We start from the raw sequence: 72,089 nt of genomic DNA, 5'->3' as shown, positions 1-72,089 counted from the left end.
GCTCAATGGAATAAAAAACGAAGTTCTGATAAAATAAGAAATACCGATAAATATTAGTTTGAAACGTGTTCATTTAGCGTGAATGCCAAATGCCGGATGTAAACATTCTTTACTTTAGACTCGATTATCACGTGTTTGTTACTGGTGTTCGTAGGAAAACCAGTCATGACGTTCAGGTCTAAAGTTTATTTTTAGTAACACAAGTTGCGAGTAACTTCATTAGCCAGTCAAATTTAAGGAGGAAATGTCGCGTGCAGCTGGGTGAATCTCAGTTTGACAGACGAATTTATGACATAATTGACATTGTTGGGTTTGTTTCGGCAATAAACTTGTCAATATTTTGATTATTTTTACAGGTTTTTCTTAAAATTTTGGCAAGCCCTGGTTATGATCCTTGATCAGTTTTAAAAATCTTGTAGAAGCTCTTCGGCTAAAGTTAATATCTGATTGACTTTAAACTTATACACAGTGTTTAAGGTCTTGAGAATCCTATTCATTTTCAACAATTTCCGGTAATTACTGCCATTACTGCCAGAGTTATCACCCTTGATCACATTGAAAAATCTTGTGGACGTTCTAGAGGCCAACGTTAATATAAATTGTTTCAGGTCATGAGACAAACAATCAAAACAAATTCTAATGTTTTCTGATAATTACTTCATGGTTACCAGATTTTCATGTGTTGTAAAGTTTCTTATTAAAAGCTGTCAAAGATTAAAAAATTTTTTGTGTGACACCTAAAGACCCCTATGGGCAAGCGAATTAGTGAAATAAAATTAAACCGTATGTTAGTCCTGAAATGACCTAGTTTGTGTGGAGTGGACGTTAAACCCCATTTCTCTCTCCCCTAATCTTCTGCACCAACTTGCTGCACCGACTTGCATAATGAATATGAGCATATGCCATACAGATAAATTTTGGAGCAAGAGAGAGAGATATGGGGTTTAACGTCCACTCAGAACATAACTAGGTCATTTCGGGACTAACATATGGTTCGATTTGATTGCAATAATTTGCTTGCTCGTAGGGGTCTTTTTGGCAGGGGGAGGAAACCAGAGGACCTGGAGAAAACCCATGAATGTAAGACAGGCGACCCTACTCCTACGTACAACCAGGGAATCGAAACCATGTCAGTTGACTCAATGAAAGACCTTATGATACAGCACGTATGCACTAACCATTCAGCCATTCAATCCCCAAATTTTAGAGTAGCCATTGCTCAGAAAGTAGGACACTGGCTCGTTAATCTGGTGGTTTGGTGTTAATCCTGATGTTAGCAGAGAAAAATTCTCAGGATTTTCTGCTGTGGTTTACCCTTGTCAGTGGTGTAGGACAGAGGACTCGACAAGGACAGCTGTGTAGTTGTTTGGATGGGATGTTTAATACACAAGGACAACTGTCTAGTTATTCAGATGGGATGTCTAAGACAGCTGTTTAGTTCTACGGGTGAGATGTTTACACTAAGACAGTGTGTAGTTGTTCGGGTCGGATGTTTACACTATCAGAACCCTTGATATGAAACTCAACAACAGATATCTATTGATCTGCAAAATGTCCTCATCAGAATGTTGGGGGGTTGGATGGCTGAATGGTTAGCATGCGCGTGCTGTATCATAAAGTCTGTCATTGAGTTGACTGGCGTGGTTTCGAATCCCCGGTTGTATGTGACAAGGAGTAGGGTCGCCTGTCCAACCTCGTGGGTTTTCTCCGGGTCCTCCGGTTTCCTCCCACTGCTAAAGACCCCTACGTGCTAGCGAATTATTGAAAAAAAATTAAACCATATGTTAGTCCTGAAATGACCTAGTTTGTGTCGAGTGGACGTTAAACCCCATTTCTTTCTTTCTTTATGACTAGATCAGCTACTCAGTATTCCACCCCACCCCACCCACTCAGTATTCCCACCCACATGGGGGGTGGGATGGGGTGGAATACTGAGTAGCTGATCTACATTGGGGGTTGGGATGGCCTAGTTGTCTAGAGTGCCGCGCTTCTATCTCTAGCTGGCCGGTCACCTCTGGCTTGCGACTGTGGTTTCGATCCCTGGTGTGAGTGTATGTGGCTTGGAGATAGGGGCGCCTTCTCAACCTTGTGGGTTTCCTCCGGTTTCCTCCCACAGGAAAGACCCCTGCGCGTACACTAAGATAATAATAAAAATAAAGACAACATGTCTGCGATATCGCCTTCAGTGGAAGCGGACGTTAAAACACTAAGAACAACAACCCACCCACATGGAAAAATTTTAATCCATAATTTCCCTTATAAAAATGCCAATTTGCATGCATAATTGAACCCCAATTTACATGGAGTGGTACTTACTACTGTCCTTTATTGGGGGCGTGGATGGCCGAATGGTTAGCACGTGCATGCTTTATCATAAGACCTGTCATTGAGTCAATTGGCGTGGTTTCGAATCCCCGGTTGTACGTGACAAGGAGTAGGGTCGCCTGTCCAACCTCGTGGGTTTTCTCCGGGTCCTCTGGTTTCCTCCCACTGCTAAAGACCCCTATGCGCAAGCGAATTATTGAAATAAAATTAAAAACCATGTTAGTCCCGAAATGACCTAGTCTGTGTCAAGTGGATGTTAAACCCCATTTCTCTCTCTCTCCTTTATTTTCTTTAAGTGTATGAGATAAATTTATGATAAAAAAATGAGTGTTTTTAGATTCAGATCCCATGGTTTGCATGACAAAAAGCTTATATTTGAGTAATTAAACACTACAGTCTTCATTGTGAAGTTGGTAAGATTTTAATAAGAACTACAAAATTAACAACAATAACAATTAATGATACAGATATGTAGGCTACATAAAAATCTTTAAAATGGCAATATTAAACCGAAACAATAAATCCCAATCGTGGTCAAGCACTTCAATCGATAAAACCTAAAAGCCAATATTTGATCAGCAAAATAGGTTTATTTTCCAGCACAAAAATAAACAACAACAGCGTGGTCTTACCCTTTGTTTATTGAACCCACGAACCTCGCCTCGAATCCCATTGCTAGGAACTTTGCGATGATATAACTCAATACGCCAACATAGAAATTTGGCATGTTCATACCTTATGCATCTGTCGATTTGTGAAATAAAGATCTTCAAAGTAATTGCTTGCGAAGTGAGCCTAACCTAATCCGATTCTCCCATATTGCGTGCACAGTGAGCCTACTGGCAAACCTGAATCCCCCATATTTTTAGTATGTTTACGGTAATATATCTCGAAAACCAACATAGGGGCTTCTGGTAGTTTATTTATCTCTGTGAAATAAAAAAAAAAAACATTTTGCCATCAAAGCTGGTTTGAGTGCTTTAATTATGATGCAAAATTGACCTACACTTTTTTGCTTGCCCAGTTAGCCTATTGTGCGATAGTTTAGTATGTTTAAGGTAATAGGTTTGTTTTTTTGTCTATAATATATAGGCTACCTTGCATTAATATGTCTTAAAATGTTATTTTCTAATATAAAGGTAACAATTATTTTCGTGATAATTATATATAGGTTTTTATTGGCGCTAGGAATATGTTTGATAACTTCATTTCGAATCCGGCTGCTGGAATACGTGTGAGAGATCCGCTCGGTAAAGGTACATGTAAACAATGCACGCGCCATAGATCCAATGATTGACTTCGCGTAATGTGACGTCACATGTTCAAAGTAGTCGGGGTTTTTTTTTCGGAGCTAATAGAAGACTTTCTTTCGTAATACCTGGGTGAAACAGATTGGAAAAGACCTGCTCGATTGGTTAGATCCAGTATTCTATTCAATATACAACCGGATCCGTGTTTAGCTTTTAGATGTTCATTTCCGTATCCGTGTTATACCGGAAATGAACCTCTGAAAAAACAAATGCACAACAAATAATACTGCATCATTGTATCATCTGGAGAATATCTTTCTCTAGGGTTAGGGTTCGGGTTAGGTTTATAAATTACATGTCAAACGTACAAATTGAAGCTGTAACAGCGGTGGATTGTGACTAAAACTATTCTGAAGGGTTAGGGTTAGAATTGTGGGTATAAACACTGGCAGATATTCTACAGATCGGTCAGGATCCAGTAGCGTGCATTTATAACCCCCAAACCCAAAACAAATCTTCCTAGCGGAACAGTTTACGAGACGATTGAACATTTACCTGGTTAACGGTTGCAGAATAATGGTAAGTATCGCCATAGTAAAATGTAACAGACATTGCCTGACTAGAGCGTAGCTGATGTGATTGTAATTGTTGTCAAATATAAAACCATCATAATTAAACATACACATTTGACATTATGTTTATGCAAATACGGGTAGGCCTATGACAACAAAAAATTCAACTATCCCGTATGGCTTTAATTCTGTTATTTCTGGATAGGGCTGTCCAACAATTATTATGGAGTTATGCCAAATTAATTGTCGCTAATTAACGCCCTTTCTGTTACTCCAGAGTGCCTCAAGGTTTCGTTCACACGTAACCTCAAGGTTCCTGAAGCTGTACTTATTTGGAGCAAACTGCGACTGAATTAATGGCCCATCAAATAGCCATGAGCTGAAAGGCGTCAGTCGATAAATTCTAAATGCATGTCCTACCTTATTGTGTGATCCATCTCTGAACAACAATGACACTTACTGACAAACAAACGTTCAGTGAAACGGGTTTATCCAATACACATACACCAACATATCTTTCTGTCTCAATGTTGGGATAGTTTGACCTTTTTTTGACGTCATATCCTCCGCATTAAAATTTGAGGATCCCTGTTTTACGCGAAACGAAATGCATTTTTGTACAATATTTTTATGGATTGCGTATATGTACTGTTTTTGTAGAGGTTTTATATCGGGATAGAAGACGATGTTTGTTGAAGAATAATTCGGTCGCTCTTCACACGTAGTTGAAAATACACAACGTCCATTGAGAACTTAATTATTTGTTGCATGATTAATTAGTATTAGTAGGCCTTGGATCATGACCAGTGCTTGAAATGAGGATTCTTCTACAATGGCACCAAAAATTTATAAATGCTGTAGCAAAAATTAGCTGACAAGGCACGGCTACCTTTCTTCATATTTAACAAATATACTGTTGTCATTTTCCGTCACTGAACGTGCAATTTTTATATTTGTAGTTAGACAAACGGTCCGTGCAATGGTTTTCTGTGTCAATTAATCTGGTTCTAATTGCGTTTGGTGGTACTGTCATAAGTATAAAATTTACAGATTCCTCTTGGAGTAATAAAGTCATCGAAATTTGTTTTCCTTTCGATCCTTTAGTTATTCGTATTCCCAATGGTTGCCATCATGTCAACCATAACTAAAATTGATTCATCAAATTTCCCACGGCTCTGCCATAACCTTCTATAATAAGGGCATTATTTTAGAAAGTGAGCATTCTTATGAAAAAATGAAGTATAAGGGTAGACTTGGGACAATATTTACAACTAAATCTTGCATTTCTGAATTATTGACCTAATCCCAAGCCCAGTCGCCCTGAACGACTGTATGATATATTGAAAAGTTATTACCTATGCATTTCATACGTCTACATGTATATAAAAGGCATAACTTTTTGATACGTGTGTACGTGGACAACGGCGCAATTTGGGCTATTTTTATTACCGTGGCAGTCCGTGTTTGCTTCAGCTTTTACTTTTTACGACAGTTTTGCAGTTATGCTGTGGTAAATTCTAGCATAGGCGATATGATTGAGATTATTATTTATAAAATGTTATTAAATGTTCATTACAATGTAAATCCTTAAATTTGTCGGCGTTCTGGTAAATTTGTGCTAATACATTTTATGGTTTCACTGACCCGTTGTTAGTTAAATTTAAATAGTCATTGAATAATCCCTGATAAAACACCAGATATCCCGAGAAACAGACATTAATAATATATATTTCTGTCAGGATCTCCTGATCTCCACGCTTTCCGATTACCGAGAACATGTGACAAGCATAATTGGAATTTAGATAATATACCAGCATGGCTAGATTTAGTTTTAAATAGGGTTTTAGTTTTATTCTTTTCTATTTTATACATGTTCTGACAGGGAATTATCCTTATGGCTATGGCATAGTCATACAGAATTTTTAATTAATATAAAGCAATTTCAATTATGGTTGTCACATGATCATTGTGCCGTTTTTCTTTCATCCACGAATGAATAAAAACTTTGAAAGTTACGTGATAGACAAAAACAATAATTTGTGTTTTAAATATGAAGAAATTCCATGGTGTCGTATCAGCTTATTTAGCTATTGCATTTTCTGATACTGGCTGCAGTAGAAAAATCCTAATTTTGATCGACTGATGATGTCCATTTATCCATCAAATAAACGAAGACAGTAATTTATTCAGGAATATTACTGACTTGAACTTTAAGTCATATATTAGCACATTCAGAACACGAAATTCTCCTAACAAATTACCAAAAATTATTTTTGTTGAAGTCTTGTTGTATAAATGTTAACGTTGGCGAACGTTAGCTTCTAATTATCCTATTTCATACCGGGGCTTCATTTGACTCAATTCTGGCCGGTTGGTTTCAAAATAGATTAAAATCTCTTTTCTTATCACAAATGCTAAAATAGCTCTCCTCAAAGAGATTCAGGACAGCTTTTTCAGGAGAGCTTTTTTTTACTCTAAGAATTTATTCACGTGAAGGCCTGTTAACCCCCATTCTAAACTAATGAAGTTATATCTTTTAAATATTACGATTGGGGTTGGATGGCTGAATGGTTAGCGTGTGTGCGCTGTATCATGAAGTCTGTCATTGAGTCGACTGGCGTGGTTTCGAATCCCCTGTTGTACGTGACAAGGAGTAGGGTCGCCTGTCCAACCTCGTGGGTTTTCTCTGGGTCCTCCGGTTTCATCCCACTGCTAAAGACCCCTATGCGCAAGCGAATTATTGAAATGAATATTAAACCATAGGTTAGTCCAGAAATGACCTAGTTTGTGTCGAGTGGATGTTAAACCTCATTTCTCTCTCTCTCTCTTTTAAATATTACAAAAAGGATACTAATGATGTTATAACTTTTATATATTACAGGAAACTAATGATGTTATAACTTTTATATATTACAGGAAACTAATGATGTTATAAATTTATATATTACAGGAAACTAATGATGTTATAACTTTTATATATTACAGGAAACTAATGATGTTATAAATTTATATATTACAGGAAACTAATGATGTTATAACTTTTATATATTACAGGAAACTAATGATGTTATAACATTTCATCAATGTACTGTGTGTGATGAGATTTTTCAAAAATATGCTGATTTAGAAAAACACAATAAAATACATGTTAAAGAAGAGAAAACTGATGATGTAGATGAATATTGTCATGTTCAATTTAAAGCAGAGAAAACTGATGATGTAGATGGATATTGTCATGTTAAAGAAGAGAAAACTGATGATATTGAAACTGTTTATCAGTGTAATTTATGTAATGAACAGTTTAATTTAGAATTTGATTTAGAAAAACACTGTGAAATAATACATGTTTCGAAAAATAATGAGACAAGTTCTCAGAGACAAACAGATAAAAAGACATCAAAAAAAACATACAAGTGCGGTGTTTGTATGAAATCATTCATAAAGAAGGGTAACTTACACAGGCACAAAAAGATTCATACTGGAAAGAAAGTAGGTAAAAAGACACCCAAAAAAACGTACAAATGTGATGTTTGTTTGAATTCATTCGTAAGGAAGAGTAATTTACAAAGGCACAGAATGATTCATACTGGCGAGAAACCCTTTATATGTGATTTTTGTAGCAAACGATTCTCAATGAACTGGTGTTTACAGAAACACAGGAGGGTTCATACAGGTGAAAAACCTTATAGATGTGATGTTTGTAGTAAATCATTTACAGATAACCGTACTCTAAAGAGACACATGAATATTCATACTAGAAAAAACCCTTATAAATGTGATGTTTGTGGTGAATCATTCACAAACAAAATCGGTCAACAGAAGCACATGAGAATTCATACTAAAAAAACACCTTATAAATGTAATGTTTGTAGTCAATCATTCACAGAGAAAAGTGATTTACAGCAACACATGAGAATTCATATTGGAGAAAAATCATATAAGTGTGATGTTTGTAGTAAATCATTTAGTCGTAGTCGTATTCTACAGTCACACATGAGAATTCATACTGGGATAAAACCTTATAAATGTGATGCTTGTTGGAAATCATTTAATACTAACAAAGCTCTAGAGACACACACACAAACTCATATTGCAGATAAGCCTTATAAATGCGATGTTTGTAATAAATCGTTTGCTAGAATTTATTGTCTACACAGACATGCAAGAATACATACGGGCGAAAGAGCTTTTAAATGCGATGTTTGTAGTAAATTATTCACAGCAAAGCGTGACTTAGAGAGACACATGAGAATACATACCGGCGAGAAACCTTATAAGTGTGATGTTTGTTGTAAATCATTTAATCAGCTTTGTAGTCTACAAAGGCACATTCAAATTCATACAGGAAAAAACCTTTTTGAATGTTATGTTTGTAGTAAATCGTTCCCGGAGAAGAGTGACCTAGAGTCACACCAGACAACTCATACAAGAGATAAACTTTATAAATGTGATGATGATAGTAAATCATTAAATCAAACTGCAGGGAAACCTTATAAATGTGATGATTGTAGTAAATCATTTTCTAAAAGTTATGACTTACACCGGCACATGAGAATTCATACTGGTTTAAAACCTTATAAATGTGATGTTTGTAGTAAATCATTCACACACCATGGAAGCCTACAGAAGCACACCAGAATTCACACTGGTGAAAAACCTTATAAGTGTGACGTCTGTGATAAATCCTTCATTCAAAATAGTCATCTTCAGATTCACATCAGAAATCATACTGGTTTAAAACCTTATAAATGTGATGTTTGTAGTAAATCATTTTCTAGACTTGGGGTTCTACAAGAACACACAAAAACACATACAGCAGAAAGACCTTTTAAATGCGATTTTTGTAGTAAATCATTCACAAACCGTTCGAACCTTAAAAAACATACAAGAACGCATACTGGCGAGAAACCTTATAAATGTGATGTTTGTAGTAAATCATTTGGACAGATCTGTGGTCTGCAAAGGCACAAGCAACTTCATTCTGGAGTAAAGCCTTATAAATGTGATGTTTGTAGTAAATCATTCAGACACAACAATAATCGAAACACACACATGAAAATTCATACAAGTGACAAACCTTATAAATGTGATGTTTGTAGTAAATCATTTACACAGAACAGTATTTTAACAATCCACAAAAGAATTCACACAGGTGAAAAGCCTTTTCAGTGTGATGTTTGTGGTAAATCATTTACTTTGTATAGTACTCTTCACGGTCACAAAAAAATCCATACAGGTGAAAAACTTTTTAAATGTGATGTTTGTGGTAAGTCATTTACCTTCAGTGCTACTCTACAAAAACACAAGAGAATTCATACTAGAGGAAAAACCCTTACTTACTAATGTCAGAAGAAATCCTGTAAATGTCAGTAGTCACTACCTGTGATGTCAGGAGTCACCACCTGTAGTAAATGTCGAGAGTCACCACCTGTAGTAAATGTCGAGAGTCACCACTTGTAAATGTCAGGAGTCACTACCTGTAAATGTCGAGAGTCTCCACCTGTAAATGTCAGGAGTCACTACCTGTAAATGTCGAGAGTCACCACCTGTAGTAAATGTCGGGAGTCACCACCTGTAAATGTCAGAGTTGCCACCTGTAAATGTCAAGAGGTACCACCTGTAAATGTCAGGAGTTACCACCTGTAAATGTCGAGAGTCACCACCTGTAAATGCCAGGAGTCACCAGAAGAAACTCTGTAATTGTCAAGTGTCACCAGAGAAAACTCTGTAAATAAGGACTGATTAAGATCAATTACTGATGTTATTTATGGCATTAAATCATTTACATATGTTCAATATAGGGTGGGGGGTTGGATGGCCCAAGGCTGGGATCGCAGTCCTTCACGTTTATAAAGCATGGTTTCGATACCCCGGTTGTACGTGACAAGGAGTAGGGTCGCCTGTCCAACCTTGTGGGTTTTCTCCAGGTCCTCTGGTTTCCTCCCACTGCTAAAGACCATATGTTAGTCCCAAAATGACCTAGTTTGTGTCGAGTGGACATTAAACCCCATTTCTCTCAGTGAAACGTTGCAGTTAATAAACCTAATGAATGTTATCAAGCAGTGAAACGTTGCAGTTAATAAACCTAATGAATGTTATCAAGCAGTGAAACGTTGCAGTTAATAAACCTAATGAATGTTATCAAGCAATGAAAGATGTCTGTTATTATATATATCGCTTTCACTAATTAGCATGCGCGCTGTATCATAAAGTCTGTCATTGAGGTGACTGGCGTGGTATCGAATCCCCGGTTGTACGTGACAAGGAGTAGGGTCGTCTGTCCAACCTCCTGGGTTTTCTCTGGGTCCTCTGGTTTCCTCCCACTGCTAAAGATCCCTATGCGCAAGCGAATTATTGAAATAAAATTAAACCATGTTAGTCCCGAAATGACCTAGTTTGTGTCGACATGCCTTTTGTTACAGAGCGCACATGCTAACCATTCGGCCATCCAACCCCCTATCGACTGAGACGGAGGAGTTCAAGTTAGATGACCACCCGTACTCGTTGAAAGGTGTGCACCAAGAACGCTCAGTATTTAGGAGTAGGGGGCTGGCTGTGGAGGAGACTGAAGAGGGGGGGGTAATGACCTGAATATATCAAGTTTACAGTGACGGGTCATGGTGAGGGCAACAGAGGCAAATGCCTCGGACCAGAGCCCCGAAGCGGCCCAGCAATTTTGCGATAAAAAAGTGTCCTTTTTTCGATGAGTTTTGAAATTATTAGGAAGGGGCATCGGTCATACAATAAATAGATATCATCGATTCCATTTTGAGTGGGTTTGTAGCAGGAAGTTGATATAAGAAATGTTTTCATAACCCGAAGAACGAAATATTATTTCTGGTTGACAGGTAGCGGTCTTGTAAATCCACGGACCATCATTTCAGCTCGAACCCCCCGCTAGGATGTCATCATGTCACTGGGGTCCGACAGCTATACTGCCTCGGGGCCCACTGACATCATGATCCATCACTGCAAGTTTATACCTTTTAATACGCCTACATTGAAATGTCGCCGTATATTGTCGTTGCCCCCATCCATCTGTCGGTCCGGCATCCACAATTCATGTCACTGGGGTCCGACAGCTATACTGCCTCGGGGCCCACTGACATCATGATCCATCACTGCAAGTTTATACCTTTTTATACGCCCACATTGAAATGTCGCCGTATATTGTCGTTGCCCCCATCCATCTGTCGGTCCGGCATCCACAATTCCTTGTGGACGCTCTAGAGGCTAAAGTTAATATCTGATTGACTTTAAATTTATACATAGTGTTTATGAGAAGAAGAAAAATTTATACATAGTGTTTATGAGAAGAAGAAGCCTATTGATTTTCAGTGATTTCCGATAATTACTGCTAGAGTTATGGCCCTTGTTCACTTTGAAAAATCTTGTGGATGCTCTAGTAACCAAAGTTATCATCCGATTGACTTTAGATTGATAAACAGAGTTTATGGTCTTGAGACGAACAAGTATATTGAACAGCTAAATCCCATGATATTAAAGGAGCTAAATCGCTAACATTTGGGACCTAGAAATTCACAAAAGTGGGTCGCAACGCATATAATACTGTAATATGAATGTATATAAACTGATTTACATTTAATGGTTTCCGTTTTTACTCCAATTTCAAATCAGTTATGTTCGGCGAAATAAGTCAGCAATCTCAATCGAGTGCAAATGTCTAGCGTCTAGTTATTCTAGTCTACATAACTCCATTTGATTTGGTGCAATGTGTCTAGCCTCGTCCCTCGAGTATCTCAATACAACTGGGGCTGAAGCGCATTATGGTACACGATTCGTGTACCAATGTTAAAAAAATTATTTTATCTTAAATATCGGATATCAGAGGCTCATCTTTTCCCGGTAAGTTTATATCATCAATGTTGATTTAAATTGACCAATAATTCGTGTTTTCGATGTCGAAGATTTGAGAGGATTTTGAGTTACGGACTTAGGTCCTTTAAAGTAGCCAAGTCTCTTACTCAATATCATCTCAAGTCTTGCATGTTGAAAACACAAATTATTTGTCAATTCAAATCAACATTGATGTTATCTTATCATGGACCTTATAATACATATAAGGTCCATGATCTTATCTTGAAAAGGTAGGCTTCTGATATCCAATATTTAAGACAAAATAAACTTTTTACCATTGGTACACGAATCCAATCTGTTTCACAGAGAATTACGAGTCTAGTGATATATCTCTGTCAAAGATGACTGCCTTAACACATGCCGTCACAGCACGCGGCGTGAATCATTGGCTGAATGGCGCGTGCATTGTTTACATAAGATGTTACTGCTTCGGAGAGAATGCTGCCTTTTAGTCATTTTAATATTCATTTACACTAAATAGGAAATAATTTTTACCTACAAATATGTCAAACACCTTTATTTATTTTTCAAATACATAAAAAAAATGTTTTAGAATTTAATTTGTCGCAGGAAAAAAGTTAATATTTCTGGCTCATTAAGTCACATCGATGTCATCCTTATCAGTGATTGTATCGGCCTAGCGAAAATTCACTGCTGATCAGTGTGACACGAATTTTGTACCATAGTGCGTTTCAGTGTCATTTGTAACAAGCCACCAGAAACAAAGAGGCTAGACATATTCCACGACCCATGGCAAACGACGATGCCATAACTTATCTGGAAAGCATGCGCAATATACTGGAATAACCAGACGCTAGAAATTTCTATTCGGTTGAGAATTATATACAATCAGATAACATTATTAAATGTGTTGAGACCCATTTAGGCCAATTTCTTGGTCCCAAATATTAGCGATTTAGCATCCAGTATTCGAACCGGGAACCACGGTGGCTAGGTGGTTAAGACGCTGGCTCGCTAGCCTGGAGGTCGGGTGTTCGATCCCTGCATTGGCCGAGAAAGTTCATCGGGATTTTCCGACGTGGTTTCACCTTGTCAGTGGTGCAGGATTGAGGGCCTGACAAGGACAGCTGTCTAGCCCTTCGGATGATACGAAAAACCAAGGTCCCATATATATATTGGAATGCTCGTAAAAGATCTCTTGGCAGTTGGAATTCAATATAAGAGTAGGTGATAGTGCCGCTGCCCGGGCAAAATTTCCCTCATAGCACACTGTATGGCGTATGACTGTCTTCATTAGCCCAGGTTAGAAGCAGAACAGTAGGACGTTAAACCCCATTTCATTTCATTTCATTTCATTTCACCATCTGAAGAACTATACTATGGATTAAGCAGGATAAACAACTGACGTTCAACAAGACTGTTCACGTATTTCACAGAACATTGTGTAATATACTTTCATTTGTGCTTTTAAACCTGTTTTCGTCTATTTTACGGTACATTAGGATAGAGCCATATAAGAACGACAGTGACGTTAAGTGGTGGTATTATGGTTAAGATATGGGTTTACGGTCAAAGGGTGGGATTACTTTTAAGGGATGGGATTACAGTTAAGGGATGGAATTACGGTTAAAGCATATGATTAGGTTAAGGGGTGGGATTACTGTTAACAGATTACGCGGGATTACTTTTAAGGGGTGGGATTACGTTTAAGGGGTTGGATAATGGTTAAGGGGTGGAATTACAGTTAAAGCGTTGGATTCGGTTAATGAACGAATTACGGTTAAGGAGTGGGATTACTGTTAAGGGGGGATTACGGTTAAGGAGCGGGATTACTGTTAACGGACAGATTATGGTCAAGGGGCAGGATTACTTTTAAGGGGTTGGATAATGTTTAAGGGGTGGGATAATGGTTAAGGGGTGGAATTACGGTTAAAGCACTGGATTAGGTTAATGGATGGATTACTGTTAAGGGGTCAGATTATTGGTTAAGGGAAAGGATCATGGTCAAACCAACAGAATACTGAAGAAACAAGCTATGGTGTAAAATATATTATAAACAAGAGCATCGCTAACGCAGCAATATACGTCCACATTCCTGTTTTGTTTAATATGGTCCAGTTTGCTTTGAGGGTCTGTGAAATAAAACTGGGTTGTAGGACTGCTATCAGTTTAACACTTCGTTCACATTAACAGAACACAATTTTTATTTTAAAACTATCGATGTCTTTATTCTAAAAGCATGACGTTTCGAATAGGTATGCAAAGTTTCAAAAGGATCTGTTAAGAATTGCGGTCTGTAGGCAAAACACAAGACACACTAACATTAGGCGTGGCTCTGTCCCATGGGGTCGAGCATGCAACAAAAATAATAATAGAGGTCGGCCTTAGGATTAAGGAATAAGTATAAAAAGTAGCCTTAGGCTATAAGGAATAAGTATAAAAAAGTTTTCAAGATGATCGATTAAGAAATGCGGTCTGCAAGTGACACACAGACATAAAAAAAGAAAATGGGCGTAGCTCTGCCCCTGGGGGTTGGGTATTCACCACAAATAATAGGGATGTTCCTTAGGATAGAAGGAATATGTATGCTAGGTTTCAAGGTGATACGATAAGAAATGCGATCTGTAGATGACAAACAAATAAATAAATATAAGGGATGGGCGTGGCTCTGCCCCTTGCGGTTGGGCATGCACCAAAAACAATAGGGATCATCGTTAGGGTATAAGCAATTCATATGAAATTTTTTCAAGACGATTGATTAAGAATTGTGGCCTATAGGCGACACACAGACATAAAAAGAAAGGAAAATGGGCGTGGCTCTGCCCCTGGGGTCGGGCATGCACCCCAAACAATAGGGATGTTCCTAGGGGTACAAAGAATAAGTATGCATAGTTTCAAGATGATACGTTAAGAAATGCGGTCTGTAGATGGCAAACAAATAAATAAATATAAGGAATGGGCGTGGCTCTGCCCCTGGGGGTCGGGCATGCACCAAAAACAATAGGGATCATACTTAGGGTATAAGCAATTCATATGAAAAATTTTCAAGACGATTAAGAATTGTGGCCTATAAGCGACACACAGACATACAAAGAAAAGAAAATGGGTGTGGCTCTGCCCCTTGGGGTCGGGCATGCACCCCAAACGATAGGGATGTTCCTTAGGGTACAAAGAATGTGTATGCAAGATTATAAGTTAAGAAATGTGGCCTGTAGACGACAAACAAACAAATACTAGAAATGGGCGTGGCTCTGCCCCTGGGGGTCGGGCATGCACCAAAAACAATAGGGATCTTCCTTGGGGTATAAGGAATAAGTATACCAAGTTTGAAGAAAATCCAGTAAGAATTGCGCCCTGTAGGCGACACAAAGACACACGAAAAGAAAATGGGAAATGGGCGTGGCTCTGCCCCTGGGGGTTGGGCATGTACCCCAAACGATAGGGATGTTCCTTAGGGTACAAAGAATGTGTATGCAAGATTATAAGTTAAGAAATGTGGCCTGTAGACGACAAACAAACAAATACTAGAAATGGGCGTGGCTCTGCCCCTGGGGGTCGGGCATGCACCAAAAACAATAGGGATCTTCCTTGGGGTATAAGGAATAAGTATACCAAGTTTGAAGAAAATCCAGTAAGAATTGCGCCCTGTAGGCGACACAAAGACACACGAAAAGAAAATGGGCGTGGCTCTGCCCCTGGGGGTTGGGCATGCACCCCAAACGATAGGGATGTTCCTTAGGGTACAAAGAATGTGTATGCAAAGTTTCAAGATTATTAGTTAAGAAATGTGGCCTGTAGACGACAAACAAACAAATACTAGAAATGGGCGTGGCTCTGCCCCGGGGGGTCGGGCATGCACCAAAAACAATAGGGATCTTCCTTGGGGTATAAGGAATAAGTATACCAAGTTTGAAGAAAATCCATGAAGAATTGCGCCCTGTAGGCGAACCACAGACACACACACACACACACATACATACATACACACACACACACACACACACAGACAGGGGCGACGGCATAATACGTTCACATTATGAATGTGGACGTATAAAAATAACTAACAGGCTTTATCTTTGTTATCCAGTTTTATCTGTCATTCCACCCCCCCCCCCCTATATCTTTGTTATCCAATTTTATCTGTCATTCCACCACCCAACCCCCCTAGATCGTAAGTACAGTATAAAGGTGAATATGTCTCTTTTTCATGGGGGGGTGGATGGCTGAATGGTTAGCGTGCGCGCGCTGTATCATAAAGTCTGTCATTGAGTCGACTGGCGTGGTTTCGAATCCCCGGGTGTATGTGACAAGGAGTAGGGTCGCCTGTCCAACCTCGTGGGTTTTCTCCAGGTCCTCCGGTTTCCACCACTGCTAAAGACCCCTACGCGCAAGCGAATTATTGAAATAAAATTTTAAAAAAACCAAAAAAAACCATATGTTAGTCTCGAAATGACCTAGTTTGTGTCGAGTGGACGTTAAACCCCATTTCTCTCTCTATCTCTCTTTTTATGGTTATTTTAGTTAATCTCATCTTGCATAAACCCATAATATCCTTCTTCATTAGGTACAACCAAATATACATTAGTTTAAACGAATTGTTAAATTGTACCCACCTCTTGTGTACTAAACAGTTTACACAAATAATTACGTTTATAACACACAGATTACACCCCCACCCACCCACCCAGTTAAATCATATTACGTTTATAACATACAGGTTACACCCCCACCCACCCACCCAGTTAAATCATATTACGTTTATAACATACAGGTTACACCCTCACCCACCCACCCAGTTAAATCATATTACGTTTATAACATACAGGTTACACCCCCACTCACCCACCCAGTTAAATCATATTACGTTTATAACACACAGATTACACCCCCACCCACCCACCCAGTTAAATCATATTACGTTTATAACATACAGGTTACACCCCCACCCAGTTAAATCATATTACGTTTATAACATACAGGTTACACCCCACACCCACCCACCCAGTTAAATCATATTACGTTTTAAAACATACCGGTTACACTCCCACCCAGTTAAATCATATTACGTTTATAACATACAGATTACACCCCCCCCCCCCCCCCCCCCGGTTAAATCATATTACATTTATAACACACAGATTACACCCCCACCCACCCACCCAGTTAAATCATATTACGTTTTAAAACATACCGGTTACACCCCTCCCATAAATCATATTACGTTAATAACACAAAGGTTAGACCCCTCTGTGAGTGAAGTAGAAGGTTCTCATTCAGTAGTGTGGTGATCTTTAAGTGGTTTATAAATATTACAGAGTACATTTTTTCATTTTTAAACTCAATGATCTTCCCCAAATCAAATCTTTATTGACAGATAAATTTATTGACAAATATCTTCAAGGAATTCTGGAAAAATGTCCATCACAAAATTTTTAAACTTTATCTTTTACCCAAACACATCCCTGAAATAGACAGAAATAGAGAAATGGGGTTTAACGTCCTACTGTTCTGCTCCAAACTGGGCTAATCAAGACAGGCCAACGTAATACAGTGTGCTATGAGGGAAATTTTGCCCGGGCAGCAGCACTACGATCTACTCCTATATCAAATTCCAACTGCCAAGGGATCTTTTACGTGCACGCCAATGTATACATGGGACCTCTGTCATTCATCTCATTCGAGCGACTACACGTCTGTCCTTGTCGGGCCCTCTTGTCCTGCACCACTGACAAGGAGAAACATGTCAGAAACTTTCTTGGCCAATGTAGGTATCAAACACATGACCTCCAGGCTAGCCAACATGGGTCCAACGACTCGACGGTGTCGCATCTCTCAAGTTCTAATTTTTCACGCATGGTTAAAAGCTAGACCTATTTCACAGGGCAACCTGCAGATTTCCTCAAGATCTTGAAGAAATCTGCAGAGACAAAAAACCGTCTAAATTCGATGATAATCTTCTAAATAACGCCCAGGTAAAATTTACTGTTCGCTTTTAATTCATGAAGCACGTGGATCATGCACTGACAAGTGTCGTTATATCAGTTACTTGGATTGGTTAGATCCAGTACTGTATTCAATACACAACCGGATACGCACATTTCTCTCAGCGAATTTCATTTCCGTATCCGCTTGCACCGGAAATAAACTTCTGAATAAAAAAACAATTGTTTCTCTTCGTTTTCTTTCTTAGAAATCGCCATTCTGTAGAAATTGACGTTAAAACGCAACAAAAACAGTATACCTGACGATTAACCATTTACTTGGTCAACTGTAGCAGAACTTTATAGAATAATTATGGTAAGTCTTGGAATGATAATAAATATAGGGAGCACACTGATCAGCAGTGAATATTCGTTAGGCCACTACAATCACTGAAACTTAAGTGAAAGGGATGATATCGCTGCGGCTTAATTAGCTCGCAATAATATGTAACAGGCATTGCCTGAGTAGAGCGAAGCTGATTATTGTCAAATATAAAACCTTCATAATTAATTTTCTCAAGTGATACAAAATGTTGAATAATTTAGAATTTCAAAATTGATTTTTATTTAGATCTAAATTTTATACATTTTACGCAGTGTATATTTTGCCGTCCGACGGTTCTTTACTTTATTTACTATATTAACATTTTCCTTCTGAAATTTATTTCTAGAATATTTTTTTTAAAGTATTGGAAAAATAATTAAAGTTGTGTGGAGTATATTTAGATAAAAAAAAATATATAATGGTTACCGGTATATAAAATCAGGAAAAGGCGCCACTCTGCGGGGGATCCTTATCGAATTGCTACTGTTCGCAAGGTAACGGTTTTTTCCGGTGGAGCACAGTGAATCGCTTTCATGCAGATATCGTCACGATTCTAGCCAATCTGTTTCACTTTTTCTAATATCGCTAGCGTTTGCAAGAAAACATTGTTTTTTTTCCCGGTGGAACACAGTGAATCGCTTTCATGCCGATATCGTCACGACTGTCAAAGATGACTGCCTTCAACACATGACGTCACAGCACGGGGCGCTAATCATTGGCTTAATTGCCCGTGCATTGTTTACATAGGACGTTACTGAATCGAAAGAATTCTGCCTTTTACTCAATTTAATACGCATTTACATTAAATAGGAAATAATTTTTACCTACAAATAATTAAAACGTCTTTATTTATTTTTCTAATAACCTGGTACATAAAAAAATGTTTTAGAATTTCATTTGTCTGTGGAAAAAAGTTAATATTTGTGGTTCATTGAGTCGCATCAATGTCATCCTTATCAGTGATTGTAGCAGCCTAGCGAATATTCACTGCTGATCAGTGTGGATTTTAGCATGTTGAAGTAGGTGTGTCACAGCTCCATTGCCCGCGTTGGAAGAAAGTCATTTTTTCCCGATTTGTAACCCCTTTTCAACTTAACGTCATACGGTGGTTATTTAATATTTTGTAATAATTTTAAAATATTTTGGAAGCCGATATCCTGTTCTTTTGCTTGGTATACTTTTTATATATGTGTTCATTTTATTAATTTCATAAACGTAAGTTGAAAAACGTCAATTTCCCGTGTTTTGACGTTACGCTGAAAATTTTTGTCACGTTTTGAAATGAGGGTACCCCACTTCAAGTGCTCGGCGGCGGTTCCTATTTTTAATATTATTTTTTCATTTTAATATCATTAGAAAGGTAATTGAACGATCTTTCGATCGGTCGGGGGTGCTTTGTCGGCATTTCGAAATACCATGCCTTATTTGTCAATATAGCACCCCCGACCGATCGAAAGTTCGTTTTATTGCCGTTTCAATGCTATTAAAATCAACAAAATCGTGGCATTTTAAGAACTGCCGCCGAGTATTTGAAAATTGTATACAATGGGCAATTTTGTCAAAAATAAATCGCGTAGTTTTGCCTTGTTACGACGTCATTTCTAAACGAGAAGAAAAATCCATTCCAAGTTCCTGTGACTCATATTCGCCGTTAAATTAGCTTGAAATGTAACTCGATGTTTATTTATGAAGAAATTGTTATGTTATATGAATAAATGACTTGCCTGAAAATAAATAACGATAGTAATTCCATTTTATTCACGCCTTTCGCAGGGTCGACTGTGTTTACATCACGTGACTCATCTTCGCGCGCTTTTATAACCATGTGACAGGACATAAAAAAAATCGAAGGGAAATTTCATCCCAGCGACCACACGTCTCTACTTTTAACACCAAACATTTTTCAAGAATTGACGAATGTTTCAATGCACTGAAATCATAAATTCGCTGTTCACTGAATTATTCAAGCCCTATTTTAAACCATTTCTGTGCACACGAATGGAAATGAAACCAGAAAGTATCCACACGGGTCTCGGTGCCGACCGCAGCCATGAGGAAAATAGTATAGTACTACTGATAATTAGTACATCGATTTCTACCCACTTAAAAAGGGAACTTTACCCAAATAAAGTTGGAATAACAAAAGAATTAATGCTAGCTGAAATAGTCTGAAAAATGGCTCAATTTCTGGATTTGCCGTTGGCGATTTACAACATTTCGTTTGAGATGATCGAACCGACATAGATTATGAATTTCAATTACTATTAGGTCAGTCATGTCGACAATATTACTAATAAATTTACTATCACTCAGTATCGATACGGATACCCAATTTTCGCAAAACGTTTTATTAAATAATTTAGCATTATATAACAGTTGTCATACTAATTATTATAATTTTAATTCTTTGTTTTTTTAGGAAACTATATTTAACACCTCGAGTATCACATATTATTTGTTGGCCAGTTAAACAAGTTGAAAGAACCGACAAACGTAAGGCCTTTAGGCCTGGATTTGATATTTATTTACAATACATTGATTAAAATATACAAAAAAGGAAGTTGCTCAATAGGCTACATACCAATTTGAAGGAATAATAGAAATATACTAAAGTGAAGTAAAAACAACAATTCTCTGAGTTAAATTGTAGCTTTTACTTTAGGCCTAGGCCTTTATAAACATGACTAGGCCTACCATAGCCTATCAGTAACTGAGTGACCTACTTTTACTCTTTAGTTTTTAGAGAATAATTTTTTATTGGTCAATGTTATCTTCTGAGTAGAAAATAATATGTAAAAGCAGAATTCTAACAATAATGTAAGAAACGAATGCTGAGAACAATGATAATGAAACAACAGTTGTCCGTTTTTTAAAATTATGTGGTTGCTATGACAACCATCCAAAATCCTTAATAATTCACTAAAATTATACAATTCTTAATATTTTATATTACATGCCATGGGCTATAAATATATGCTAAAATGCTTTCTGCTACTATACTTAAAATGTGGTGATCAATTGGTTTGTCAGGGTAAACACCATTGAAAATGGAATAACATTGCCTTTTTTGGGGTGTCTGTTTTCGTTTTGATTGCTATAACAACCAAATATTAAGTAATATACAAGAGTAAAGATAAGTAATTTTAAAAATTCACAAACATAAATACATGGAAACAAAATTTCTCTTCAAGATCTTAATTCCTTCATATTTTATTTATGTCTTAATAATGTCCAAAATAGACAATTAGCTGCTGCAGAATGTTCTTCAAGTTAGAATGGGAACTCCTTTCCAGCTCTTGGGAGAAGACATATAAATATTCTGATTTTATTTATTTTTTAAAATCTTATCCAATAGCTTCTGTTTTTAAAATAATACAGTTATCAATATTAATGTCATGATTATTGGAAAATAATGGTTTTCGGGAAAAAAATAAATGTGGTTGCTATGGTAACAGCCCAAACTCCTTCATATTTTTTCTCAAACTTACACAATCCATATCATTTGATATTACATGGGTTTCAAATATATTAAACTCCTTACTTTAAAATGTGGTATGACGTTTTGGGTTATGGTAAATAGCGTTGAAAATGGTCAAAAATTGCATTTTTCCCCATTTTGGTTGCTATGACAACCAAAATTGATAATATATGGCAGATTGGAAATAAGTAATTTTAAAAATTCACAAACTTTTTGACATATTCCCATAATTTCACTTGTGTATCTCCATTCCTTCTTATTTTATTAATGTTCCAAAAACGCCCCAAAAATAGGCAATTGTGTGCCGCGGAAAATTGTTCGAAAATGAACATATATCCAGCTCTTGAGAGAAGGCATATATATATTTTTACTCTTTTTTTTTGTTAATCATACTTGATAGCTACTGATTATAAATTACATAACAACCAGGTTCAATATTTCAGATATAACATGCACAAGACCATTTTTGATGAAAAAATTGACCAAAATCGCTCTGACAAAATGGAATTTTGGAGAAAACCTATGTATTTTGCAGTTGCTGTGGAAATCAGTGTAATTATTACAAAAATGTGAAAATTGAAACATAATTAGGCTTACAGTTGTATTTCATGAATTTACATCTTTATTTTTGATAGGTTTGATATGAAAAGAAATATGGCATCACAAAAAACACCAAAAATGGCTTTTTTGAAAGTGTTGAAAAACCTTTCTTCCGCGAAAAGTCAAAAATCGCAACTTTGAGCCTCAATAAAAAAAATTTTTTTATCCGATTTTGAATCTGTAAAAAGTTTTGTGAGAAGAATGATGAGATCTACTTGAAAAGCTAATAAAATCAAATGTATAATCATAATCTCAAAATCACCTTTTCCACCTAGTTGAAGAAAAATGAACTTTAAATTGAATACAGGGTCAAATTAAAATTGTCTACAGTAAATTTTAATGCTGCCGTAAAAATGTGTACAGGAAGCTAATGATGTTGTAACTTTTATATATTACAGGCAACTAGTGATGTTATATCTTTTATATATTACAGGAAGCTAATGATGTTGTAACTTTTATATATTACAGGAAACTAATGATGTTATAACTTTTATATAGTACAGGAAACTAATGATGTTATAACTTTTATATATTACAGGAAACTAATGATGTAATAACTTTTATATATTACAGGAAACTAATGATGTTATAACTTTTATATATTACAGGAAACTAATGATGTTAAAACTTTTCATCAGTGTGTTATATGTGATGAGATATTTCAAAAATATGCTGATTTAGAAAATCACAATAAAATACATGTTAAAGAAGAGAAAATTGATGATGTAGATGAATATTGTCATGTTCATTTTAATGAAGAGAAAACTGATGATGTAGATGGATATCGTCATGTTAAAGAAGAGAAAACTGATGATGCAGATGAATATTGTCATGTTAAAGAAGAGAAAATGGATGATATTGAAACTGTTTATCAGTGTAATTTATGTGATGAAGAATTTAAATCTGACATTGATTTAGAAAAACACTGTGAAATACATGTTAAAGATGAGAACATGGAACAGATTTCACAAAATAATGAGACAAGTTCTCAGAGACAAACAGACATAAATACATTTGAAAAACCTTATAAATGTGATGTTTGTGGTAAATCATTTTCTAGGTATAGTATTCTACAAGAACACATCGGAAATCATTCTGGCCAAAAACCCTTTACATGTGATGTTTGTAGTAAATCATTCACAACAAATTGGTACTTACAGAATCACATGAGAATTCACACAGGTGAAAAACCCTATAAATGTGATGTTTGTAGTAAATCATTCACTCATAGTAGTACTCTACAGAAACACACCAGGACTCATACAGGTGAAAGACTTTTTAAATGCAATGTTTGTGGTAAATCATTTGCTAGACTTGATGTTCTACACAGACATACAAGAACACATACCGGAACTCATACGGATGAAACACCTTATAAATGTGATGTTTGTGATAAATCATTTACCATGAAGGATGTTCTACACAACCACAAAAAAATTCATTCAGGTGTAAAACCATTTAATTGTGATTTCTGTGATAAATCATTTATACACAACAGTAAACTACAGAGACACATCAGAACTCACACAGGTGAAAAACCTTATAAATGTGATGTTTGTAATAAATCATTTAGTCGGCTTGAGAACCTAAAATTACACATCGATAATTCACGCTGGAGTAAAACCGCTTGTATCCCGGGGACGACATAATTTTATGGGTTTTAGGTGAGAGAGAGAGAGAGAAATGGGGTTTAACGTCCACTCGACACAAACTAGGTCATTTCGGGACTAACATATGGTTCAATTTTATTTCCATAATTCGCTTGCGCGTAGGGGTCTTTAGCAGTGGGAGGAAACGGGAGGACCCGGAGAAAACCCACGAGGTTGGACAGGCGACTGGGTTTTAGGTACCCACTACTTTTGACTGAACAAGACCCGACAAATAAATTGTGTTGACACTCTGCAAATAATAAAATAAATGCTTAAAATTCATATTACACGGAAACTTCGCAAGTGAAACCATATTTGTTTGCAAGAGTTACCCCTCTTTAGTCTTGGTTAGCATGCCAACACTGACATTGCTTTAATCTATTTCACAGAAATATTGCAACGCGAAAGCCATCTTCTACATATGTACCTCTGTACAAGATAACTCGTCACCTCATATCACAAGGGCCGGAAGTCGCATGCATTGTTTCATATCACAAGGCATCAATCATTGGCCGGAAGTCGCATGCATTGTTTACATAAGATGTTATAGGTTAGTTCTATGTCACAAGGCCAACTTCAAGTTTGGTCATGGGAGGTTGGATGGCTGAATGGTTAGCATGTGTGCGCTGTATCATACGGTCTGTTATTGAGTCAACTGACGGGGTTTCGATTCCCCGGTTGTACGTGGCAAGGAGTAGGGTCGCCTGTCCAACCTCGTGGGTTTTCTCCGGGTCCTCCGGTTTCCTCCCACTGCTAAAGACACCAATGTGCAAGCGAATTATTGAAATAAAATTAAACCATATGTTAGTCCTGAAACGACCTAGTTTGTGTCGAGTGGATGTTAAACCCCATTTCTCTCTATCTCTTTATTCTACTTGTGACCTCACATCACAAGGCATCCATCATTGGCCGGAAGTCGCATGCATTGTTTCATATCACAAGGCAAAGGTCACGAGATGTAAACCACATGAAAACCGGGCTAACCCTAAGCCTTGATCTAGCCCCCACGTAACCCTAACCTACAATCTCACCATCAATCACATGCCCTAACCTTACAGTACTAGTCAGGCGGAAGTATGAAATTAGTCCTTGTGGGTGTTTTTTCAACTCAAACATCGCAGTGTTTTTTTCCATATATACGTGTATTTACATCTCAGCGACCTTGACAAAATCTTGACTTGGCCTTAAGAAATAGATGTAGCTAAATTGTAGTGAAAATTGGTCTGGGCACCATGGCACCTTTTATTCATTTTATACCATTTTATCCAGATATACTTCAAACATCTTTGTTTATTTTTCTAATACTTCAAAAAAATGTTCTAGAATTTAATTTACAGAAGGAATAAGATTAATATTATGAGCTCATTAAGCTGCACCAATGTCATCAATTATCGATCATTGTAACGCACACTGATCAGCAGTGAATATTCACTCGGTTGCTACAATCACTGATAGGGTTGTACATGACAAGGAGTAGGGTCGCCTGTCAAACCTTGTGGGTTTTTTCTAGGTCCTATTTCCTCCCACGTGTAAACGAATTATTGAAATGAAATTGAACCATATGTTAGTCTCGAAATGGCCAAGTTTGTGTCATGCGGGCATTAAATCCCATGTATGATGTTTATTATTGTATTGTACTTTGTATTATTTGATGTTTATTATTGTATTGTAATTTGTATTTTATGATGTTTATTATTGTAATTTGTATTGTATGATGTTTATTATTGTAATTTGTATTGTTTGTGGTAAATCATTTGCTAGACTTGATGTTCTACACAGACATACAAGAACACATACCGGAACTCATACGGATGAAAAACTTTATAAATGTGATGTTTGTGATAAATCATTTACCATGAAGGATGTTCTACACAACCACAAAAAAATTCATACAGGTGAAAATCCATTTAAGTGTGATTTCTGTGATAAATCATTTATACACAACAGTAAACTACAGAGACACATCAGAACTCACACAGGTGAAAAACCTTATAAATGTGATGTTTGTAATAAATCATTTAGTCGGCTTGAGAACCTAAAATTACACATCGATAATTCACGCTGGAGTAAAACTGCTTGTATCCTGGGGACGACATAGTTTTATGGGTTTTAGGTGAGAGAGAGAGAGAAATGGGGTTTAACGTCCACTCGACACAAACTAGGTCATTTCGGGATTAACATATGGTTCAATTTTATTTCCATAATTCGCTTGCGCGTAGGGGTCTTTAGCAGTGGGAGGACCCGGAGAAAACCCACGAGGTTGGACAGGCGACTGGATTTTAGGTACCCACTACTTTTGACTGAACAAGACCTGACAAATAAATTGTGTTGACACGCTGCAAATAATAAAATAAATGCTTAAAACTTCTATTACACGGAAACTTCGCAAGAGAGACCATATTTGTTTGCAAGAGTTACCCCTCTTTAGTCTTGGTTAGCATGCCAACACTGACATTGCTGTAATCTATTTCACAGAAATATTGCAACGCGAAAGCCAACTTCTACATATGTACCTCTGTACAAGATAACTCATCACCTCATATCACAAGGGCCGGAAGTCGCATGCATTGTTTCATATCACAAGGCATCAATCATTGGCCGGAAGTCGCATGCATTGTTTCATATCACAAGCTATCCATCATTGGCCGGAAGTCGCGTGCATTGTTTCATATCACAAGGCATCCATCATTGGCCGGAAGTCGCATGCATGTTATATAGGTTAGTTCTATTTCACAAGGCCAACTTTAAGTTAGGTCAAAGGTCACGAGATGTAAACCAAATGAAAACAGGGCTAACCTTAACCCTTGACCTACCCCCCCCCCCCCGCTTAATGTAACCCTAACCTACAATCTCACCATCAATCACATGACCTAACCTTACAGTACTAGTCTGGCGGAAGAATGAAATTAGTCCTTGTGGGTGCTTTTTCGGCTCAAAAATCGCAGTGTTTTTTCCATATATACTTGTATTTACATCTCAGCGACCTTGACGAAATCTTGAGTTGGCCTTAAGAAATAGATGTAGCTAAATTGTAGTGAAAATTGGTCTGGGCACAATGGCACCTTTTATTCATTTTATACCATTTTATCCAGATATACTTCAAACATCTTTGTTTATTTTTCTAATACTTCAAAAAAATGTTCTAGAATTTAATTTACAGAAGGAATAAGATTAATATTATGAGCTCATTAAGCTGCACCAATGTCATCAATTATCGATCATTGTAACGCACACTGATCAGCAGTGAATATTCGCTCGGTTGCTACAATCACTGATAGGGTTGTACGTGACAAGGAGTAGGGTCGCCTGTCCAACCTTGTGGGGTTTTTCTGGGTCCTATTTCCTCCCACTGCTAAAGACCCTGACGTGTAAACGAGTTATTGAAATGAAATTGAACCATATGTTAGTCTCGAAATGGCCAAGTTTGTGTCAAGCGGACATTAAATCCCATGTATGATGTTTATTATTGTATTGTACTTTGTATTATTTGATGTTTATTATTGTATTGTAATTTGTATTTTATGATGTTTATTATTGTAATTTGTATTGTATGATGTTTATTGTTGTAATTTGTATTGTATGATGTTTATTATTATATTGAACTTTGTATTGTATGATGTTTGTTATTGTATTGTACTTTGTATTATTTGATGTTTATTATTGTATTGTAATTTGTATTTTATGATGTTTATTATTGTAATTTGTATTGTATGATGTTTATTATTATATTGTAATTTGTATTGTATGCTTTACCATACTCATGTATATACCATGTAGTTGTGTAATAAAGCATTATTATTATTATTATATTATTATTATTATTATTATTATTATTATTATATTATTATTATTATTATTATTATTATAATATTATGTATTATTTAGATAAAGAGCTGACCATTCTTCCTATAATAGCTCAAAAATATATAATGTAAAACGAAAATATTAAAATTTTTATTCAAATTACTTCATTCTGAGCCAATTTATCACTGTAGTTTTGACAAAATGTGTGCATTATGGTACCCAGGGCACTGGTATATTCAAGATTAGCCTCGCTTTCCCATTTTTAAATTAGAGTAGTGAACTTGTGACCCCAATTATTTAATTCCAACCGTTTCTCACCTTTGTATTATTATATCGACTGAAAGAGAATTGGTTTCAGGCGAGTTACCCTTGAATGAGATATCGGATTCAGACCACATGGTTGTAACAGACTTTAGACATTACACTTAGTCATATAGCTTAGGCCTAATGTTATTTTTAAAATATTTTTCACATTACAGGCGCCTGTGGATTAGGGAGATAATCTGTGGTTCCGTGAAAGAATTTAAGACCATATGTTTCGGAGATTTATACACGGATTCTGTCTATCCTAAAATAAAGAAAAAAATAATATTCCCATATTAACTTCTGGTACTGGCACTACTGGTCGGTAAACCTTTTACCAATATGGAAATAGTTATAAGTTCCAATTTTAAGCAATATAAGTAGGAGGATATTTTCACACGAAAAAACACATAACAGCCTATAAGTTTCTGTGACTAAATACGGCCAGGCTAAGTCTATTTAACAAGGCCGTCTACAGATTTCCTCAAGGTCACGGGATATGTAAACAGGGTATGGGCCAGGGGCAGATCCAGAGGAAGGGTTTGGGGCGTCGAAACCCCCCCCCCCACACCTGCTCAGCTGCATAAAATTTTTTGGGAAATCAACACTTTTTATGAGAAAAGTTTCTCGGCCGTGTGCTTCATCCTTTATCGTCAGATGTGGGACAGGATGGGCACTCAAAGCACAAGATAAAGACATAGACATTATGTGAATCACAATTAATGCTTTGCATCCATGAAATTGAATCACAATGTCATTGTATTAACTCATAATAAAAACTGACGTCAAACGAGGTGTTGAATTTCTCTTTAAAAAGCTCAATGTGTATTATATGTATATACGCCAAAATGACGATGAGACCATGTGGGGGGGGGGGGGGAGATACATTGTCTCAGGAACCTGGCCCCCCCCCCCCCCTGGCAAACCCCCTCCTGCAAAATTCCTGGATCCGCCCCTGTGGGCACATGATTGTTGCTGAGGATTGTGGGTCAGGGTAAGGCTTAGGGCTAGGTCTTGGGTTGGGGTTAGGGTTAGCCCTGTTTACAGGTGGTCTTGTGAAATAAATCTAACCCATGGTTAAATGAACAAAACCAATCTGTTTCACAGAGAATTACGAGTCCTCTAATATCTCTGTAAAAGATGACTGCCTTTAACACATGTCGTCACAGCACACGGCGTCAATCATTGGCTGAATAGCATGTGCATTAATTACATAAGACGTTACAGCTTTGGGCAGAATGCTGCCTTTTAGTCATATTAATACCCATTTAAACTAAATAGGAAATAATTTTTACCTACAAATACGTCAAATGTCATTATTTATTTTTCTAATACATCAAAAAAATGTTTTAGAGTTTAATTTGTCGGTGGAAAAAAGTTAATATTTGAGACTCATTATTAAGTCGCATTGATATCATCCTTATCAGTGATTGTAGCGGCCTAGCAAATATTCACTGCTGATCAGTGTGAGGCAAAGCGTCTAAATTCGAAATAGGGAGTGGTTATCTCCTGAATAACGCGCAGGTAAAATTTACTGTTCACTTTCATGTTAAGTGTTTACATATGACTATGTATCGTTTATCACGTTTCAATCCCTGCATTGGCCGAGAAAGTTCATCCAGATTTTCCAGCGTGGTTCTCCCTTGTCAGTGATGCAGGATGGAGGGGCTGACAAGGAAAGCTGTCTAGTCGTTCGGATGGGACAAAAAACCGAGGTCCCGTGTACACATTGGCGTGCACGTAAAAGATCCCTTGGCAGTTGGAATTCGATATAAGAGTAGGCCGTAGTGCCACTGTCCGGGCAAAATTTCCCTCATAGCACACTGTATGGCGTATGCCCGTCTTCATTAGCCCAGGTAAGGAGCAGAACAGTAGGACGTTAAACTCCATTTCATTTCATTTCGTTTATCACGTGTTTGGATTGGATAGATCCAATACCCTATTCAATATACAACCAGATCCGCACATTTCCCTTCCGGACGTTCATTTCCGGATCCGGGTTGTATAGGAAATTAACGTCTGCAACAAAAATTTGAGAAATCGCCATTCTGTAGAAGCTTAACCACAACAAAACAGTTTACCAGCCAGTTGACCATTTACTTGGTTAACTGTAACAGAATAATGGTGAGTCTTGGTTAGGTATAGATAGTCGATTAATAATCTTCATTTAGAAACGGTGTAAAGGTTATTACATGCCTCATTATGATTTAGAAAAGACCCTACGCTACGTGGTATCATGGAATATTTGGTAGATATGACACTCAAAAAGACTAAAATAATAGTAACACATGATTAATAAAACTGTGGTATAATCATTGAAGTAAAATGCAAGGTCACATGGTGTAATTAGGGGTGATGATTTTCCGTTTCAGAAAATAGCAAATTCCGTTTTAAGTATTTTTAATTCCGTTATTTTCTGTTTCAGAGCTGACCATATTCCGTTTTTTCGAGATAAAATGTTATTTTATGAATAAATGAATAAAACATCTTAAAATGCCTTTTATTACAAAACGGATCATTTTAAACCAATGATAACAAATGTTGAATTGTGAATGACTTGTAATGTTCAATGACTAGTTATTCTTTAAACCTGTTTCCCGAATTAAATAACAGAAAATTACATCTTGTGAGCTCGTTTCATCTTTTTAGCAGACGAAGTCATGTTTCTCAGCTGCTAGGTGTAGTCGCGATTTATCCAGACATCTTCGTAGTTACTACCGTTTCTTCGAGAATAAGGGCTGGATTCACAAGGCTACGGTATATTTCTGATGTCACGTGGTTAATGCGGATAAACACGAGTCACGAGCCCGGCAGTAAAATAAGAAGTAAATGAAACGATTTTTACTTTTATGAAGTGACAGAAGTTTTTTTAAAGACATATATATACATTACAATGTAATTTTATAATGGGATACATGAAAGACGGGTTTTCGTTTCGATTAAAATTATGATTCCTAAATGATGAAATGAAAGTAGCGAAATACTAAAATAGACAGTAACAAAACCACGCGATATCATTCAATATTTCCGATTTTTATGAATAAAAAGATAAAATACTTGGATAACTGCAAAATTATTTTGAGTTTGTGTTTAGTATCAGCAAATATCGGCTTTTCCGTCTTTTTCCGTGTGAGATTTCAAATTCCGTTTTGAGTGGACAATTCCGCGATTTCCGCGTTTTTTCCGCGATCACGGAAAATCATCACCCCTATGTAATAGAACCAAGTGTGATTGGTCAAAAAGTGATATTAATGTATACAGAGCACATCTGGTGACAGCTAGATAAAGAGCCTCATCCTCTTTCGGTACCTAGACCATTCGGACCAAAACGGAGACCACTCAGACCAACCTAAAAGACCACTCGGACCAACCCAAAAGACCACTCGGACCAATCAATTTATGTTGGAAGACCACTCGGACCAATCAATTTATGTTGGAAGACCACTCGGACCAATATTTATGTTGCCTCTCGTAGTCTCGGACCAATATTTATGTTGCTTCTCGGACCAATCAATTTATGTTGGAAGACCACTCAGACCAATATTTATGTTGCCTTTCGAACCAATCAATTTATGTTGGAAGACCACTCGGACCAATATTTATGTTGCCTCTCGTGGCCAACCCAAAGGATCGCTTCTCGATCCAATTATTCACTTAAGAAATAAAATACAGATTTTAAATTAAATAAATATTATTTATTTATTAAAAATAACAATACAAAGAAGCGAATAATTTATAGGTGAATCTATACATTATCTATACATAATTTAAAAATGTCCTCCTTCCTTACATAAGAGAAAATATTCATATTTATTACATCAACAATTTATAAAATAATTTTTTATTTGTAATATGCCCGTGACATGGTACAGGTAAGTAGCATATTCATATTTATTACATCAACAATTTATTAAATTTTTTTTTTTTTTTTTAGTTTTTGATATACCTGTGATAGGCCCGTCTTCATTGACCCAGTCTAGTGACCTATTCGCTGGGACCGTAAATTAAACCACATTTCTTTAATAGTTGGCTTGTGCTAATTGCTTCTTCATTGTATTGAATCCAAATCGCAAAAAGTTTTCCCTGGATTGACGTGTCAGTTTCTTTTGGTATCTTTTTAATTTTCCTTACAGAGACACATGAGAATTCATATAGAAGAGAAACCTTATAAATGTGATGTTTGTAGTAAATCATTCATTCAGAATAGTGAGTGTCAGATACACATCAGAAGTCATAGTGGAGAAAAGGATTGTAAATGTGATGTTTGTGGTAAATCATTTTCTAGGTACAATTATCTACAAAATCACATCAGAATTCATACTGGAGAGCGGGGGGTTGGATGGCTGAATGGTTAGCGTGTTCGTGCTGTATCATAAAGTCTGTCATTAAGTCTACTGGCGTGGTTTCGAATCCCCGGTTGTACGTGGCAAGGAATAGGGTCGCCTGTACTCCAGGTCCTCCGGTTTCCTCCCACTGCTAAAGACCCCTACGCGCAAGCGAATTATTGAAATATAATTGAATCATGTGTTAGTTTGTGTCGAGTGGACGTTAAACCCCATTTCTCTCTCTCTCTCTCATACTGGAGCGAAACATTATAAATGTGATGTTTGTGGTAAATTTTTCCTTCGGAATAGAGATTTTCAGATTCACATCAGAATTCATACTGGTGAAAAACCTTATCAATGTAATGTTTGTAGTAAATCATTTTCTAGACGAGCTGAACTACAAAAACATAAAAAAAACAACGCATACCTGAAGAAAACCATATAAATGTAATGTTTGTTTTAAATCACTTTATCTGATTTGGGTTCTACAAAGTCACCTTTTAAATGTGAAGTTGGTGGTAGATTATCGAGAAAACCCTTAACTTACAAATTTCTGTCAGATTTCCATTCTGAACAAAGTTATGATTTGTTTAAAGTTTTGACAAGATAGTCAGAACAATAATATTTGAAGAATATAAATAAAATGAAATTGTTATCACTCGTCACATCAGTCAGTTATAAAGAGAGATGGCTCGTGTTTTCCTTTGGCGTTCGTCACTTCCGACTCAGGAAACCTGTATTACTCAGCTATCGTAGCAATGATCTCTGTGTTAAAATTATATTTGGAATGTGTTTAACCAGCTCTATCACATATGTGATAATGACTGGCACCAATATTGTCCTTTAAGATTTTCACAAAAATGAGTCTATAAATATACTATCTATTGACCCAAAAGATCAAAATAGCAATAATGCATTTTAAAATACCTTTATTTGGATGTTTTGTAAAAGTACCATATTCTTAAAATCTTTCTTTTATCTTAAAATTCCTGGCTGTTTGGGTGGCATTTGATCATAAGGTCTGCCATTGAGTCAAGAGGCATCGTTTTGATTCCTGCTTGTATGTGACAAGGAGTAGGGTCGCCTGTCCAGCTGCGTGGGTTTTCTCTGGGTCTCCCGGGTTTCCTCTGAATGTGCTAATGATCCCTTTGCGTTAGCGAATTATTGAAATTAAATTGAACCATATGCTAGTCCCAAAATGACCTAATGTAATGATTATACCATTTGCATTTTATGTCATCCTCAATTCCATATTATTGTCTTGTTATTTCGTTATTATATCCAGTGGTATTTTCTCCGCTTCCATTGTTTACTATTTGTTATTATTATGGGTTACGCGCAGTTATCGTGCGCAATAGTCATGACGCTAGTCAAATTTTCACGCTCGCGTAAATCACACTTGCCATTAAATAACCAATAAACTATGCATTGTCTTGGGTCGCCCTGAATGTGATTTACTCCCGAGTACCTTATTTGTAAACTACGACATAATAGGCTGTTGTCGATCTTGCATATCTTTGTCATTTGTATTTTTCCTACAGCACAGCTATTTACTTTCGCTTGTCAAACGGCATGGCGGAACTGAAACTCGAGACGTCACTTGGCATGCGGGGCTAAGACGACGTTTTCTGATTGGCTAGTCGTTTTCCGCAGGTAATATAAATAGGGATCAGCCGGCAATTTTGACAGATCGCCTTTTCACAGCAGAAATAGTCTCAACCAATTTTCAATATGGTAAGGATTGCTTAACGGTTATTACCATGACTAACCAAGTTGTTACTTTCACAACAAACTTATTACAAGTTTGTGCTGCAACATAAGCAACCTAGTTCTATTCACTTACAAGTGCATGTTATAAACATAACATAGGCCTAAATGTTTAAAAGCTAACATGTTGTAATCGGAACATGTTCATGTTGCATTCATAACAAACTTGTTGCATCCATAACAAACTTGTATCACAAGGATTGGTTTTTCAGACACTTGTTGCTGTTCTTAATTTAACTAGCATAATATAAGTATAAGCTTACATATAGTTTTACTATTTTAACTATTTATTGTAGACATGTATGTTCTATCCATGACAACCTACTGTTAGTGTTAGTGATAGGCCTACATACAACTTCTGAACTTGTTTAATTTATAACAGTTCCACTTATCGCCATCCGTTACCTGCCCGATTTGCTTGATAGCTTAAAGTAATCAATCATTTTTTAATATTATAGCTTGTGAAATATAATTTATTGCATCTTATTCTTATTTATAAATTATTACAAATAGTAATAGTATTAAAATATATAGCTTACAAGCTTAATTGTTAAATATAATATATTGCATCGTATTTATAATTAGATCTACACAGTATTAATATATATTGTTACAATCTTAATTGTTAAATAAATATTTACTTGAGATTTTAAACCTGGCTTGTGTCAATCATTCGATCGTAGTGCTAATCGTAATAGCATAAACTCATCTTATTTTAAAGATGTAACATGCATTAATAAAGAAACTGAGTTTGCCACTTGGAACTAAAGGCATCCAATCGTAGCTAAAAACAATATTTATAATTAGATCTACACAGTATTAATATATATTGTTACAATTTTAATTGTTAAATAAATATTTACTTGAGATTTTAAACTTGGCTTGTGTCAATCATTCGATCGTAGTGCTAGCCTGGGAACTGCTAGGCTGAGAATGAACGATCCACATATTTGTGTAGCACGTTTGCCTGGAAGCCTGTGGGGAAAGGGCGCATCGCAGCATAGAGGGTCAGGGTGTCAAATCGCTACACTAGTTTGTGTCTAGTAGATGTTACCCCCCCCCCCCTCTCTCTCTCTCTCTCTATTTAAATTCTCCTTTAGTTATTTTTCTCCGCTTGCTGTTGAGCGGCCCTACATCTCCTTACGTAATTACTGTCCCTTGTTGTGAAGTGGCAAATGTTTAGTTTATAAATATGACCATAGTCTATGGTAGTCACTTTAGTAATGGTGTCTGATCAGACTTATCGTCCTCTCACCATTACTGTCCCTTCCTATTAACATGTAATAGTTCACATCATTGCGCACGCCAGTTGATATCATGAGTTAGATTTTCAAAATATTAATAAATAAATAGAGTATTTTAGACATTAATAAAATTATGATCTCTAACATAAAAATAAGGCAGAAAGTAATTACCTGACTTGGATTGCAGACTAATTAAAAATGAAATTACTGTGATTGTGAGTTGCTCGGGGTGGGTAGATCCATGTCTTTGTTGGCAATACAACCGGATAAAGAACAGATTTTGTGACTTGCGCAGTTGAGTAAATCAACAATCTTCTATGGTTATGAACAATAAGAAAGTCAGACCAGCTACGCTTTAATAAAAAAACTGAAGCAAAGATAATGGTGGGTTGATTTTAGTTTGTGTGATATTAGAACAATTGAGTGTCGGCCAGCTTATAGAAAGGTCGGAGAATCTGGTTATAGGAAATTCCGAACTTGGCTAAAGTAAAGTAAAGTAAATTTATTGCATAAAAACGCCCACAATGAAGGAGCAGCATACAATTACAAAAATTACATTAATACAATACAATAAATATACATGTAACAAATAAACGAACATTAATACAATACAACAAATATACATGTAGCAAATAATAAAGATACATACTAGAAATGGTCCCACTACTGTTGTCTTCCATTTTGCTCCAGCCACATTAGTGGATCGTTCTAAGGCTTTCCTTTGAGCAAGTTTAGTAGCCTATGACTCCATTAATTTCCGATAACACTGGCCACAAACTGTACTGCACATACCTTAAGATATAATAAACCAATTCCCATTGAAATAAAAGTGAAACCTTACCGCATAATTATATGATTTGATTAAACCCAACTGCTATGCGAAATTTCTGTTCATTTTAAAATGGCCACCAAACCAGCATCACATGATTTCATGGCACTTAAAAATACAGAAAAACTGTTCGGTAAGATAAGATTAAGAATTCAGTGTTCCACTCTTCACTATTTGTAACATAATTACTTATATCCATGCAAACTGTGATGATATGTGTTGAAAAGTTGCAATTGAACCTAATTTTACTTGCGCAAAGCCTCAAACAGAGTATCAATTGTAGGCATGAATAATATTGTAATATTTCCTGAGTTACTATGTTGAACCACCAAACACATGTAGATGAGCTGTAGTCAATGACGTTTTGTATGTTTAGTAGCTGTATATATAAGTGACTGGTTTAGCATCAGTTATGTCACATGTCCTTTTTTCATAACAGTATAATGAAAATAAATGTTATTCTCACACCAGTACAATGTATTGTATCAGTATTAACGTCCACTCGACACAAACTAGGTAATTTCTGGACTAACACATGGTTCAATTTTATTTCAATAATTCACTTGCATAGGGGTCTTTAGCAATGGGAGGAAACTGGAGGTTGGACAGGCGACCCTACTCCTTGTCACATACAAACGGGGAATCAAAACTTTGCCAGTTGACTTAATGAAAGACCTTATAATACAGCACGCACATGCTAACCATTCGGCCATCCAACAAAATAATGAGTCAAGACTTTATTTATTATGGTATTATACAATGGACGTTGACACTGATTCTTACTTTGGTTTCTGTAACAACGTAGATTCAACAAGAAAAGAATAAATACAAGCATAGGCGTACAAGCCGGGGGGGGGGGGGCAGCTGCCCCCCTAACTTTTAGGCAATCTGACTTTTCTTGCAGACGGGTAAAGTGAAACAAAAATTATTATTTCATCTAGTTGGCAAAATAAAGTGCCTGAAATATAATAAAACACCCATTATACTTTTCTTATAATTGAATACCGGGGTACCCCGAATTTGTACTGAATTGGCTATGGATTAAAACATTTTGTCTGGAGTCACTCTGTGTGACATTATCGGGCATCGATTATTATTTGTGAATGCAGCTGCAACAGTCTGATTGGATGGTTGGAATTCAGGTCGGGATTGAGTTGGATTTCGGTTAAAAAAAACATTGGACAACTTTGAAGCTGCTTAACTCACAGGCTAGAATAGCAGAAAACGCATTTGCTACGGTTACATTTTCAAAATGTTCTCCAGTAGGGCGAGGCCCCCATACCCCTCGACGATTGGTTGTTTGTTTGTGATTCGGGTCAGCCATCAAAAGTAGGCTATATTAGACCACATTGAAGTTGCTGTATTCAAGGGCTGAAATAGCAGGAAAACGCGTTTGCGGCAGTTAAATGTTCAAAATTTTATTCCAACAGTCCCTGCCTCTGTGAACTGTAAACGATTGATTTGTTGATTGGAATTCGTGTCTGCCACTTTGAAATAGCTGGCGCTGGCTCGCTAGCCTGGAGGTCGGGTGTTCGATCCCTGCATTGGCCGAGAAAGTTCATCCCGATTTTCCGGCGTGGTTCCCCCTTGTCAGTGATGCAGGACGGAGGGCCTGACAGGGACAGCTGTCTAGTCATTCGGATGAGACGAAAAACCGAGGTCCCGTGTACACATTGGAGTGCACGTAAAAGATCCCTTGACAGTTGGAATTCGATATAAGAGTAGGCCGTAGTGCCGCTGTCCGGGCAAAATTTCCCTCATGGCACACTGTATGGCGTATGCCCGTCTTCATTAGCCCAGTTCGGAGCAAAACAGTAGGACGTTAAACCCCATTTCATTTCATCATTTCATTGAAATTGCTGTAGTCAGGGACTGAAGTGGTAGGAAATTTTCTCCCGACGGTCCCCCATCTCCGTGAACTGGAAACGATTGATTGGTTGATTGGAATTTGAGTCAGCCTGCTAGGCTTGTTAAAACACTATCAATAGGCCAAATGATTAAAACTTATGTATATTGAAGATACATTATGTAAGATTAGATAAAGAGCTGGCAGTTCTCACTATAATAGTTAAAAACTAGATAATGTAAAGGCAATTTGCTGAAAATTTCAGTCAAATTGATCCACTCTGAACCGAGATATTTATTTCAGACAAATTTCTTCACTCGAAGCCAAGAAAACCTTATTTTAAATTCCATGTTGTCTCGGTTGTCATTGTTACAGCTGTCACAATAATTAACAAAGTCTTGACTTGGTTACTCACTCGCTTTATAGGGGAAGATACCAGTGTTTGAATGGGGATTTTTTATGTAAGATTTTAAACTTGATTAATCTGTTGTTATGAATTTATTATTGTTTCAAAGTTATATTTTACAGGAAACTAATGCTATTACAGGAAACTAATGATGTTATAACTTTTATATATTACAGGAAACTAATGATGTTATAACATTTCATCAATGCACTGTGTGTGATGAGATTTTTCAACAATATGAAGATTTAGAAAAACACACAAAAATACATGTTAAAGAAGAGAAAACTGATGATGTAGATAAATATTACCATGTTAAAGAAAAGAAAACTGATGATCTTGATGAATATTGTCATGTTAAAGAAGAGAAAACTGATAATGTAGATGAATATTGTCATGTTAAAGAAGAGAAAACTGATGATATTGAAACTGTTTATCAGTGTAATTTGTGTGATGAAGAATTTAGATTAGAATCTGATTTAGAAAAACACTGTGAAGTACATGTTAAACAAGAGAAGTCTGCTTTACAACATAGAGGGAAAATTGTTGAATGTAATGTTTGTAGTAAATCATTCTCCAGTAGGCTGACTTTGTTCCTCCACAAGAGAATTCATACTGGAGTGAGGCCTTATAAATGTGATGTTTGTAGTAAATCGTTCATTCAGAGTAGTCACCTGAAGTCACACCTGAGAATTCACACGGGTGAAAAACCTTTCAAATGTAATATTTGTGATAAATCGTTAACTAAAAAGAAAAATTTGGAAAAACACCTGAGAATTCATACAGGTGAAAAACCATATAAATGTGATGTTTGTGGTAAATCATTTACTAACAATTCTCATTTACAGTACCATATAAAACTTCATACGGGAGAAACACCTTATAAATGTGATGTTTGTAGTAAATCATTTAGTGATCGTTGTCATCTACGGATACACATGAGAATTCATACTGGCGAACGACCTTATAAATGCGATGTTTGTGGTAAATCATTTGGACAGAATGGAAATCTTCAGAGCCATGTGAGAATTCATACAGGTGAAAAACCTTATAGATGTGATGTTTGTAGTAAATCATTTACTCGAAATAATGATCTACGAAGACACATAAGAAGTCATTCACAAACGAAACTTAATAAATCTCATATTGTAGGGTCGGATCAGTCTTTATGATGGATATTGAAATGAAATGAAATGAAATGGGGTTTAACGTCCTACTGTTCTGCTCAGACTAGGCTAATGAAGACGGGCCCGGACAGTGGCACTAGGGCCTACTCTTATATCAAATTCCAACTCTCAAGGGATCTTTTACGTGCACACCAATGTGTACACGGGACATTGTTTGTTTTTTCCGTCCCATCCGAACGACTAGACAGCTGTCCTTGTCAGGCCCCCCGTCCTGCATCACTGACAAGGGGGAAACCAATCAGGATGATGAATATGAGTTAATGCTGATCTTGCATTGTTAGGGATAATATATAACTAATTGCAGTTTAATCGATACTATAATATGATCCGACTGATTATTTAACATTTTATTAAATGGTGGTGGTTCTGATTTGCTTGTACCCATGTTATTAAAATACAGATCTATATAGTTCCGTACACCACTTGACTAACCACAATACAACCACCTGGCACAGGTCACGATGCAATGAAATACAATTACTGTTTAAAACTGAGTGACGTTTTGACTAGGTTTACGTAGTCTTTATAATTACTGGACATGGTGAATAAAGCTTAATAATGTTGAGTGATTACTCTTTGAAACGAAGTGGGGGTGGGGGATGGCCCGAATGGTTAGCACGTGCACCCTGTATCATAAGATGTCATTGAGTCAACTGGTGTGGTTTCGATTCCCAAGTTGTACGTAACAAGGAGTAAAGTCACCTGTTCAACCTCGTCGGTTTTCTCTGGCTCCTCAGGTTTCCTCTGAGTGCTAAAGACCCCTACGTGCAAGTTAAACGTCCACTCGACACAAACAAGGTCACTTTGGGACAAAAATATGGTTAAATTTTATTTCAATAATTCGCTTGCGCATAGGGGTCTTTAGCAGTGGGTAGAAACCGGAGGACCTGAAGAAAACCATGAAGTTGGACAGGCGACCCTACTCCTTGTCACGTACAACCGGGGAATCAAAACCACGCCATTTGACAGAGAGAGAGTGAAATGGGGTTTAACGTCCACTCGACACAAACTAGGTCATTTCGGGACTAGCCAGTTGACAGACCTTGTGATACAGCGTGCACGTGCTAATCATTCGGCTATCCAGCCGCCCTAGTCTGTACATGTAAAACCCAGCATTATAAATGGTAATTAATATAAACATAAAATAGTTTTTAAGGGTAAAATGTTTTTTAAAAATATAAGTTTTCGGGTTTGATTTAAAAAGGGGAAATTTCGTATAAGATCTCAGATCTAAGAGTAAATTATTCCACAGTTTAGGCGTGCCTCACATTGGGCACAGTCGCCATACTGTTGGGCGTTTTCTTCCCATGTACTTTAAACTACTCCTAGTACGATATGCTGGTTTACAAACATTAAAGATACATTACGGGAGATTGGATAACGAGTTGGCAGTTCTCACTATAATAATTAAAAACTAGATAACGTAAAGGCAATTTGCTGAAAATTTCATTCAAATTGATCCACTATGAACCGAGAACTAAGCGAATGAAATTTCTGCCTAGCCTCGGTCATCATTACTGAAGTCATTACGATAAACAGCATAGTCTTGATTATCCATTTAATCATTTAATCGAGAAGGAAAGTTATGCAGTAAATCTGCTCACAATCCACTTAAGATCGCAGGCTAGCGATGCCATCTAGAGTTGATTATGGTCTGGATAAGTTAATTAATGTCTGATTGATAATTTAGATAACATTTCAGGCCTAAAGAAAGACCTGCAATAGACAGATTTAGCTCTTGCATAATGTATGTTTAATAATGTCAGTGAGTCAGTGCAGCTCTTTTAAGATAGACGTCATATCCACATATCTACCTAACTTCCATCTGGTGACCAGCCTAGCAGCAGAATTCTGAATATGTTCTGATTTTTTTATTTTGTAGTTCGGAAAACCATAGTACAGACTATTACAATAGTCTAGCTTTGATGTGATAAAACCATGCACTAAGTTCTCAGTGCTGGTTTGATCCAGAAGATGTTGGGTTTTACCAACACGCCATAATGAGTGAGATGTCCTAATACATACACTCTTGATCTGCTCATCCATGAGTCCCGTTGAGTCCATCATCACCTCCAGATCACAAACGGTTGCCGAAGGAGATACAATGACCTCACCAACGCGCACACCACCCTCGACTACCTGCAGACTGTCCTTGCTGCGTGATGAGAACCGCACTATTGCAGTCGAATTGTCATTCAGTGTGATCAAATTTCCTCGCATCCAATCACGGATCTCATCAAAACATGCTTCTATTCGCCGTACTGTTCAGGAATAACAGGCCTCTATTCGGCCTACTGTTCGAGAATCACATTGAAGTGAAACTGTGTCTTCAACATAGGTAGCATCATTCACTAATTTGGCTCGAATTTTGACAATTTTCTCACTGAAGAAATTCGCAAAAATATTAGGTAATTTTGAAATTTCTACATTGGTCAGAATATTAATCGCTGAAGATTTCTTGGAACCAGAAATGCTATCCACTATTTTAAAATGTTCCTTGATATTGGCTGTCTCAATTCTGTCGCGGTGAATAGACGCTTTTCTCGCTTCAAGTTTTCCATTGTAAACAGTCTGAGTGGTCGTGAACATTTGTCGGTGAACTTTCATTTTAGAATCGACCCTTTGACATTCAAGATTTCGCAAGACTCTGCGCTCAGACAGAAGATCAGCAGAAAACCATTCAGCGCGTTGTTTATTAATAACGATTTTCTCACTTAATGGTGCACATGTATCCATCACATATTTAGTTCAAAATAGTAGACATCCACATCTGATTAACATCACCAATGGACTCCATTTGACTGAGTGAACTAGTAATAGATGTGTTTAAATCATTGAAATCAATGTCCTTCAGCACGCGATGACTTTTTGTAACTTTTATTGGTCGCAGACAATAGCTAAAATGTTTGATTATTTCATGATTCTACTGGCAGAACTCTGATAATTCTCAGTCTCTTGATTTTAATTACCTCAAATTGGTTCATTCTGGACTGACAATCTGTACTCTTTCCTCCCTAGGAATATGTCATATAGGATTTATAAAGCTATACTAATGTCCAAAAGAAAGTACACACTGTGCATTTCGGGCTGCATCAACCAAAGTTGTTTTCCATCGTATATACAGCATTTGGGTACAATGTCAATTTGTTTTGATTTTTTATTTTGCTTCGAAATGTTGAGTTTGGACGCAAGAGACAAACCCTGTAAAGTTTTTTCAAATGTTTTTAATCAAAATAAAACTTGGTCATATTTTTAGTGTGTATACTTTTTTTTGGGACATTAGTATATTTAAAAATTCATAGAAGAATCGAGAATTAACTGTTAAATTAATTTCGCAGTATATTACTAGTTGTGGAAAAATAATCTGTTGTGTAGTTATCAGAATAACATTAATGTAGGGAACTACACTAGTTACGCAGGAAAACCAGTATGGCGGGTCAGTCTGCTGAATGATTTAATATAACAGGGAATATATAAAGGCTAAAGAAACAGGGAACTACATGTATACAACCATTTATTAATACCGGCAGTCTTAAATCGATATTGTTTTTATAATGACAAAGGGAGAAGATGACCCGCTGCACCTTCTCTTCTCACGACAGTGTTTTTAAGTGACTTAGAACTTTTTATTGTTTAGTGGTTTTACTCATTCAGATGTAAATTACTTAATTAAATCAACCTGTCCATAATATCATGCATGATGTATTGGACATTAAAATTTTAATAAACAACAACATATTTCAGTAGCTTTGTAAATTGTTGATTTATTTAATCTATACTAATATTTGTGACTGTCTGTTTGTCTGTCTATTTGTCTGTCTGTTCGGGGTTGGCGGCTACACTAGGTCTGCAACAAGTCTGAAATTTGGGGTATAGGGGTAGCTCGGACCGGGGAGTAACATAGGCCAGGTGGCGTAATGATATTGAAAGCTGATGATATTGAAACTGTTTATCAGTGTAATTTGTGTGATGAAGAATTAAAATTAGAATCTGATTTAGAAAAGCACTGTGAAATACATGTTAAAGAAGAGAAGTCTTTTTTACAACATAGAGGGAAAATCATTGAATGTAATATTTGTAGTAAATCATTCTCCAGTAGGCTGACTTTGTTCCTCCACAAGAGAATTCATACTGGAGTGAGGCCTTATAAATGTGATGTCTGTAGTAAATCATTTGCCTCTCCCTCTCATTAGCTGGTAGCAAACCAGGTCAAACCCTCTCATTAGCTGGTAGTGAATAAAAGTGTTATTTATTGTAGTTATTTCTTAAATTAGTGCTGATTGGGTGATAAAAATAAATCATCCAATGAAATGGAATGTTATATTCGCTATTTGTCCAATAAAAATGAATTGTTTGACAAAGGATCTCCAGGAATTTACATAATACAGTAGGTCAGAGGTGAAAATTCACACCATGTCAACAACTTTAATTTGGCATTGTTCCACTGAATTCCAACTGACACTACTCTTCCTCATTGAATGTCCAACTGTCCAGGGACACCCAATGTTTTGATAGTGTTGAAATGATATTCTTGGAATATTGTTAAAACAATACTTGTAAAGAACCTGTGATAGTTGGAATTTGATGGAATGCAGCTGCCCATTCAAAATTCTCCTATTAAGCAATGTATATATCACAACACAGTTCTATGGATAAGAATCACTATATTATACACACACAACATTTTTGTTTTTTTGTAATTTGTATGCTTGATAACGACCAGAGAATTCTTGTTGAGAGAGAGAGAGAGAGAGAAATGGGGTTTAACTCCACTCGACACAAACTAGGTCATTTTGGGACTAACATATGGTTCTATTTTATTTCAATACAATAATTCGCTTTCAAGTATAAGTCTTTGCAGGTGGGAGGAAATCGGAGTACTCTGAGAAATCCCACAAGGTTGAACAGGCGACCCTACTCCACGCCACTTGACTCAATGACAGATCTTATGATACAAAGCGCATGCGTTAACCATTCGGCCATCACCACCCACCTACCCCCTTCATAGATTATATTTCTCTACAATATCATAATTCAACATTTTGTAACACAAAAAACACTTGTCATCATGGGTTAGTGGGCTTGTACCCAACAACTGTCCTGAAATATCAGATTGTAGCCTTGGCTTATTATTTAAGAAATCTTTTCACATAATATAATTGATGCATTTTAGATATTAATGAAATTACGACCTCTAACATAAAAAAACAACAAAGTAATTACCTGGCCTGGATCATTCTGTTACAACCATATTGATTGCAGACTACTTAAAAAATGTAATTATTTCGAGTGTGAGTTGATCGGGTTGGATAGATCCACGTTTCAATTGCATATACAACCGGATGAAGATAAGTTTTAGTGACTTGCGCAGTAGAGTAAACCAACAATTCTGCATTGTTACGAATCAAAACAAAGGCAGATCAGTTACACCTTGATAAAAGTCGAAGCGAAAATAATGGTGGGTTGATTTTGATTGAAACAGTAGCACAATTGAGTGTCGACCAGCTCGAGGAAAGATTTATCACTGCACTGTTAGTTAGAGACCGTCACACTGATCAGTGAATAATGGCTAGGTTGCCACTAGAAATGGTTCCACTACTGATGTCATGGTCTTGCTCCAGCCACATAAGTGGACCGTCCCAAGGCCTGCCTTTCAGGACGTTTTGTAGTTATTTGACTACAATAAATTACTGGCCTTTAGCTCCCATAATTTCCAATTACATTGACCCCAAACTCAACTGTACATAGCTTAACATATAATAAACTAATTCCCATTGAAATAAAGGTGAAACCTTACCGCATAATTATTATGATTTGTTTAAAGGGACGATAACACTCTTGCTGGCTTGACAGCTCCAGAAAATAAATAATAGCCTTATTCTAAGTATTAGATGTTTATGTGTCCTACCTGTTGTGTAAATTATCCATTACATCCTATTTTACTTGTCCAGAGGATTCGAAAATATTTTTAAATCAAAGTCACATTTGAAAAGGTTTACGTTGGGCTTTTCAAATCATTTAGTTGAATTTTTCCAATTTTTTTATATTAGGTGTGTTAAGATGAAATTTGTATCATCAATTAATTGGAATATTGTAAAATAGTACAATTTGTTGACTAGAATAAAGATTGGGACATATTATTCAGTTACAAGAGTGGTATTGAGCCTTTAAACCCTGCTATGCAAAATTTCTGTTCAGTTTAAAATGGCCGCCAAAGCAGAATCGCGGGGTGTCATGTCACTCGATTTCAGTGTTCCACTCTTCACTATTTGTTACATAATTACTTATTTCCATGCAAACTGTGATGATATGTGTTGAAAATTTTGCAGTTGAACCTAATTTTACTTGCTCAATGCCTCGAATAGTGTATCATATTTAGTTTATATTTAAATCTCAAATAGTTTTATATTTTGTATTTTTATATGTTCTTGTTGTATATATGTTCTGTATGTACATAAATTAAACTTATTTTTGTAAATTCTGGAGAGGAGTCAACATAGGCCCAGCCTGTTCTCCAATCCATTTTCAAATGAAACAAAAAACTGTTTACAAAAAAAAAAGAATAGTGTATCAATTGCAGCCGTAGATAAGAATTATCATGGCTATAAATTGCAGCTAGGTTGCCACAATTCCGTTTCCAGTAAGATTTTTAAGATGTTATATTTTGGTCAACCTATCTCAGTAGACTTATCAACTAATGATGTAATAACTTTTATATATTACAGGAAACTAATGATGTAATAACTTTTATATATTACAGGCAACTAATGATGTTATAACTTTTATATATTACAGGAAACTAATGATGTTATAACTTTTATATATTACAGGAAACTAATGATGTTATAACTTTTATATATTACAGGAAACTAATGATGTTATAACTTTTATATATTACAGGAAACTAATGATGTTAAAACTTTTCATCGGTGTGTTGAATGTGGTGAAATTTTCCATAAATACGATGATTTAGAGAAACACAATAAAACACATGTTAAGACAGAGGAAACTGATGACGTAGATGGATATTGTCATGTTAAAGAAGAGAAAATTGAAGATATTGAAACTGTTTATCAGTGTAATTTGTGTGATGAAGAATTTAGATTAGAATCTGATTTAGAGAAACACTGTGAAATACATGTTAAAGAAGAAGAGTCTTCTTTACAACATGGTAGAAAGTTAGAGACCGGGCTTAGTCAGTGTAATGAAACACACATACAAAGTCGAGAGGTTTCTAAGAAATATGAGAAATCATGGACGGAAAAGGACACAAGAAATGTAACAAGAGACAAAGCGTACACGTGTGGTGTTTGTAGTAAATCATTCGCTAAAGGTGGCAATCTACAGCGACATATGGAAATTCATCTGGGAGTAGCAGAGAAGCCGTTTGGATGTGACGTTACTAGCTATTCCTGTTTCCAGAGTCGTAGTTTAACAACAGATACGAAGGTTCACACGGGAGAAAAATCCTACGATTGTGATGTTTGTGGTAAATCATTTTCTGGAAGTGATAGTCTGATGCAACACACCAAAACGGGTACTGGTGAAAAACCCTATAAATGCTGTGTTTGTACGAAATCATTTAAGTATAACAGCGACCTGGACAGACACACCAAAACTCACACAGGTGAAAAACCTTATAGATGTGGTTTATGTAGCAAGTCATTCATTCAACATAGTACTCTACTGGAACATATACGAACTCACACAGGTGAAAGACCATTTGAGTGTTATGTTTGTAGTAAATCATTTACTAATAGTAGTCACCTACAGAGACATATCAGAATTCACACTGGCGAAAAACCTTATAAGTGTGATGTTTGTGATAAATGTTTTGTTAATAGTTGTAATTTACAGAGACACATGAGAACTCATCGAGATAAAACTGTTTGAATTTGTAATGATTCTGTTTATTTCATATACAATCCGGTCTTTTAACCGACAGGAGGGCTTTGGGGGGCGGGAAACATTATGAAGATGGATAAACCCCCTCTCCTTTCAACCTGTTTTTGTACTACTGTTGGGCTGTGATTTTGAAATATATCTATTGATGTACAATTAGTTAAAGATACATTATGGAAGATTAGATAAAGAGCTGGTAGTTCTCACTAGAAGAGTTAAAAACTAGATAATGTAAAGGGAATTTTCTGAAAATTTCAGTCAAATTGATCCACTCTAAACTGAGATTTTAGCAATTGAATTTTGGGCCTCGATCATCATTACTTAAGTCGGTACGATAAAAGCATTGTCTCGATTATCCATTTTTTGATTTAATCAAAAGCAGCAGACCGGGTTCTAATCCAGTAAATATCGCAGGCTAGCGATGCTATCGAGAGTTGATACTGGTCTGGATAAGTTAATTAATGTCTAATTAATAATTTAGATAATATTTCAGGCCTAAAGAAAGACCTGCAATTGACAGATTCAGCGGTGCACAATTCCCATCGCCCGACACCCGGGACAGGTTAATCATTTTGTTGGACAGCTGATATTTCACATTCCGCCCGCCCGCAGACAGGCCGATTTTCTCTGACAAATTCTTTGAAATTGAACAATACTTTGTGATCATTTAAAGTATTTAAGTTCCTGTCGGCACAATAATAATAGCCGAATAGACTAACTTCAGTTACAACTAACTTACTAAGCACACGATAGTCCTACCGGTAATAGCTTCCGGTACTAAAAATAACTTTTCTAAAATAAACGAGTATTGTCGAATGACAACATTTCTTACCGAAGACACCGCAATTTTTTTTACTCTATTTTGTGAAAATTTTCCTCTTTTCAATGTCATTCACAGCATTTTATTGTTGAATGATAAATAAACAGCAATAAATAATGTTATAAGTGTTCATTTCACAAAGATTACAAATGCCGTATAGCGTTTTTACATCACCTGACTTCTCGCTCTCTTTTCCACACGACCTATGGTACTGTTAGAATTATCCCTGTTTCTTCACAAATTGTGTATACCCACACTTTGATTTTTCAAAGGAATCATTGATTTTCTGATTAAAATATATTTTATGTAAGCAGAAATGTGAATAAAGCTAACTATACTGAGAGGTACCGGTACACTGATTATCAATGACATTGTGTCATGGTGGTCCTTAAATTGCATGATCAGAAAAACTGCTATTTATTTGACTTGGTAAATGGGCAGGTTTTTAGACAGCACTAATATTGTATACTTTAATTTACATGTAGAATTCTTGTATTGTAATATTTCATTTTCAATACGGCATACGCTTGAATGAGAAAAAACGAGTTTGCAAGGGTAAACGGCCGATAGAACAACACAAACTTTTTCTGATGTTTTTTCCTTTTTATCCCTCCATTTATGGTTCTTGTTGTCTATTACAATTATAACGTCCTATACATTATTGATGATAACATGGACAGGTTGAAACAGAATTGGAACATTTGGATGCTTAAATATTTGTTACTTTGTTATTATTTTTATGTTTAGTCATGTAAATGTGTGCTGCGTAATTGTTCGTGTAGCTACTTAAATTTGTAATGATTCGATTTATTTGGTGTACAATGAGTTAAAGATACAGTAGATAAGATTAGATGAAAAGTTGATAGTTCTCACTATAAAAAGGGGTGTGGCCTATGATCCAAAGTATGACAGCCCAAGACAGCTAGGGGTGTGTTCAATGACTGTTAGTGGTTGGGTCATGACAGCTAGGGGTGTGGTCAATGACTGTTAGTGGTTGCTCCATGACATGGCACTTAAAGGGGCATTAGGTAAGATTAGATAAGGGGATGACAGATCTAGCTATAATAGTTAACAAATTGATAATAGAAAGAGAATATTCTGAAACTTTCAGTCCAATTGCTTCACTCTGAACCAAGATATTAGCCATCAAATTTTAGGTTAGCCTTGATCGTCATTACTACCGTTGGTACGATTATAAACCATGTCTTGATTATTTACCTTTACCTTAAATTATCCATCACAAAATGTATTCAAATATCCTGTTTCCTTCCACTGCTAAAGACCCCTATGCGCAAGTGAATTATTGCCATAAAATTGAACCATGTGTTAGTCCCAAAATGACCTAGTTTGTGTCGAGTGGATGTTAAACAACTCTCTTACATCATGCATGTTTAACGTGTGTATATATATATATATTCTTTAAAAATAAACTGAATATTGGTCTTCATATAAATTCATTACCAACAGGTTTCACAACATAGTGATCATCAGGGTAAAAGTTACTCTGATGATCACTATGTTGTGAAACCGGTTGGTAATGAATTTATATGAAAACCAATCTTCAGTTTGTTATTTTTAAAGAATATTGAAGACATAAACCATGAACATTTAACTTTTACATCTATATATATATATTAATAAAAACTAAATAAAGCTGCTCTCAGTATATAACATTAAAAAAACACAATTTTTAACGATTCAAAAAAATATTAATTTACACATTCCGCCAAGTACTTTCGATCGTTACGGTTTCTTGAGGGTGAATGACAATAGAGATAAACATTTTAATACAATAAAACACACGTTTCGGGCAGCCTGTAAATTATACATAATCACGTGCTATTAGGGATGAAAAATATATAATTAAAAAAATGAAACATTTCAGGCCTAAAGAAAGACCTGCAACAGGAAGATTTAGCTCTTGCATAATGTATCTTTAATGATAATTAATTCACACATCTGAGTGTCACAATTTTTATGCGTTATTGTTTGTATTTTGGTTCATTGTTGGTCATACCTGATTTATTAAAAAGTTAAATTCCATGAAATGAAATGGGGTTGAACGTCCTACTATTCTGCTCCGACTGCCCTAATAAGGACTGGCATACACCATATAGTGTGCTATGAGGGCAGCAGCACTATGGCCTACATGTACTTTTATATCGAATTCCAACTTCCAAGGGATTTTTTACATACACGCCAATGTATACGCGGGACCTCAGTTTTCGCCCCATCAAAATGACTAGACAGCTGTCCTTGTCAGGACCTCTGTCCTGTTCCACCCATAAGGGGAAACTACGGCAGAAAATCCTAATGAACTTTCTCAACCAATGCAGGGGTCGAACATGCGTCCTCTAAGCTACACTGAAAAAAAACTTGTGTTGGATCTCAACACAAGTACTTGTGTGAAAATTATTCTACACAAGTTATGTGTTGTTTTGCATTGCATTAACACAAACTTGTGTTCTTTTTAATGCATTAACACAAATCTTGTGTTTTTTCCATATAATTAACACAAGTAATGTGTACCGTCAACAAATATTTTTTTTTTTAAATTTGAACTCCATACAAAGTCTTAATCTGGGGGTCCACAAGTAAGAGAAAGGTATTTTTTACTCAGACAATATAGCCAGACAGACTTGAATGCTAATTGGTGTTAAGATGTCTGTAGTTAAAATAAAGTTGGGCCCAATAAACTGGTAGATCAAAGGCCTGTTGAGCGCTCATGCCCGGTGTGATTTTAACAATTGACTCCAAATGCGTTGACAAGAAAATAAGTAAAACTGTTATTGAATGTGATTGGTTGATAAAATCAACGTACTATAGGCTACATTTTGTCTGCGATATCATCTCGGTGGAAGCGGACATTAAATGAAGTGATTTCACACAATTAATTTAACATTTAACAACGTGCTGAAATGATTTTGGAGCAGTGATATGTTTGACAAATGTAAGCTAATGGTCACATAGAATACAAGACCGCAGGTTTGTGAATATTTATATAAAAAAAATAATACCATGTATGTAATTTAGCATCGATATTGTTTCTCTGTATAATATTAGTATTTCGTTTCCTTAAAAAAACCTCCAACAATTTAAACCGGAAGTTCATGTTTATAATATGGCGCGGTCAGGAAAAAAATTTCGGCATGTTATTATCAAATCTGTTCAATTTTTCTGAAATCATGCTTAATTAACATTAGTTGTTCGGCGCTACGATGTTGTTCAAATACTTACATTACAGAATCACATTATGATTAAAGCAGAAACGGTTCGACTTGAACCAGCAGGTAAGAATCTGTTTTGAAATTATATCTTGGGAGGTTGGATTGGCGTTGGAGACCCGATTGGCGGCCATTTTGATTCTTGTTTCATGATTTTTTTTATATTATAACGATTTTGCCAAGAGTAGACATAAACGCGGGCACAGACTAGAAAAAATCTTTTTACACTTTTGTGTTAGTTGAATTGTAATCTAATTTATGTTTAAAAAAACAACCTTAAATCAAATAAGCAGATATTTTCCCCAAACCCTCCGTTCAACCTCCGACTCTGTCACTCTGTGGAATATTATTAGGCCCCTATTTTCCTGATTCAGTCACAGTTAATAAATAATAAATAATGGAACTAGAATCAGTCTGTGGAAGTTTCTCTATAGTTTCATTATTTTTTCCAGTCAGTGATGATATGACTCATTCCACCTTACAGTTACAGCAATTACCGTATTGGGAATTTACCGTTCAAGGACTCCATTTTGGCATTGAATTGGAATTTGAAGAAAAACTGGTAACAATTTCATTTAATTTTTATATTTTCTATTTTTTTTTTTTACCAATGTCCTACAATGATTAGTGTATGTGAACATACAATCCCAAGTAAAGTATTTATATGACACTTACATGCAACAGAGAGAGAAAAATGACATAAACAAGGCCTTACGTGTACTTGTATTTGAAGAATCAAGTAGTCCAAGCTATGCCTATATGCATACCGGTAATCAACTACGACGACGATTAGCTTTCTTCCGTTTCCACCATTTCCCTGCACACTGTTCCATTCTACTTAGCCTACAGACGCTAGGTTGTTTCGGGAAAAAGGACAGGTAAGGTTAAATTTGATATGAATAATTCGTTTGCTGGTATGGGTATTTAGCAAACGGAGGAAACCGAATGGCCCAGAGAAAAACTCAAGAGATTGGACAGGCGACTCTACTCCTTGAAATCGAAACCATGCCACTTAACACAATGACAGACCCTGTGATTTCATGTGAATGCATTAACTACTAGGCCATTCCCCCCAGCCCCACCCCATATTGAATAAAAGTATGGCTTATTTCAAATATGATATTTACATATAAAGAAAGTAGAGAGACTTCAATCTTACTAGAAAAATACTAGATTACCTGAAATGAAATGGGGTTTAAAGACAACGTCCTACTGTTCAGCTCCGACTGGTCTAATGCAGTGTGCTAAGAGAAAATGTTTGTCCGGGCAGCGACACTATGGCCTACTCTCATAGTGAATTCAAACTGCCAAGAGAACTTTTATGTGTACGCCAATGTGTACATTGGATCTCAGGGGAAACCACTCTGAAAAATCAAGATGAGCTTTCTCGGTCAACCCCAAGAGGTAACCTGTGGCCTCCATGCTAGTATTCCAGCACCTAACTCACTCAGTCACCATGGTCGTCTTCTAATTACTGCGACATTGAAACCATGTGACAAACAAGGATTATAAAAATAGATTTTTACGGCTTAGGTAGTTCCTTGGGATTAAAATTTTTGATATATATAGATACATTAGTTTCAATTTCAAATCACACAGTTTGTATATATGGTATGGTAGCTTTAATGGTAAATTACATATAATGTATTTATTTTTTCAGTTTCAATATTGGATGTATATGCAAATCACCCAGGAAAAGATCATGTAACAAAAGAAATTATAAAAGTAAAAAAATGGAAGAAGAAATGGCTGGAAAAAATGATGATAGAGCAGCTTTTTCTTGGTGGGTAACTATTTAATTCTTATAGAAAAGATTGCTGTTATGCTATTTTGAAATCTAAAATTCAGTTTAGTATAGTAAAACTGTACACGTACATGTATGAGCACAGACAGAATCTTAGTTAGATATGACTGTCTCATCTGTGGCAAAGCAAACCAACACATGAAACAAAACAAATGTAGTTAAATTAACATTTTTTGACTTAATCAAAACTGTCTAGTCAATTTAAGCCAACTAATGTAATACATTGCATATTTTTTTTCAGTTAGCCACCTCGGAAGATCAAGACAGCTGGAAAGGGCTATTGATATTGTGGAAGTGTTTTCTTACAGAGGTTGCTTATCAGACAAAGGCTATGTAAGTACCATGCATATTTGCTTTTTGAATCATGAACTGGTTCTATACACTTGGTGGGGGGGGGTGGGTGGATGGCCGAATGGTTAGCATGTGCGTGCTGTATCATACGGCCTGTCATCCTCGGTTGTACGTGACAAGGAGTAGGGCTGCCTGTTCAACCTCGTGGGTTTTCTCCAGGTCCTACGGTTTCCTCCCACTGCGAAAGACCTATATGACTTCAAAACTATAAGATGGATGCAATGTTACACCCTTTCATAATCATTATTATAAAGCGTTCAAATGCATGAATTTGTAAAATATAATTAATATCATATTGTAATACTGTTTGCAATACTGTATTCACCACTGCCTTAGTGGAGATAATTGGTAAATTAAATGATTATTTTTTCATTTTGTCTTTTTTTCAAGACTTTTGTTCTGGCTTCTGACCCATTGAGGCATAATAATCTACCTGGGTCTGTAACTTGAAAAGACACAATAAGTATTATGCAAAGTTGAAACAAAATAGAGACTCAACGTGTGGAAAAATAAGTTATTTATTTAAAAATTGTGAACCGTAGAAAGTATATTTATTGCCAACTCAACCACATACTATCATCCAGGGTTTATGGACCTACTTATAGTCCAACCTTCGACGATGGGTTGTATGTTCAATCTAGTTGGAGGTGTACGATTGAACATACAATAATTCAATAACTCACTTCTCTTAGTATAATCTTATATTCTGTAACAATATCTAACAAAGATAATATATACATATAATACTGACCCACAGGATAGGTAACTTAATAAGGAACAGCATCTAAGAAATAACTTATCAGAGACCTGCCCTTCAGTATGTCCTCTGTCTGCCTGTGGTTAACTGCCCTTTTCTTTAATATACAATTTTTAGGACTTTTATACCTTAGCTTTGTTTTTAGTTACAATATAATCCTTAATACCTTACTGGAATAACTTTACAATAGATAATAATTTATGAAACAATGTCTCTCTAATATAATTACAGAGTTTATTTTAATTAGGATTCTGGCTAATCTATAATGGCTCTGGCCTCAAATTAACTATGCTCTAATTCTACCTGGTCATAATACTTGAATATTAAGCCATCAAATTATTTTATAATTTTGAAAATGAAATGAAATGGGGTTTAACATCCTACTGTTTTGCTCATAAACTGGGCTATGAGGGAAATTTTGCCCGGGCAGTGGCGCTACAGCCTACTCTTATATCGAATTCCAACTGCCAAGGGATCTTTTACATGCACGCCAATGTGTACACAGGACCTCGTTTTTTTATCCCATCCAAACGACTAGACAGCTGTCCTTGTCAGGTCCTCCGTCCTGTATCACTGACAAGGGGAAGACACGTCGGAAAATCTGGATGAACTTTCTCAGCCAATTCAGGGATCGAACACCCGACCTCCAGGCTAGTGAGCCAGTGTCGTACCCTCTTAGCCATGTGATCTCCTTATAATTTTGAAAAAGAATATAGTGATTGTAAAAGCTAATAAGTTATCAGTTGCATTTTATTTTTGTTTTTAATGTTAAATATCCCTCTCAAACACAATTATATTTTAATTCTCTCCAGAAATTTGTGTAAAATATAGACTGTAAATTAAAACTTTCATCTTTTAACTGTTGAGTCAATTTAAGTCATCTCATACATAGTATGTTTTTTTCCAGTTAACTACATCAGAAAGATAAAAACAGTTGGAAATGGCTATTCATATTGTGGAAACTTTTCTCACAGAGCTTGATAATCAGGCAAAATGTAAGTAACATACATATTTGTATTTTTAATCAGGAAGTAGTTTTATACACTTGCTTGGTAATCTAGTTATTCTTCTTGGGGCAATGCCTAGGACTCAGCTATTTCAAGTACTTGGCATGCTTGATTTTTGCCAATCACATCCATTACAGTAAATAGCAGTAAAATAATGATGGACAATATTTTACTTTTCAAATAGATTTCAATAGATTTTAAAGGGTAATATCCAATTTGTTGTCAATGGAAATAAAATAAGAATGGGTCCAAAAATAATTAGACATTGCCAAGTAAATAGGTGCTGCCAATGATGTAGTAGGGAATCTGGATTTGCAGACAATACATGTATGAACCGGGTGAATAGTTGACCTATTATGAGACTTCAGTCCCAAATCTCAAGACTTTTTTCTGACTTGGCCTGACAAAGACAGCTGTCTAGTCCTTCCGATGAGACGAATATTGGAATGCACGTAAAAGATCCCCTGGCAGTTGGAATTCGATATAAGAAAAGATGATAGTGCCGCTGCCCGGGCACACTGTGTGGCATATGCCCGTCATTATTAGCCCAGTATAGGAGCAGAACAGTAGGACGTTAAACCCCATTTCATTTCATTTTTCTGACTTTTAACCCATTTGATTTGAGCATAATAATCTGCCTGGGTCTTTAAGTGGACAAGACACAATAAGCGTTACGCAAAGTTGAAACCAAATAGAGACTCAGTCTCGATGTGGCAAAATAAATTGTTTATTTAAACATTGTATTCTTATTGCCTACTTTTTATTTTTTAGGCTGGAACACCCTTGCAAGAGTATTTGGTGTATGATAACAACAAGAGAACCCAAGCATCAATTTATTTTATACTTCTGGGAAAGAATGCATTTGACCCAATTTTTAAATATTTATTTTTTGTTATTAATGTTAAATTTTCTTCCAAAACACAATTAGATTTTAATTCTCTTCAAATATGTATGTATAATATAGCAAGTAAACTGACATATAAATCACTTAGAATTTGGTCGGAAATCATAAAGTATTTAATAGGCATTACTAGAAACCAAATGTAGATCAAATACACCCAGAATTACAAAAAACCTTGACCTACATTAAGGTGACTTTCCCTTGCTTATGAAATGAAATAGTTTTAATATCCTGCTTTTCTGTGTTCTTAGAGTGATTCTACCCTACCCTTATATCAAATATTTCAACTGTCAAGGGTTCTTTAAAGGGTACCCAGGGGGGCCGAATGGTTAACACGCACACATTTGATCAGAAGGTCTGTCATTGATTCAAATAATTCAATTTTCAAGGGTTCTTCAAAGTGTACGCAGTTGGGTTGGTTTCAATTCTGGGGGGTGGGGGTGGATGGCCGAATGGTTAGCACGTGCATGCTGTATCATACGGCCTCCTGTCATTGAGTCAACTGGCATGGTTTCGAATCCCCGGTTGTAGACAAGGAGTGGGGTCGCCTGTCCAATCTTGTGGGTTTTCTCCGGGACCTCCGGTTTCCTCCCACTGCTAAAGACCCCTACGCGCTAGCGAATTATTGAAATAAAATTAAACCATATGTTAGTCCCAAAATGATCTAGTTTGTGTCGAGTAGACGTTAAACCCCATTTCTCTCTGTCTCTCTCTCTTTTGATTCTGGGCTTGTACCCAATTATCCCTTGCCATATCCAACACTGAAAAGTGGGAACTATGTCGGAAAATCCAGTTGAAATTTCGCGGCCAACGCCTTATGCTCACTGAACCACTGTGGCTTATGACTTGTGATTGTATATAAATCTTTTGTACATATGATATTTTTTTATTTCAATCCTGTAATCTTGATGCTTTGCTTCTTTTATTTATAAAATATTCATTTTGTTTGGGTTTTTTTTAATGAGGAAAAGGCTCTACATCATTTTATTACTCCTGCAAAATAGAGCAATTTTCTTTTGTTAGTTTTCTGTGTATGCTAGTTATTTCTAGATGCCTCACAAATCACTTGTAGTGTGATTTTGTAGCATTTTTCAGTTTTTGAAATTGTTTCAATTTAGTGCATAATTAATCTTATTAGTGCTTAGTTTGGATGTTATTAAATTTAGATATATTTGAATTATATATTTTGGGGTATGGGGTAGGGATACTGTGTACATATCTTTATATTCTCAGTTCTTGTTTTGGGGTAAAGAACAATTTAAATAGCTATTTTATATTTTGTGATGGGTAAAGTGTGTGGGGCAAAAAACAATTTAAATAGCTATTTTATATTTTGTGATGGGTAAAGTGGGGGGGGGGGGAGGGGTCATTATATATAACACAATATAATTTGTATTAGAATTGAAGTCTCTGTTTTTCTGTTAACATTTCAAATATCTATTTAGTTTTGATGTATTAATTTACTTTTTCCTATGATTTTATGAATAAATAATAATCTTACAAAATTTTTTTTTGTTTCCTTCTTTTATCAAACTTTACAGGTCTAACAGAGCAAAGAGAGGGGTCCTGCATAGAAAGGTTGCTATGCTGGATATAAATTGGGGAAAAATACAAAACAAGTTTTTGATGATGGTTATACACAAGTTTGTATGAAACCACACAAGTTTCAGAAATTTCAACACAAGTTTCAGAAATTTTAACACAAGTTTCAGAAATTTCAACACAAGTTTCAGAAATTTCAACACAAGTTTCAACACAAGTATTGTGTAGATTTCACACAAGTTTCAACACAAGTTTTGTGTTGTTTGATACATATTAACACAAGTTTTGTGTTGTTTCAACATTTAACACAAGTTTTGTGTTGTTTTAACACAAGTTTGTGTTGTTAAATAGAGACACCTAACTTGTGTTGAATTTAACACAAGTTTGTGTTCTTTCAACACAAGTTTTTTTTCAGTGTAGTGAGCCAGAGTCTTACCCACTTAGCCACCATGTCTCCTAAAATAAACCCCAAAAAAACATTGTGCTTTAAGAATAAAACCCTAGTAATTTTGTTTGGTTTATTTATTTCTCAATGACTATGATACATATAAGAAAAAGAGATCTTTATTAATGATACTGTATGTAATATTTAGATAAAGAGTTGACAGTTCTTGCTATAATAGCTCAAAAATAAATAATATTTATTAATTAAAGATACATTATGTAAGATTTACAACAGTAGGACGTTAACCCCATTTCATTTACTGCAAATGTATTCATAGGCTAGTTTTTTTCCAATAAAAGTATGACATATTCCATCTTCTATAGAAGGCTTGATCTCACTTTAACTCTGTACATCTAAGTCCTTCACGTAATACCCTGCATATCTCGACGCTAATTTCATTTGGGTATTCACCCTGCTTGGGAGCCTATCAGATTCCTCGATCATCGCGAATACGAAGTCTCGCACTTTCCAGCTAAAATATCTACCTGTGATAATCGAGTTGCAAAGTTCGTTCAATGTCAAAGTTTCCGTGGAGGTCGCTATGTCACAACCTCTGATTGGTCGCTACTGTTCACGTGTCTGCAGATAACGTAGCTATAAGTTCGGGGATTGTAAAGTAATCTATTAGTCTGAGTAGTCATATTAAAACAAACACAATTATTAATTTATTAAAACAACATTTTATTATTGGTCCAAGTGGTCTTTTTGTTTGTTTTCGAGTAGTCTTTTTGTATGGAGAGAGAAAGAAAAAGTGATTTTTAACGTCCACTCAATGCTAACTAAAACTAGGTCATTTCGGGACTAACATATGGTTCAATTTTTATTTCAATAATTTGCTTGCGTGTAGGGGTCTTTAGCAGTGGGAGGAAACCAGAGGGCCCGGAGAAAATCCACGAGATTGGACAGGCGACCCTACTCCTTACCAAGTAAAACCGGGAATCGAAACCATGCCACTTGACTTTACAGCGCGCGCGTGCTAACCATTCAGTCATACCCCCCCCTCCCCTTCATACACCAAGACTTCTAGTTGACTCAATGATGCGCTAACCATTCGACCAGGATGGCTGAATGGTTAGCGTGCGCGCGCTGTATCATAAAGTCTGTCATTGAGTCGACTGGCGTGGTTTCGAATCCCCGGTTGTACGTGACAAGGAGTAGGGTCACCTGTCCAACCTCGTGGGTTTTCTCCGGGTCCTCCGGTTTCCTCCCACTGCTAAAGACCCCTACGCGCAAGCGAATTATTGAAATAAAATTAAACCATATGTTAGTCCCGAAATGACCTAGTTTGTGTCGAGTGGACGTTAAACCCCATTTCTCTCTCTCTCTCTCTCTCTCTCTCTCACCATTCGACCATCCACCCACCCACCCATCCACCCCCACTCATACACCCACTTGTGTTAGGTTGAGAAAATGAAATGGGGTTTAACGTCCTACTGTTCTGCTATGAATTGGACTAATGAAGATGGGCATACACCATACAGTGTGCTATGAGGGAAATTTTGCCACAGCCTACTCTTATATAAGATTCCAACTGCCAGGGGATCTTTTGCGTGAGTGGTCTATCACTTGGGTCTCCCATACAGACTGGTCTTTGGTCCGAGTAAAATCGCAGACTTTGCATAGATGCATATAAACTGGTTGGACAAACAACCCTACTCCTTGTCACGTACAACCAAGGAATCGAAACCACGCCAGTTGACTCAATGACAGATCTTATTATTCAATGCGCACACGCTAACCATTCAGCCATTCACTTGCCCCTAATAAAACAGTGTGCTTCCGCCATGTAATGTGCTATGAGGGAAATTTTGTCCATAAAGTGGCGCTACTGCCTTCTCTTATTTTGAAGGGGCTCAATTCTTACTTGACTTGGACAAAGATACTGGATAATCAACCACATTAAAAAACCAAACTCCTGGTTACGCATGGGCAAATATTGACAATGGTCCCCAGGTTTAAATACATTTGATAAGGCCAACTGCAAGTTTGGTCAAAGGTCATCAGATGTAAACAGGGTTAGGGCTAATCCCAACCCTAACCAGAGAGAGAAGGAGAGGAGAGAGAGTATGTTGGGACTAACATATGGTACAATATTTATTTCAATAATTCGCATGGGTATGTGAGTCTTCAGCAGTGGGAGGCCCCCGGACGATCATACTCTTTGTCAAGTACAAGCTTGGAATCGAAACCATGCCACTTGATTCAATGATGGGCCTTATGATCTAAAGAGCACACCCTACTTGAGACCTGCCACTCCACCCCCATTAAAGAATCTTTTTCTAAAAATAGGTCTTCCTTAGCACACAATGAACTGATTGAACACAATTCATTTTTAATTATAAGCAGATTTGGTCATAGCTGTTTTGATCTTGTAGTAAAAGTACATAGACACAGGCTTTTGGTAGCAAGGAAATTGGAGAAAACCCACGATAGATCTTATATTTTAAAGTGCATTAATGTCTGAAATTTATTCAGATTGTGTTGGTATTGGAATCGTCCAGTGTAGGTAAGAAAAAAAGATGTTCATTTATAAACATCCTCCTATGGCAGGACCACTGTTCAGCCAGTACAGGAATAAAAGATGCTGAAGGGATGAAATTAGACATTCATTTGCATATCAAAAGTTATTAACCCCTGTAGACACGTTTTTAATCATGAGTAAAACTAATCTGATAGTACACATGGATTCCACGTTAATGAGTTTTTCGTGTTGAAGGGTCCTCGTCTGAAATCTATATACAACCATCTCTGCTGTACCGGAAATGGAGATGTCAAAGGCTGAAAAATCAGACCGAAACCCGTGTCAATGCTGTCGTCGGTGTAATCGATGGTTGTTTGGTGCTCGTATGATCGGAACAGTTCCAAGAATCGTCATCCAATCTGAATAACTATAAATAAATAATAACCGTTGCTAACACAATAATGGTGAGTTGATAGAAATTTGTTATCATCAAATGTTTTTATGGGTATACAGTGGCGTGGGTATACAGACAACTCATCCCAAATACAACTCATCCTAAGACAACTCATCCCAATATAAGACATCTCATCCCAATATAAAAGACAACTCATCCCAATATAAAAGACAATTCATCCCAATATAAAAGACTACTCATCCCAACTTTAAAACATGGGTATATCGAAAAAAGAAATTTAATAATGCCTAATTACTTTTCAATATTGTGTCAAGTTTGAACTAGTATGGTACCAAAATTTAGGTTTTAAACTGATGTAATGAATTTTATAATTATATATTACAGACAGCAAAAGATGTTATAACTTTTATATATTACAGGAAACTAATGATGTTATAACTTTTATATATTACAGGAAACTAATGATGTTATAACTTTTATATATTACAGGAAACAAATGATATTATTACTTTTATATGTTACAGGATACTAATGATGTTATAATTTTTATATATTACGTGAAACTAATGATGTTATTATAACTTTTATATATTACAGGATACTAATGATGATATAACTTTTATATATTACAGGAAACTAATGATGTTATAACTTTTATATATTACAGGAAACTAATGATGATATAACTTTTATATATTACAGGAAACTAATGATGTTTTAACTTTCCATCAGTGTGTTATATGTGATACTATTTTCCAACAACTTGAGGATTTAGAAAAACACAACAAAATACATGTTAAAGAAGAGAAAACTGATGACGTAGACGGATATTCTCATGTTAAAGAAGAGAAAACTGATGATATTGAAACTGTTTATCAGTGTAATTTATGTGATGAAGAATTTAAATCTGGCACTGATTTAGAAAAACACTGTGAGATACACGTTAAATATGAGGATTCTGGTTTGCAACATGGTAATCCTTCAAAACAGGATAAAAGATCTACCAAAATTCATGGGGGCAAAACAACTTTTGAATGTGATGTTTGTGATAAATCATTCACTTTAAACGGTTATCTAAGGAAACACAGGAGAATTCATACTGGTGAAAAACGATATAAATGTGATGTTTGTGGTAAATCATTCACTCAGAATCGTAATCTCCAAAGCCACAAGAGAAGTCATACGGGAGAAAAGCTTTGTAAATGTCATGTTTGTGGTAAATCAATTGTTGACTCCTGTTCACTTCGAAGGCATATGTTAGTTCACACGGGAGTTAAAAGCTATAAATGCGACGTTTGTAGCAAATCATTTGCTTTGCATTGTACGCTTCATAGACACAAGAGAATTCATACTGGTGACAAGCCTTATAAGTGTGATGTTTGTGGTAAAACATTCACTGAATGTGGGTCTCTACAGAGACATAAAAAGACCCATACAGGCGAAAAACTTCATAAATGTTATGTTTGTAGTAAATCATTTAGTAGGAAAACTATTCTACGGAATCACACGAGAATCCATACCAGTGAGAAACCGTATAAATGCGATGTTTGTAGTAAATCATTTTTTACAGAATCTCGGCTCCAAACACACACGACAGTTCATATGGGAGAGAAGCCTTATAAATGTGATGTTTGTAGTAAGTCATTTGGTAGGAAATTTAATCTGCAGATGCATATGAGAATCCATACAGAAGAAAACGGAAATATACAGAGTTGTGGTCTACAGAGTCACATGACAATTCATACTGAAGGAAATATACAGAGTTGTGGTCTACAGAGTCACATGACAATCTATAACGGAGAAAAACTTTTTAAATGCGATGTTTGTAGTAAATCATACTTTGCAGAATGTAATCTCCAAACACACATGAGAATTCATTCCAGAGACAAGTTTTATTCGTTGTAAATCATTTTCTCAGACATAAAAAATACACATGATAAATCTTTCTGGTGAACAAAGACACGTGTTAAAGATACATTATGGGAGATTAGATAAAGAGCTGGCAGTTCTCACTATAATAATTAAAAACTAGATAATGTAAAGGAAATTTGCTAAAAATTTCAGTCAACCGAGATTTTAGTGATTGAATTTTCGGCCTAGTCTCGATCATCATTACTAAAGTCAGTACAATAAAAAACATAGTCTTGATTATCCATTTCATGTCTAATTTATGAATGGAAGTCGAACATTGTCTTATCTGGATTGTCAACCTTTTTTTTGTTGTTTTTTTTATTACATTTAACTTATGGTGTCATTTGGCAAAATACCGTCTTTTACGCCATGTCATTTAGCAGACAACTGTCTTCGAGACATGTTGCACTTCCTCTGTTTGCTTCATGGGATCACATTGGCTAAGTGGGTAATACGCTGGCTCGCTAGCCTGGAGGCTGGGTGTTCGATCCCTGCATTGGCTGAGAAAGTACATCAAGATTTTCCGGCGTTGTCCTCCCTTGTCAGTGATGCAGGACGGAGGGCCTGACAAAGACAGCTGTCTAGTTGTTTGGATGGGACGGAAAAACCGAGATCCCGTGTACATATTGGCGTGCACATAAAAGATCCCTTGGCAGTTGGAATTTGATATATAAGTAGGCTGTAGCGCCGTTGCCCGGGCAAGTAATCAGACACCTCATTTCTTCCGAACGTTTAAAATGTTTCTCACTATAACATAGCCCCCCGGCTTCATTCACTTAATCTGATATGTGTCTTTGTTTGATATTTTCTGAATATTGTGTGTGTTGCAGTTCCCCTGCACTTACTATACAGAGGGGGAAGGGGGATAGCTGAATGGTTAGCGTGGTCGCAATGTATCATAAGGTCTGTCATTAAGTCAACTAGCCTGGTTTCAATTCCCTGGTTGTAGGTGACAAGGAGTTGAGTTTCCTGTCCAACATTGTGGGTTTTCTCTTTTGCACTCTCACTGCTAAAGACCCCTATGCTCAAGCAAATTATTGAAATAAAAATTGAACCATGTGTTAGTCCCGAAGTGACCTATATGTTGAGTGGACTTCAAGCTCATCCTCTCTCTCTCTCTCTCTCTCTCTCTCTGTAAAGCAATGGAATTCAAAATGTCTAGGGTTTCTTTTAAGTGCACTCTTACATTGACAACAACACCCTGTTCCTTGCGAGGTCCACCATCCTTCACGACAGACAGGACACTGTTCCTTGGCAGGCCCAACATCCTTCACGACAGACAAGACACTGTTCCTTGCCAGGCCCAACATCCTTCATCACAAACAAGATATTGTTCCTTGCGAGATCTACCATACTTCACCACAGACAAGACATTGTTCCTTGCGATTTCCACCATCCTTCACCACAGACATGGGGAAACAAAGTTGGAAAATCTCTTGTCAACATTCTCGGCCAAGACCAATATCGAACTCCATACCTCCGAAACTGCAATTTCCTCAAGATGTGCTGGAGCTGACCCCAACCCAAGACTTTTTACCCTAAACCTAACCCACAATCTTGTGACCTTGAAGAAATATGCAGTATCTTGTGACCTTGAAAAAATATGCAGTTGGCCTTATCAAATAGATCTAGTCATATGACTGTTATGACATACATGACATTCATCCATATTCCATTCACTCAACACAGACTAGGTTATTTAGGGACTAAGATATGTTTTTATTTCAATGATTCACTTGCAAATGTTTTAGCAGTGAAAGGAAATTGGAGAAAACCTATGAGGTTGGACAGGGGACCCTGCTGCTTGTCACATACAAGTTGGGAATCTCGAAACCACATCACTTGACCAATGATAGATCAGATCTGATGTTCTAAAGTGCATGCATGCTTGAAATTTATTCGAGATTAGTAAACGTCCTCCTATGGCAGGGCCACTGTTCAGCCAATACGGGTATAAAAGATGCTGAAGGGATGAAATTAGACATTCATTTGCATGTCAACAATTATCACCTCCTGTAGACACGTTTTTAGTAGATAGATAGATAGATAGATGTTTATTGCATCAAAACGTCCATGAAGGACAGCATGCATACATATACACTTAGACATAGTCATATACATTCAATAATACATATTACATAGACAACTCAATACATTCATACAAACAGTATACTACATGTACAACTGTACATGTATATCAAATAGTAAGTGCAGGAGGACCGCACTACATGCAAAACAAAAATCTACAAGATAAACCTGCGGACAAGACAGAAAATAGACATTGCACCAAATAAACAAATATCACAAATCAAGTGAATGGAAGGGGTTTCAGTTACATGTAGTTGCCACCATATTTGATTTAGCTCTCTTATCAAAAGCCAAAAACACATAAAGCCACTGCCTTGGCAATCAATTTTGGTGGTGTAAAGAGATTAATAAAATTGTAGGAAATCTTAGGATTTGCCGAGAAGGCTGGGTATAAATGGGCTTGGCGTATTTCTTCATACTTGCTACAGTATAGCAAAAAATGTTGCTCGTTTTCGATCGAATTTAAATCGCAAAATTTGCATAGACGCTGATCAACAGGAATTTTTTTGTATCGACCCCTCTCTATTTCTAAGTGATGCGTACTGAGTCTAAGTGTGGTCATAGCTTTCTTATGATCTCTATTTTTAACCGAATATAAACAGTCTGGAGAGTTGGTAACAGTAGGTTTTGAGATGAAATATGTACGTAATTTGCTATTATTGGAGTTAGAAGGAGTTAAATTTTGATTCGAGGGATTTCTTTATATTTTCTTTATTTAGCAAATGAACATGATTTATTTGGAGTTTCGAAGTTAAATTATTGATTGCGGCTGACCAAGATAATTTTTCATTTTTAGAGGATATAGTTTTATCTTCAGTATAGGCTGCTGAAAGAAGAGGAAATATTTGTATGATTAAAACAAATCAGATAAAATCAGTACACATGGATTCCACGTTAATGAGTTTTTCGTGTTGAAGGGTCCTCGTCTGAAATCTATATACACCCATCTTTTCTGTACCGGAAATAGAGATAGAATAACGGTCAAAGCAATGACGTAGCGTCATTGGATCAAAAGGTATGTGACTAAAAAAATGAAAATTTTGCAAATTTAATAAAACTGGCATCATTGGAAAGGGCCTTGAATATGCATTACTATGGTCTTTAAATTTTGGTTCTACTCCAAATAGAAAAAAAGTTACATCATTTTGAAAAATAGAAAATCGGGTCAATATTGACCCTTTGTTTTAATTAGAATACAAAGACTTGAGCGTGATCACTTTTCGGGTGAAAATAATAAGTACGCACTTTAAAACATCACAGTTCCCCCAAAAGTCAACAGATATCAATGACTTTTGCATCGTTGGAGAGCTATTTGAAACCACAATACAATTACATTAATTAATTGATTGATTAATTTGATCAATTATTAATTAATTATCAATTAATGAATCAATTCGCCAATTAATGAATCAATTCGCCAATTCGTGGAGATTAATTGACGACTGACCAAATCACAAAAATGCTCATAACTTCCTTAATATTTGGTCTTTTTAATTGAAATTTTCACTAAAAGATAGCTGTTCAAAACCACTAATACATGCACAGTTAATCTCTTAATTACAGATAAATATCACCAGTCATACCATATAATAAGATGAATTCCTACACACAGATGAGTCCGTAGTCTAGTCTTAACCAAATCATAAAAATGCTCATAACTTCCTTAATACTTGGTCTTTTTCATTGAAATTTCTACTAAAAGATAGCTGTTCAAAAACACAAATACATGCACAGTTACAGATAAATATCACCAGTCGTACCATATAATAAGATGAAATTTAGCACTCAGATGAGTCCGTTATCCAGTCTTAACCAGGTCATAAAAATGCTCATAACTTCCTTGGTCTTTTTCATTGAAATTTCCACTAAAAGATAGCTGTTCAAAAACACTGATACATGCACAGTTACAGATAAATATCACCAGTCGTACCATATAATAAGATGAAATTTAGCACTCAGATGAGTCTGTTGTCTAGTCTTAACACAAAATCAAGTCACTTAAGATTAGATCAGAAGCAAGGGAATATTTCGAAATGTCATAACTTCCTTAATACTTGGTCTTTTTCATTGAAATTTCTACTAAAAGATAGCTGTTCAAAAACACTAATACATGCACAGTTACAGATAAATATCACCAGTCGTACCATATAATAAGATGAAATTTAGTACTCAGATGAGTCTGTTGTCTAGTCTTAACACAAAATCAAGTCACTTAAGATTAGATCAGAAGCAAGGGAATATTTCGAAATGTCGTACGACTCTCCATCATCGAAAGTCTCCCCCTCAGCCCAGTAACACACACGATAAACGATGCCATTCTTCCGGAGTTTCTCTATTCTTCCATAATACAGTTCTTTAACGCCCTTGTCTGTGTCAAACCAGTAGTGACAAAGGTCTTTGCCAACGACTTTACCCTCCAATATATCCCCCAAATCATCCAGAATCCCTTTATCAGTGCCAGGAAATGCTTCAGCCAGAGAAATTGGATCTGTATCAGTGGTTTTTAATTTCTTTTCCATTTTTCTTAGTTCTGTCATGTTTTTTTTCTCTTGTTGTAAGGCATTTCTTCTTTTTATTTCCACCATCACATCCTTCTGCTTAGTTTTCTTTCTTTCTCTCTGTTTTCTCGAATACGTCACCGCAAACTGAACAACCTTCTCTCTTTTATCACCACCCATGTTGTCTAGAAAATCAATTACACGGTTTTTCTGCGCCCTGATTTTGGATGAGAGGAAACACAGAGTCGCATTCTGAGCTTTCTGTTTTGCTGCCGAAAACATCCCCATTACCTCCTCTGCATCTATATTGTGCGACCTGGCCGACTCTGTTTGCTTCTCCAATTCGTCTGTGATGTCGAGGTTAAAATACTTCTCATATTGTCTCTCTAGCACTATCACGATTGCCCCTAAACAAACTTTCACCATTTCAGCAAACAAGGTTGTGTCGGATGGTACCTCTTGTTGTAAAGCACACAGTATCGGGTCTTTTTCTAGGATATTATCAAAGAAATCATTCTCACGAGAAAGAATGGTGGTGGGGTTCTTTTCCTGGAGTTTAACACGCTTTAAGACCTCTTCTACAGTCTTAATCCCTCTGATGTGATGTATTTCTGTGTCTGCCGAAGTGTAAAACATCTTCATCCAGGGTCCAGAGAACAACTTCCCAATCAACCCCAGAACCTGCAGCTCCAACTTTGTAACTGAATTTTCAAAATCTAGCATCAAACTCGATCGCAAGCCACCAAGAGAAGTACGGGAATTCAAAAACTTGAGGAAATCAGCATGATAAACGAAGTATTTGCCAGCAAGATGGAAAAGTACATGAAGGCGATTTCCCCTGTATCGGGGGATAAATCCCTTCCCTAGTCCCATTTCCTCAAGAAATATTTTAAAACCCATTGGGTCGCCTTTCCCATCCTTAAAACGAACTTTATTCAATTGCAAAATGACATTTGCGGCAAGACAATCTTGTCCAAACAGCTTTCCCTTCTCGTGGCCCTTTTCTTGTTGAAGTGATTTCAACGCCGCTCTAACTTTTGATGCAACAGTGTCAAGCGGGTGAAGATGGCAGTTCAGTTCGTTTAGTGAAGTGTTCCATGCTGCATTAATAAGACGAATAGCAGCATGATTAGAAGCACACCTGTCGGTCATACTGTTGGCAATATTTGCTGTCAAAGATTTTGAAACTGTTTGATAGTCCTTTTGGTAAAAGTCGGCGTAAACAACTGCCAGTTCATTAATGGAAGAAATTATGTGCTGGGAATAATCCTCAGCCGTCCCACCTGGTAGGTGGTCTACTGCAATGACAAGGCAACTGTCTGAATTTTTTTTAAAAGTCATATGGATGCTGTTGATGTGAATGCCTTGCTGGGTCGTTGCATCGAATCCCAAGGTTGAATCTGGATTGGCCAAGATAGTTTCGGCTGCTTGAAGCTGAGATATCAACCCCATTTCTCGCACCATCATTTCTACCGTATTGCGGTGGGGAACTTTGTCAAGTTGGGCACCAGTCCTCTGTACAAACTTATCTAAAAGTTTAGGCACATTAGCAGTTGGTACTTGATTTGTAATGGCGTCATATACAAAGAGACGTGTTTGTAAAGAGTACATCTTTCCTTGTTTCTCAAAAATGTCTGAGGTGGAGGAATCTTCGCTGTCTTCAATCTGCTCTTCAAGCACAGCTACGTCGTTTTGCAGAAAACTAATCTCTTCATCTTGCGCTTTTACCTTATTCTTAAGTACTGAGATTTCTTTGGCAGATTCATCAACAATAAAACTAGTTTTTTCACTGAGCTCTATCTTTAATCTTTTACACTGTTTTTTCTTCTGTTTCACGACATCTCTCAATTTTTTCAGTTTTGCTCCCAAACCAGAAGAATCTGATTCATCAAGTTCCTTAACACGGTTAAGTTTTCTTTTTAATTTCTGATTAATGACCCTGATAGCATTCTTCTTACTCAACTTTCTTCTGAATTCTTCAATTTGAGCAGAGTGCGCTTCCTGCATCTCTTTTTGACGTTGAATAGCCTTGTACAGACGCCCACGAAGTTTCACACAGTTTGAACAGTTCTTGTGAGACGAGGAACTGGAACTTGAATTCGGAGTTTTAGGTGTGCCTGGTGGTTCTGGTTGTAAACGTTTTCTACATATTACTTCTGTTGAAAATTCTTCCCAACAACAATCCTTGAATTTCTGCATCTCACTCTCATTTGTTAGCCTCTTATATTTCTTTATTGTCCGCTGCACTAAAGAAGTGATTTTCCCCTTTAAAATTGGAATGGCAGAACGCTCTTCTTCACTGAATGTCTCCTTTACTGCACGTTCAGCGTTTGACACGCTCGAGTCATGTAGCAAAAAAATATACAAGACATGTCCATTTTGAAGTTTATTCCCAGCAGGGATAACACAAAATGTCTCATTCAGATAAGACCTTGCTATTCCAGGTTCAGCGTCTGGGTTCAGCTTTCTTTTCTTCTTTGATGGAGGCATTATATTATGATATTCTAGGGTTTATTTATTACTGAAAAATAACAAAAAAAAATATTTAATATAGATATTTTTTTTTTTTTTTTTTTTTAAAGCAACGTTGATTGTTTACATAAGGTATTGCTGACTCAAAATACATTTAAAGTAAGAAAAAAAAGCCCCAACATAAGACCATGTGCGTTTGTTTTGTAAACAAAGTCAGGGGAGGAGCCGTATATTATCATAATTATGAGACATTTAATCCTCGATAACTATGTATTTTTATCACAATCCAGACATACAACATATTAATTGACTATTATTTTGCATTATTTGTGTGCTTTGATGCATATAAGTATAGCCATGTTCATGTGATTTTGAATTGAAATGTGTGACGACACAGTGAAAATCGAAGAAATTCGCCGCCATCTTGGAAATTCTTTGATACGACTAACTTTTTTTCGCAGCTTCGTAGGTATCCTTGGAACATAGTTTCGTCATTGATATTACACACATATATGCACAACTATACATAGAATCAATTCATATGCATTAATAAGTTATTCAAACTCACCTTGATACCGCAATTTGCACCGTTCCACGACTAAAATTCTCACTTCGTAACAAAATAACTCGTATTATGATATTCTAGGGTTTATTTATTACTGAAAAATAACAAAAAAAAATATTTAATATATATATTTTTTTTTTTTTTTTTTTTTAAAGCAACGTTGATTGTTTACATAAGGTATTGCTGACTCAAAATACATTTAAAGTAAGAAAAAAAAGCCCCAACATAAGACCATGTGCGTTTGTTTTGTAAACAAAGTCAGGGGAGGAGCCGTATATTATCATAATTATGAGACATTTAATCCTCGATAACTATGTATTTTTATCACAATCCAGACATACAACATATTAATTGACTATTATTTTGCATTATTTGTGTGCTTTGATGCATATAACTTATAAGTATAGCCATGTTCATGTGATTTTGAATTGAAATGTGTGACGACACAGTGAAAATCGAAGAAATTCGCCGCCATCTTGGAAATTCTTTGATACGACTAACTTTTTTTCGCAGCTTCGTAGGTATCCTTGGAACATAGTTTCGTCATTGATATTACACACATATATGCACAACTATACATAGAATCAATTCATATGCATTAATAAGTTATTCAAACTCACCTTGATACCGCAATTTGCACCGTTCCACGACTAAAATTCTCACTTCGTAACAAAACAACTCGTAATATCGTCAATTTTCAAGCGATTGTAAAAAATCGAAAACGAGGTAATATATTAATATATTCGGCTACGTCAGAGGGTATTTTCCACAAGGATTTCCCACACCCAGCCAATCAAAAAGCGCCCTATATAGCGTGGTCAGAAATGCCGCCCTGGGGAAAACACTTAATTACGTCACAACTAATTAGTGCCAGCACGGCTGGTTCTCAGAGCCGGATAGTCACATACCGACTTTGTCAAAGGCTCTAAACTTGTGTCGATGGAATGCTGTCGTGGGTGTAATCGATGATTGTTTGGTGCTCGTACGATCGGGACAGTTCCAAGAATCGTCATCCAATCTGAATAACTATAAATAAACAATAAACGTTGCTGACAAAATTATGGTGAGTTGGGAGAAATGTTTTTATGACGTCAGCAGAACTTCACCAATTAGACACGAAAATCAATGACTGAGTAGAGACATGCTGATTGTTGTCAAATAAATGAAACCTTCATAATTAATGGTGGTGGTTTCAGGTC

At 36.3% G+C, this 72,089-nt stretch overlaps 7 protein-coding genes and 1 long non-coding RNA gene across 10 annotated transcripts in view; 7 read left to right on the top strand and 1 right to left on the bottom strand.

Moving 5' to 3' along the window:
- LOC126817877 (zinc finger protein 501-like) overlaps positions 1–375 on the top strand; it is an 8,026-nt gene extending 7,651 nt beyond the window's left edge. The window contains exon 2 of the mRNA XM_050545052.2: positions 1–375. This exon is cut by the window's left edge and continues 3,029 nt beyond it. The gene's annotated coding sequence lies outside the window, so the exon portion shown is untranslated.
- Positions 376–3,840: 3,465 nt separating this feature from the next.
- On the top strand, positions 3,841–10,662 carry LOC126817072 (zinc finger protein 260-like). Its single transcript, XM_050543861.2, has 2 exons — positions 3,841–4,154; positions 7,202–10,662. Exons 1-2 carry the CDS (start codon positions 4,152–4,154, stop codon positions 9,488–9,490), a joined length of 2,292 nt encoding a protein of 763 aa, XP_050399818.1. The 5' UTR covers positions 3,841–4,151; the 3' UTR covers positions 9,491–10,662.
- Positions 10,663–18,137: 7,475 nt separating this feature from the next.
- LOC126818533 (zinc finger protein 239) lies at positions 18,138–25,679 on the top strand. The gene is made up of 2 exons (XM_050546000.2): positions 18,138–18,283; positions 22,979–25,679. The coding sequence occupies exons 1-2, from the start codon at positions 18,281–18,283 to the stop codon at positions 24,017–24,019; spliced, it is 1,044 nt and encodes a 347-aa protein (XP_050401957.1). The 5' UTR covers positions 18,138–18,280; the 3' UTR covers positions 24,020–25,679.
- Positions 25,680–30,132: 4,453 nt separating this feature from the next.
- On the top strand, positions 30,133–41,152 carry LOC126818665 (zinc finger protein 239-like). 2 transcript variants are annotated; one of them, XM_050546204.2, is made up of 2 exons: positions 30,133–30,250; positions 38,720–41,152. In XM_050546204.2, the coding sequence occupies exons 1-2, from the start codon at positions 30,248–30,250 to the stop codon at positions 39,710–39,712; spliced, it is 996 nt and encodes a 331-aa protein (XP_050402161.1). In that variant the 5' UTR covers positions 30,133–30,247; the 3' UTR covers positions 39,713–41,152. The 2 variants fall into 2 exon arrangements, with proteins under 2 accessions (XP_050402161.1, XP_050402171.1); XM_050546214.2 differs by lacking the exon at positions 30,133–30,250 and adding an exon at positions 35,743–35,846.
- A 3,822-nt stretch (positions 41,153–44,974) lies between these two features.
- Positions 44,975–47,669, top strand: LOC126818659 (zinc finger protein 239). The gene is made up of 2 exons (XM_050546192.2): positions 44,975–45,185; positions 46,628–47,669. The coding sequence occupies exons 1-2, from the start codon at positions 45,183–45,185 to the stop codon at positions 47,618–47,620; spliced, it is 996 nt and encodes a 331-aa protein (XP_050402149.1). The 5' UTR covers positions 44,975–45,182; the 3' UTR covers positions 47,621–47,669.
- A 4,492-nt stretch (positions 47,670–52,161) lies between these two features.
- LOC126827490 (uncharacterized) lies at positions 52,162–57,841 on the top strand. Of its 2 annotated transcripts, none has more exons than XR_008787915.1 (5): positions 52,162–52,235; positions 53,334–53,456; positions 53,719–53,810; positions 55,493–55,580; positions 56,364–57,841. It is a non-coding gene; the product is annotated as an uncharacterized LOC126827490 (long non-coding RNA). The 2 variants fall into 2 exon arrangements; XR_008787913.1 differs by lacking the exon at positions 52,162–52,235 and adding an exon at positions 52,396–52,551.
- Positions 57,842–61,167: 3,326 nt separating this feature from the next.
- On the top strand, positions 61,168–63,498 carry LOC126818176 (zinc finger protein 664). The gene is made up of 2 exons (XM_050545420.2): positions 61,168–61,405; positions 62,059–63,498. The coding sequence occupies exons 1-2, from the start codon at positions 61,403–61,405 to the stop codon at positions 63,259–63,261; spliced, it is 1,206 nt and encodes a 401-aa protein (XP_050401377.1). The 5' UTR covers positions 61,168–61,402; the 3' UTR covers positions 63,262–63,498.
- A 3,327-nt stretch (positions 63,499–66,825) lies between these two features.
- LOC126817033 (uncharacterized) lies at positions 66,826–71,790 on the bottom strand. Its single transcript, XM_050543848.2, has 3 exons — positions 71,511–71,790; positions 70,894–70,984; positions 66,826–70,374 (listed from the first exon to the last, which is right to left on the bottom strand). The coding sequence occupies exon 3, from the start codon at positions 70,341–70,343 to the stop codon at positions 67,548–67,550; it is 2,796 nt and encodes a 931-aa protein (XP_050399805.1). The 5' UTR covers positions 70,344–70,374; positions 70,894–70,984; positions 71,511–71,790; the 3' UTR covers positions 66,826–67,547.
- Positions 71,791–72,089: the final 299 nt, after the last annotated feature.

Source organism: Patella vulgata, chromosome 1, assembly GCF_932274485.2.
Source record: "Patella vulgata chromosome 1, xgPatVulg1.2, whole genome shotgun sequence".
Classification (NCBI taxonomy): Eukaryota; Metazoa; Mollusca; class Gastropoda; family Patellidae; genus Patella; species Patella vulgata.
This window is presented reverse-complemented; position numbering and strand designations above follow the sequence as displayed.

What these genes read in the sequence shown, in the direction of transcription:
- LOC126817033 (XM_050543848.2), bottom strand. Translation starts at nt 70,343, where the DNA reads ATGCCTCCATCAAAGAAGAAAAGAAAGCTGAACCCAGACGCTGAACCT.